The sequence below is a fragment of the Pinus tabuliformis genome, chromosome 8 (genome assembly GCF_031772625.1).
Source record: "Pinus tabuliformis cultivar Carrire ecotype Pingquan chromosome 8, CPIR1, whole genome shotgun sequence".
NCBI classification, from domain to species: Eukaryota; Viridiplantae; Streptophyta; class Pinopsida; order Pinales; family Pinaceae; genus Pinus; species Pinus tabuliformis.
The window spans coordinates 728,715,571-728,787,659 of NC_142294.1; positions in this window are offsets into that span (position 1 = coordinate 728,715,571).

Here is a 72,089-nt window from a genome sequence, read left to right on the forward strand (position 1 = left end):
CTTAGGTTAGGTGATTGGTCTGACACACGATTCACCCTCATCTATTCTGCGGATGAAGCAAAGGAAGTGTTTTGTCTAACTACGGATGAAACTATCCTACCTAACCTCAGTAGTTCCTTAGCTTTTTTGTTTGGTCATTTCTAGTTCACATAAAAGGAAAAGCTAAAAACTAAGCATATGTTATCGCATGGTTCAAGCTTGTTGAAAAATAAACCTACCCCTGAGCATACTTTTTGTAAGATACGAGCTCATTAAAAAATGAACCTGCCTCCCCTGAGCATAGTTTCCGCAAGGTTCAAGCTCGTTAAAAAATGAACCCGCATCCTACTGAGCATAGTTTCTGCAAGGTTCAAGCTCATTAAAAAATGAACCCGCCTTCAGTAAATAACCTCTGTGATTGCCATGCTATCAACCTTTTCAGACTTGGTTGTGTTCCTACCATCACCTCCATCCTTTTGGTTGATCATACACTTCCACCTGGTTGTTTACCCTTTTGAGGAACATCTTCGATGAGTGGTTTCATTAGTCAACCTCTTCACATCACCATGTTTTGAGAAGTTCCAAGCTTACTCAGAACTAGTTGCTACCCTAGACACCACTCGTTCCTAAAAAATGAGTCCTCTTTAAACTCTTTTCAGACTCGTTAAATATGAAAAGATTGTCGAGCTATTGGCCTTTCCAGCTCGCTAAAGTAATTGAAAGTGCCATCCCTCCTATAGATTTTAATCTTTTTGAACTTGAGGGATTATCTTACAAAAAGGCTCAAGCGCTTATCTTTTTTGGCTCGCTAAAGTGATCGAAAAGTCATCCATTTTGTATTATTTTAACCTTTTTTGAATTTAAGGGATTATGCTACAAAAAAGAACTGTTGAAGTTTCCTTTTTGTCCCTTTTCAAACTCTCTAAATATGAAAAGGACCGAGTTGTCTTTATCATTAAACAAGTTAAAACAATAGTGACAAACTTGTCTACCCAGACAAGAATGAGTTTCACTGTCGCTAGACTCACTAAAACATAGAGATAGGTTTGCCCAAAGGGAAAATTATAGAACAAGCATATGTTATCCTCCTCAAGCTTGACAAAAATGAAGAGGTACTAGTCAGCAATGAGTGGGGAAAAGGGAAGAAAACTTGAAGAATTTTATGGTAGCAGGTCACTCTTGAACATGACACTTTCACTCCATCACCATGATTGAGTCGGGTTGGGTTATTCCGTTCACCGATCATTTCACCATTGGTACTTCATTCCGTCCATTTTTGGGGTTAACGCTACCAATCCATCTCAGTGTCGCTGATATGTTCAAGGGAAGTCATTAAGTCAAGAATTCACCATCTAGTTAATGTCTCATCCACTGCAATACCTTCAACCTCCATTTTTCATGATCGACATTCCCGAACCTTGTGTCGTTAGATCGTTCTCACCTCCAGAAAATCATTTGCTTCATTTCGTGTCATAGATGTGGGATACATTAAGGCCCTCCTATGACAAGTCATTTCTTGTCGACATCAGCTCATTATCCAAGAAGTTGACTTAGAAACAACCCTTTCAGTACTTTGAAACTTGCATGCCTCAATGGCAAGTTTCTCACTTCCGACGACAGGTTGACATCAATGGCCTTCGACCGAAAGATTTTGCATGGTTTTCGAAATCGGATCATATATTCATACCACGTGAATTGTGCTGTAGTACCTTAAGGGTAATCATCATTATCGGTGATTCCTCTCGCGTCTGTTAACAACTCACATTATTGGCTGGTAATCAGGCGATGTCTTTCCATGTTCGACTTCAGAACATCTTTTCACATGGATCGACTTGTACATCAGGCGAAAATTGAACGAGTTTGAAGACCCTGAATCTAGTTTCATCCATCTAGACTGTGATATATTCAGGGATATAAAGACATCTAATGTACACAGAAGCTGCACAGATGGTCATCTAAACCAGGGATGATGACCCTACATATGAAGAATCACCACTATGCAACTACAGACGATTATTTGTAATATGTACATGAAATGAATTTATAAAGCTAAGCATGGGAATGCCCGCCTCAGCTAGATCAAGAAAAATTATATTTTGATGATGTATTGTAGTGTATCTCATACAGGTCATCTTCCAGTTTCAAAAACCTTGGATCGTCATGTTAAAGCATTTCACCCGACATCAAAGATTTATGACTTCATGCTTTAGGGGGCAACTTTTATAGACATATTTGGGCACTTCAACCCCAATATTATATGTCGATAAACTAGGGCTCTTTAACCCCTAAAAGTGTTGTTTCATACCCTAAAAGATCATGGTCAACTGATTACATCATTCCGCAAAAGTTCCACCTAAAAAACCATCTAGAACTGACCAAAACAGGACCATACTGACTGCTCCATTGTCAGGGTGCAATGCATATTGACTTCTACACTAGCCAAGTGTGATGCATACTGAAGAGGCCTTCTGTGGGTTGTGATGAGCAAGAATGGACAAATGTCAGAGACAGTTTGCTAAGTGGATGCTCATGGAATCTTCTAGAAACTTCTCCTATGACACTTGCCTCTCTGAATTCACCCAGGGATGAGTAAGAGATCCAAGAAATCTCCAAGTGGAACCAAAAACAACAAGTGGAATGACACTAGTCAAAAACCCAGAGATGACTCACACCCTTGCATACACCTATAAATGGATCCCTCATCTGAGAGATCTAGAGGCTGGAATTTTGTAATTTGTAAGGAAGTGCTGATAGTTTGTACCTGAGAAAGAGCATTATATTGTTGGGTGATCTTGCTTTTGATGAGGTGAATAGGGCTTTGATGCTAGGAGGATGATGCTAGATCAGATAGCTGGGTTGTAATTCTCCCTTCTATTTAATAAATTTCTTTGAGTTTTCCTCCATATAATCATGTATTTGTGAATGTTGTTATTTGTGAATGCCATTGTATGTTAATTGTATTTCTGATTCTGCAATGATTATGATATAATTGATTGAGATGCTTTGATAGTTCTTTGTTACTGTGTTTCTACAGGTACTCTCTAAGCGGGATAAGTATAGATAGGAGTTGCAAGCTCTGTCAAGGGGGAGAGAGATCAAGCAAGGAGTTAAGTGGAAGATCCAGGTTGGTTCCTTTGCCTCTCTCTTATCTATCATACATAGAGGAAATCAAAAATTGCTTTAAACTGTTTGTTTCTAGGGTAGCTGCCAATCCCAGAGGGCTAGTCGATCAAAAAGACACTATTTTTCCCAGAAACAGTAGGAATACCTAGTCACCTACATCAAAAATTCTTTTGCTATGATGTTGATCTGCATATTGTTTCATTCTATTCTGTGCCAAAGTTAGGTTATCCTTTAAGAGTTGGAGAACTTGTTGTTGATGCTCGATGTGATTTTCCACTACTTGAACCTTATAATTTTCTTTTAAATATGATGTGATGGATGGTGGATCATATCCATAAAGTGCCATAAATGGGGTCATTTTTGTTGTAGTATGGAAGGAAGTGTTATAACACCATTCAATTAAAGACAACCATTTGACCCAATCTATTTGTTTATCAGATACAAAGCAATGAAGATACCCTTCCAAACATTTGTTTACCATGTCAGTTTGCCCATCCGATTGAGGATGATAAGATGAGCTATGAGCTAATTGAGTACAAAGGCAAGAAAATAATTCTATCCAAAAATTTCCATTGAAAATGGGATCTCTACTGCTTACAATAATCTTTGGGTTTCCATGTAGCTTTTGAATTGTTTCCCTAAATGCAGTAGAAACTGTACTAGCTTTAAATAGATGTGATAATGTAAAAAAGTGTGCATATTTGGTAAGTCTGTCAACTACCACCATGGTGACACTCTTTCCTTCGGACTTGGGTAAACCTATGATAAAATCCATTAAAACCTCCTCCCAATGTTGGTTTGGAATGGATAAAGGTTGTAATAGCCCTGGGGCCTTAATTGTTTCAACTTTATTTTGTTGGTAAACCAAGCATTCCACCACAAACTTGTGAATATCTGATTTAAGGGCATCTCAAAAAATTCCTTCTTAACCATGTGGTAAGTTTTTAAAAATCCAGAGTGCCCTCCTAAGGGAGAGGTGTGCGATTCCATAAGAATCTTTTCTTTGAGTTGGGAATTCTTACATAGGTATAAGCAATCTTTGTACCATAACGAATCATTTTTCTAGATAAATGTATCAGATGTACTAGGATCTTGTTGTATCTTTTGAATGAGTGCCCACACTTCTTCGTCATTCTTCCATTCATCCCTTGATTCATTTATCCAATCTGGTTGGATAATAGAAATGGAGCAAAACAATTCTTCCACATCCTCATCCTTTCTTGAGAGTGCATCTGACACAACCTTTTTCTTTCCTTTTCTATAGATGATTTCAAATTCATAACCCAACATCTTTGTGACCCATTTTTTCTTTTCTTCTGAAGATAATATTTGTTCTAAAAAGTATTTAAGACTATCATGATCCTTTTTTACCTTGAAGTGTTTTCCCATTAGGTAGGGTTTCCATTTCTTAAGTGCATGTAGTATTGCCAACATTTCGTTATAAATAACTTTGTGTAAATGCTTTCCTTTGATTGATGACTTTTGAAAGAAATGCGTATTTCTTCTTGGATTAAGAAAGAACCAATTCCATTTCCTGAGGCATCACATTCCACAATAAATGTTTTTTTGAAGTCCGACATAGCTAAGATTGGTGCTTGGCACATTGCCTCTTTAAGATGTTCAAAGGCCTTCATTGCTTCTAGAGTCCATGAAAATGCATCTTTCTTCAATAATGTTGTTAGAGGTGTTTCTATTCTCCCATAATTCTTAACAAACTTGTGATAATACCCTATCAACCTGAGAAATCCTCACAGATGCTTTATGGATGTGGGGATTTTCCATTCTTTAATGGATTTAATTTTTCTAGGGTCTACCTTCACAACTTCATGAGATACAATATGACCCAGATATTCCACCTCTTGTACTCGAAAGAAACATTTGGAGCTTTTTTCATATAATTGTTTGTCCTCCAATAGTTTGAGCACCCTGTCAACATGTTGAACATGATCCTTCCAAGACTTGTTGTAGATTAGTATATCATCAAAAAATACTAACACAAATTTTCTAAGAAAGGGTTTGAAAATGGAATTCATCAAACCTTGAAATGTAGAAGGTGCATTGGTAAGGCCAAAAGGCATGACCAAAAATTCATAATGACCCTCATGAGTTCTAAATGTTGTTTTCAGAATGTCTTCAGTCTTCATTATGATTTAACGATATCCTAAATGAATATCCAACTTGGTGAAGTAAATTTATCCATGCAATTCATCCAATAATTCATCCAATAATTCATCAATGAAAGGAATGGGAAATTTATCTTTAATAGTGAGCTTGTTGAGCTCCCTATAATCCAGACACATGCGGCATGAACCATCCTTCTTGTGCACCAATACTATTGGAGTAGAGAAAGAACTTTTACTAGGTTGAATTATACTAGCCTCTAGCATTTCTACAACCATACATTTAATTTCACTCTTTTGAGCATAGGGATATCTGTAAGGCCTGATGTTTGGAGGAACACTTCCTGGAATCAAATGAATAGCATGATCATGATCACAAATAGGTGGGAGGCCTTTGGGAGTCTCAAATACCTTGGAATGATTGTCCAAGGCTTTTTGGAGATCTGGAGAAATAGATGATTTTGATGTGGAAACCTCTAGCGAACATACACTAGCAGAAAATGAGAAATTAGTGACTAGGTGACTAAAAAAATTAGTGACCACAACTATTACAAGTGAAATATTACCAAAAATGAGCAAACTTAACTGATCGACCTAAAAACAACTAACATAAATCACTAATTTAGTCATGGGTTAAAATATGTGACTAGATAATAAGTAATGCAACTAAAAATGACAAACATGAATGACTAATTTAGTCTAAGAACAAAAATACAACTACCTAACAAGTACTACAATAATATGAATCAATTTTTTATGTTAGTTGTCTTAATTGTGTCAAGCAATCTAAACTTACAAGTGATAGGGGATTGAAAGGTTGTTAAAGATTAGTTGAAAGGTTATCCTTCCTTAAACACTTCTTCATCCGCACATGGTGCATAGGTGAACCAAATTTGAATTACTTATCTCTAAAAATTTGTAATTTTAAAAATATTTTTTTTAATAAAAAAAACTTTATTTTATGTATTTTTTAAAAATCTATTCATTGAATCTAATTAGATCTAGTTCCAATTTGAAATTAATTTGAAGGGAAATTTTAATTTTTAAGACTATAACATCAAATAAAAACTACCTTAATTTCATATTAACTGACCTAGATCCATCTTAACCCTAGATCTATCTAATGCCGAGAGGGGTCCAATCTCTCGAGGTGCAAACTTTTTTCTCTAGTGCAAAACTTGAGGAAATGTTTGCACCTCGAGAGATTGGATCCTTGTCGGCACTTGATAGTTATAGGGTTAATATGGATCTAGGTTGGTTATATAATATCTATATTTGTATATGTTCCTCTTTGTTATTCTCTCTCTCTATCTCACCCCCAAACATACCCACACTTTGTCTCTCTCTCCTACCCCCTCCAATTCCATCTCTCTCTCATCATCTCTATCTTCCTTCCTCTCTATCCCTGATCTTCCACCTCCCTCTATCTCTCCCCCCAAATCACTCTCTCTCTCTCTCTCTCTCTCTCTCTCTCTCTCTCTCTTCCATCCAACTCTATCACTATCTCCCCCCATCCCTATCCTTCTCCATCTCTATGTCTCCATCTCTCCCTTCCCCTTCTCTCCCTATCTCTATCCTCTCCTCTCTCCCTCACTCTCTATCCATCTCTCCCTTCTCACTCCTCTCTCTCTCCACTTATATCTATTTATGTATATGTTCTTTCCTCCCTCTCTCTCTCTCTCTCCTCTCTCTTCCTTCCTCTCACTCCCTCTCTCCCACCTCACTATCTCTCCCCCCCATCACTCTCTCTTTCTCTCTCTCTGTCCTCCAAATTTTTCACTATCTCTGTCCCTTTCACGCCCCCTCCCCAACTCTCTCTTAAATTTGATTACATTGTATTGTGTTTAATAAATTATCTAAATTAAAAAAAAACTTAATCGGTTGTAAAATATTAAACCTGTATTTTGGATCAATCATGTCAAAAAAATAAAATAATGAAAAACTTTAAAAGATCATGCACTATATTTAATCTATTATAATTAGTCAATTGCTTGCTCTCATCCTTTGGATCCTTAGCTAAGATGGATCTATACCGGTTCTCTCTCTCTCTCTCTCTCTCTCTCTCTCTCTCTCTCTCTCTATATATATATATATATATATATATATATATACATATATCCGACATAGATCCATCTTAGCTTAATTTTATTAAAACATTAATTTAATTTCTATGGGAATATTTTTAATACTCGTGAGGATAGAGGGTTTAGATATATCTCAAATTGTAACATTTTCCCTTTTAGATTCAATTAAAAAAATGTTGTAAAATTAAATTAAAATAAAATATTTTTACTATGAAATACGTCATGGTGTTTTGGCATGTGGTATTGATAAGCCATGGTTTTTTGGCATGTGGTATTGATAAACCATGTTATTGGCCCATGGTATTGTAACAAAGCCTATTTAAAAGATAATATCCATGGTAAAGTGAGGGTGAATATCCATGGTTAACAATCTTGTCATATTGTTATAAAATATTTTGATTGTGAAATAATTTATCTTTTTGGGACATGTGGTATCGACCCATGGTATTATAGCAAAGGCTATTTTTTAGAAGTTAATAATATCTACCGTAATGTGGGGGTGAATATCCACAGTTAAAAATCTTGTCATATTGTTATAAAAAATTTTGGTTGTGAAATAAGTTATGGTATTGGCCAATGGTATTGTAACAAATCCTATTCACAAGTTAATAACAAAATCAAAATATAACAAATTGAATTTTATTATTTTTATTAATTTAACTTTTTATTATTAATTGAGGTCATATTTAAATGTTTACACTCATCCCAATATCATTTTTAACTTCTTCTTCTTTTTAATTTAGCGTCTTACGCAAAAATAACAAATTCTTATTAAAAATAAATCATTTAACCCAATTGCAATTTATATATTTTATTTTATATTATAAATATTTCTTTTATTTTTTCCATTATAAATATTTCTTTTCTTTTTCATTTCTAGTTTAGCGTCTGATTGAAATAAAATATTCACAGATTACAACATCACATTTGCCTTGTCTATATCTATGTGGAAATTCCAAAAGAAGGAAGACCATCAACACGATCTATGGATTTCATGGGATTCGAACCCCAGATGGAGTTTGCATGTGAAACACCTTAGCAGAGCATCAAAGATTAGATGGAAGAAGGACAAGGTCATTGGGTGTGGACATTTTGGTAATTTGTACATGGGTATGAATTTGGACTCTAGATAGTTCTTCCTTTTTAATAAAGATGTTTTTTGTTCTTATGGGTAAAAAATTTCGAGGGTTTATATGATCAAAGTATAAATTTTATTTAGAGTTAAGGGTTTAATGATTATGATAATTCAGATCTTGATTGCGGCCAATAATTCATCAAAAGACAACGCACAAGTAAGCATTTTGCATGTCCTTATTGTACAAAGGGTTTAATGATTATGATAATGCAGATCTTGATTGTGTCCAACAATTCATCAAAAGACAATGGACAAGTAAGCATTTTGCATGTCTTTATTGTACAGATCAGTTCACTCCTCCCTCACTTTTCTAGGGTCAGAATGCATAAAAAATTATTATTTCTTTTCAGTTTTTTTTAATGGTTGATTGTTTGTGTAATGGACTCTACCATGCCCAAATTCAAAGAGCTCAAGTGATGAAAGCAAAATTTCTAGTAGGATTCAAATGTTAGACCTTCCTCAAACTTTGTTACATGAAATTAAAATTTCTTGTAATCATGAACGTAAAATGTTTTCTGTTTCATCCTTAGATTCTGATATCAATGCCTATAGTTTTAAACCATGTTACTATATTTTAAGTAGAATATACTTAGATCCATTAAACCTTACAACTCTCCAAATATTAGGTTAATTTCAAATAAAAAGAAGGAACTTGAATGGCTTTTACAATTTAGATTGAATGCTTACAGACAATGATTAAAAATGGAAGAACCCAAATGGTCTGATAAATTTTACCCACCCATCAATTCCCAAGAACTCTAATATTATTTTGAACCTAAACAGAGAGAGTAGAAGAAAAAGAGGAGCCTGGATGAGGTGGACACTAACCTACTTGGCACTTTTCAAAAGTTAAGCATGCCCTTGACTAGAAGAAGAGATTTACCAACGTTGTTGTAGATGTTGTCTTTTATAGTGTTTTCATTGCTACCATGCATAGGTAGACTCTAGAGGCAACTGAGGTTATCTTTTGTTCGTTATAAGAGGTAATTCGGGAGTATATTTATCTATTTAGGAAGTAGCTTAGTAGGGTTTTTCCTCCTATTAATAACTATTATGTTGCATTTTCCTTTTTAGTGATAGTTTCTTTTATTAAATGCCCAACCACACTTTGTCACGCATGGAAATATCCACTTATTTTAGGATGAATGAGATGGAGACTAGGTAGTTTGAGAGGACTCTTATTGTTGTAGATTAGAGGAGTTTTGTGAGGTGAGAGGAGTTATGTGACATATATTGATGGATGCACTACACCATTTTATGACACCAATCATCTCCATGCCACAGTGGTGGATCTTTATTGCACCAAGGGAGAAAAAAAAAGTATTCCACAGTAAATAATTGCTATGTTCGGGATGAGGAATCTAGACGTGGGATTTATAATTTAATTACGAAAAGAGGTTTGTGAGATGGAGACAAATCAAGGTTTTCATGGACCTTAGTAGAGACTTGTTCAACAATCACCTACAAATACTCAAGCATTGTTTTGAAATGCGATGATGCAAGTGGATAGGTCTATTCTGTTGCCTTGGAAAATAACTATCAATAAGGGGGAAAAAGATGATCCATATAGGGAAGAATTGTAGGAGTGGTATTGTTTCCAAAATTATATCTATAGGCAAGTCAAGGAACTACTACAGAGGATTAGTGCAGGTGCAACCGAATTCTCATAATGTAAGGAATTTTTCAAAGTGTGATTTGATGCTCATTGGTGACCAGGAAGCTTCAAATACTTATTGTTACATTCAGGTACAATTGAGCTGCATTCTAAAGTCTCTAATTTCATTTATTGATAATCCTTCTTGTGTCCTTGTCTCTCTTAATTTCATTGTGCTAGGATTGGAATGGGTTAAAAAATCAAGCATATCATTGAGTAAAATATACACCCACATGTCACTACATGTCATTATGCATACTCTCTATTTTTTATACAATTAGAAGTGAACAATAGAATGTGTGCACAACTAGAAATTATAGCAGGCATGACAAATTTGTGACACGGAGTAAAAAACACAATAAAAGATTCTATGCCAACGTTGTTTATTTAGTGCAATATACTACTAATATTTCATAATTTTCAGAGATGGTGGATGTCATGAAGATGCCCTCAAGAAAAGTTATTGACTTGAAGATAAGATGGTTAGTGAAACTATTTACTTTAAATAGGCTAAATTTAGGTAATTAAAACAAGTTTGAAAAACACTATAAACACCACTACTATTTATTTTAAATAGGCTAAATTGAGGTAATTAAAACAAGCTTGAAAATCACTAGAAACACCACCTCCACATCATTTTATTTCCAATTGTACATGATAATATTGAATAAAATTATGAGCACTTCCATTTAAATTGACTGTACATAAAATGACAAACAAGGTTGATGCTTTTAAAAGTTATATCCATCATTAAATATAAGATATAACAAGGATGGCTCATACTTTTAAAGGCTATATCCATCACCAACTATAAGATAAGAGTTAATGAGATGAAAAAAAGCTTGTCTTGATATAACATGTAAACGTAATATTACTTATAACGCATGCATATTGTATCTTATTGTCCATATGTTAATTGTATAACTTCAATCTAGGTAATGTTTTACATTTAAATTGTCAAATATGTAGAAGTTACATTACACTAGCTTAAATCCGCACACAAATAAAATATCAGAAATATGGCAGGGGAATGAGTTAGCATTTTCACACTGTTTTAAAATTTCCCCTTAGTTGGTGAAGAACCAATTCAATGTTATTTTTAGTGGAGTATTAATTTATTAACCGAAGATAAAAAAAAAATATTAGTCCCTTAAATGACTGAAAAAGGATATTTAGAATGTTATATAGAAGTTACATTTCACGTAGCTATATCTACCCTGATGTAACTATAATATTCCAACTCCATTTTTTTATATAGAAGTTACATTTCATGTAGCTATAGAAGTTACATTTACATGTTTTAGATAGAAGTTATATTTTACATAGCTATATCTACCTTGACATAACTATAATATTCCAACTCCATTTTTTTCAGACTTTTCAACATTTTAAAGATTGGCCTTTTTAGTCTGATTATGAAATTAAATATTTGATGTTGCTTAAGACATCTCCTATTTCCAACATTTTGAATTCTTAAGTGGGATCTTGGGTAGGATTTTGTTACTACCATATATCATGTTTTAAGTACATGGTGTTTTATAATTCACCCAAGAGACTTTAGGAGCAACCTTGAATTGCATGCTTGTTTCCATCATACATCTAATATTTGCAACCTTTTCCACGTGAAGAACCCAATAGCCCATGTTGAACATGAAGAATGTACATCAAAAATTGGGGAATATTAGTTATTCTATTTCCATAGGGGGATAGATCCAAAGAAGGAAATGACAACTATCATAAATGGCTTTTGTTAGGTAGATCCAGAGAAGGCAACGACAACTATCATAAATGGATTTTGTCGGGTTGTATTTAAGGAAATGCCACTAGAATTTTCTACTAAAGTAAATCAATTGATGAATTTGAAGCTTGAAGGTAGTGTTGAATAGGTGTCGCAAGGTATCTCTATAACACTATCTATCTACATGATTCTAATTCCATGAGATGGTGTCTCAATAACACTATTGTCCAGTGATGGGTGCTAGATGTAGATAACATTCTGATGTCCTACAGGTAAATCATATCATTATATTTCTATGAAATCTCGGAATGTGTTCAGTTTGTCTCAGAAAAGAAAATATGTATGTACTCTTAAATATATATATGTTGTAATAATATCAAGAATAAATTTGTCATTGCAAATAATTGGGATCTACCATGTAAGTTTACTTTACTACATGGAATTCTTGATTTGTTAGATCCCAACTAGTTAGGGTTGAATTTATTTTTGTTGTAATGAGATTAAGAATAAAGTTGTCATTTTAATCACTGAAATCTACCATGTAAGATTTATTCACTACATGAATTTTTTTATTTTTTGTAGCCCAACTTATTATGATTATGAAGAGTCCTCTTTCATGACAATATTTATGAATGCTCTATTCTTGCTCAAAGAAATACATATTATAGAAAGGTGGAAAATAAATGAGATGCAGCGGAATGGTTTCTGTTTTAAAATGTGTAGAGGGAGTATATAATCATTTTCAATTGCGTTCAAATATTTTGGAGCACCCACTAAAGTGCTTCATTTTCCTCCTACTTAATTCCATTTCTATAATCCGCGTGCTTCTAGAAGTCTTTCTCCAATTTGATCTCTTAACTATATTGGAGGGAAATTGTTTACTTGATTGGAACCCAAGGATTACAATTTGATTAGGATCAAGGGATGAGAAATATTCATATTCCTAAATATATTTCACAAGTTAAAAGTATATCAAACAATTTCCTTTATGTTTAATTGATACGAAAATCACTCGAGCATTTGTTAGGATTTTGAGACCTTTTTCAATGATTTTTTTTTTCTTCTGAAAGTTATGTTCTCAATTAAAGAAATTAAAGAAAAGGTGAAAATGAGGCAATGGAAGGATTTTTTGTTTCAGTGCCAAAGAATGCCTTGCTAATGTGAAGGGCTTGGTATTTTTTTGACTCAAGATTAGTCGCATTTGACTTCCTGGCATTTCTTTTAATTTCATTTTTGTTGTGTTTATATTGTTATCCTTGAAGTTGGTGATCTACTGTGTGTGTAACAGGACGTATTAACTACTAAGCACTCTCAAAGGTGATATTGATGGATGGCTGACTTTAAATGTCCCTACTTGACATTTTAGTATTACATGATCATGCAAAGAACGTATTAATCAGTATTAAAGGGAAGATGATTAACATGCATTGTTTCTTGGCTTGTCATATAATTACTACATTTTGGCCCCCAATAATATATTTGAGGCTACTTTTTGGTTGTTACTAGTGGAGCTTCCCTTTGGCTCAAAAAAACATCGAGGATAAATGTCCATTGCATTGGCATTGGACATCATCAAAGAGGAATTCACCAAAAGCAGTAGAGGACATGGGAGCAATTGTTATAATGAGCAGATAACCGCTAGGGAAACACCAAGGCACCATAATTTCTTGTGTATTTAGATTTACTCAAAATTAAATAGTCACAAAAGTACCTTTTTTCTGAATATTTTCATGTATACATAAATACCGAAAATGCAATTCAGACCAATTATTCAAACTAATAATTATCTGATAGTCATAATTTATAATTAAATTATATAGTATGATTAATATTATAGGACACAACTATAGGGTCTGATTGTGAGGGGCATTGTGAGAATATGTACACTTCTCATTATATGAGACAATCATCTCTCAGAGTGTGATATCCATCTAATGAAATGTACTCCTAGAGGCCATTGTGGGATTGAAATTTTTCCTTCACTGGACAAGTGGTGATATATTTTCTCAGGCCTTAGTGTTTTGCTTCCCTAAGGTTTTGACACTACTCACAGCTAGCAGCTTCATTCAACCAAGTGAGGTACTCATGTTGGAAAGTTGAATCATTTTGTCTCCACAATCCAATATGATGTTGGATCAATCTTATGATCCTAAAAACATAGGTCATAATAGCAAGGAACTATTACTATGGGAAAAAGAATATCCAAATTTAAGGAACATGACTCTTTTAGAACAAGTAATAAGGATATTTTTTACACCAATTTCTTTTTTTTTCCATTTGTTTTCACAAGTTATCTATTGCATGATATGTGTAACATGTAACTTAGTTGGTATGATTGTGCCTAAGGTTTTGTTGAAAGTTGAATACTAATTTCCTAAGGTGTTATTTTCTATGGTGACTTTTTATTTGCTTTGTTTATACAGGTCATCTAGACACATACTAGCCACTATCAAATGTTGAGGTATATCTCGTATAAATATTTTATAGTCTACTTTATTTTATATTCAAGTATTCATCATCTTTCATGTCTTATACTCTGCATTGTATCTTCTTTCATTTTCAGGAGAGGAACTCAATATTGATGGTAAGAAGTAACAATTGAAGAAAGAGGAGAATAATAACACTGGAGTGACAAATGAAAAATGAGAGAGAGAAGAGAATTTGTCTAGCGATACACTTAGATCCAATATCTCGCATAAGACACATGCATAGAGACTGATGGTCAAACCTTCAAAGTTAGTGAATTCACTTGCAATGCTTTGGCAACACAGTGATAATGTTTTGAAATGATGAAACAATATTTCATGTGTAAATTGTAGTCCAACCGATATTAAGTTGGAAACTCATATTGTAATACTTGATATTTTATATAATAAAATTTATATGGTTGAAATTATTTTTATTTGCACTTGATATTATTTAGTCTTGTAATTAACATATGTAACTTTGTGTTATCATATTAGATAAACATGCACATTGTATGACATTCTTTTTAAATGTAGTCAGAAAATCATATTAATTAATTTATGTTGATTAATAATAAACACATAAAATAAATCTAAAACTACTAAATTAGTAGTTTGTATTAATTAATGATGAGCACAAATAAAATGAATATATGACTAAATTAGTCATCTATAATTATTATGAATGAAATGAATAGAAACTACTAAATAAGTCATTTATATAATGAATATGAAAATACCCAAAAGGGATAAATGACTACTGCAAATGATAATTTTTTTATTAAAATGATGACTAAATTTTTCATATATAAGACTATTAGTAGCTAATTTATAGTATCTTACAACACGACTAAAATTTAGTCATATTTCTTTGGTCATTAACTGGTTTTAAATGACGACTAATATATATATATATATATATATAGATATATCAGTAGCTAATTTACAGTATCTTATAACACGAGTAACATTTTGGTCATTAATTGGTTTTCTCGAGGATCCATATAGTTATATATTTTGTTGTATATTTGGTCATTATTTTTGACAATTAATGACTAAAACAATGAAAAATTACTCACCAATTTTATGACTAAATATACTACTAGATGGTAAAATTAAGGAAACCAATTAATGACTAAGCTAAAAGTGACTAAAACTTGGTTGCATTATAAGATATTGTAAATTAGCTACTATTGGTCACCGACTGAAAAATGGTCGTTTATATGCAAATTTTAGTTTTTTTTAATAACTAATTAGTCATTTTGTACTAGTGATAATTGTACAATTACGCCTCGTCGTTCTTTCTTTAGAAGCTTTGTCATTCCGCTAGAGCTGATTATCTTTTCCGGTTTCCCTGCCATACCCCTTAATTCAACTTCCTTTCCTTCTGAAAAAAATTCATGAAAAGTTCTTGAAAATTAAAAGATATTGTACCAAAGGATTGTAGCCATTGGACTCCTAGTACAACATCAGTGCCACCCATTGGAATGGAAAGAATTGGGATATTCAAAACATATTCTCCCATGGATAGATTGATATTATGGTGCTTTCTAGAGAGATTTATGGTTCCTCCACTTGCAACCATCACTTGATACTCTAGTGCTATATATAGGAAGCAACTCAATTCCTTGGCTATCTTACAATGAATAAAATTATGGGTATTGCCCAAATCAATCAACACTATTACCTTTTTCTTCTTGATATGTCCTTCTATCTTGATAGTTTGAGGAGTGGTAGTTTCGGCCAATGCATTACAAGATATGGTCGGATTCATTTCTTCTTTCTCTAGGGTTTGTTCGTGGTGTATATCTTATTCTTTTGATGTTCCTTGTTCCTTTTCTTCCTCCTCTTCACAATTTACGTAAATAATTTCCTCTTAGCACACTTATTACCTTTAGTGTATTTTCTATCACAACTGTAACAAAGCGCTTTTGCTATTTTGTCTTCCAATTGTTGTGGTGTCAACCTTGTAGGTTGTGGAAGGCAAGGGGCAACAACACTTCCATCTTTATAGTTGTGAGTGGTAGGTTTCCTTGTTGCCATAATTTTTCTTTCCATTTTTTTTTGCCAACCTAAATTCCTTCTCCAATGAATCAGGTTCCCAAACACGAACCTCATGTTGGATGTTATCTTTTAAAGTCCCTATGAAAAAATAAATTCTATGCTCCTCTGGAATATATTTTACCCTTATATTCAATTTTTGGAAGTCCTCAATTTGCTCCATCATTGAACCCTTTTGTTTGATATTTATCAATTGGCTAAAAAGGTGTTTCTTTTTGTATCCTCATAATGTGTTATCATTCCTTCCATAAAAATTTCCCAAGCAACAATTTGTTTAAGAGAGAAAAGCCATCGATACTGTACAAACAGATTTGGTTCCAACTCTAAAGTTGTAATGCGTACCTTTTGTGTGTTTTTCACATTATGGAGATCAAAATATTGCTCCATCTATAGTATCCATGTTACGGGATCCTTGCCATCAAACTTCCTCATATCAATATTTGTAATATAGTGGGTCTTTAACCGAATGTTAGAGTCTATGATATCAATATTAACATTTCTTTTGTTCTCATCATGAGTTTCTTTTACTACCCTTTCACCATTAGTAAGCATTTCTTGTAGCAAATTTGTCGAATCTATCTTCAAATATTCCATGTTGCCTTTAAGTTTTTCTTCTATACCATCCATATTAGCTTCCACGTCTTTCCTTAAACCATCCATCTTAGTTTCCATGCCTTTATTTAAACTATTAATCTTAGCTTTTGTTACTTTTTGTGAGAGTGAATTTTGTTGCACTTGGTCTCGTAATTTTGATATATCATGTTGCATTTCTTCCTCTTCCTCATGAGTCATGTTAGAGATTTCAAGTTGCTTACTAGGTGTTTCCATTTTATTTTTTTGGGGCATCAATTAATGATAATAATGTTTCACTATGCCCTTTGAATTCCTTCAAACTAATTTTTCAAACCAAACTTATGAAAATTTTTATAAAAACTACACACGTTTTATCACTTTGTAGGAGCTCGATATTGAATATGTTTTATATCTGTAATTTTGGATCTCCAAAGTATAAAATTGTATCCTATGGTATCCCTATGAGTCCTCTTTCCAACCCCATAAGTCTTATCAAGATTGGATTCTCCAAGGAATAGTTATGTCAAATCTCCCACGATGACCTGATTATAGACTGACTCAGTAGAGCAAACTTGTACGAAGTGCCACGTGTCACTGTTTTGACCTTAGGACTTGAAACCGATACACAAAAAACTATAGGTTATCCTATTTTTGTAACATTTTATGAGATTTCAATTTGATGCTCATAGATAAAGGTATGATGATTTCCCCATGTCACCTATTTGAGATATAATTCGGGAGCCTACAAAAACCATAACTTCATTGGATCCTATCTCCGAATATGTAGCGAGAAAATATCTGAAATTCATACTTGAGGTTCCTTAAGATTTCGGCTCAAATGGATTTTAATTTCAACTTCTGAAACATTGTAGACAAAAATTTATAGCGAAAATGCCACGATGACCTATTTGGAGCAACGAAACCCTAGAATCCAAAGGCTCTGATACCGAATGTTATGTAACAAGCTCACAAAATAGAAAAAAATATAGATCTACGAATTCAAAATAAGCCTCTTCGAGGGGTTAACCTCCTTTACATTACATAAATGAACAATTCTTGAATGATACAAATTATAAGACCTCCTTTCTATATAGGAGTCTAAGGGGTCACAATATAATCAAAGCTGACATAACAATAATAGTATAAGGGCACAACAATAAAAAATAGTGGGTTTCTATGGGGCACAATAATAAAAATATGGGGACAATGGGGGAACAAAAATAAAATTAAGGGCTACAATGACAATTTTAATGGGGCAATCACTAGTATTATAGGGACCTAACAAAAGGACTGGGTAGAAAGGCTTGCTAAACCACTTGAACCTACAACACTACTTGGAAAACCACCACTTGTTTCACCTGATATGAGATAGTCTACGATAATAAGGCTCTATTATTAACTAAATTTGAGTACAACACACTACGTATAGAATCCTATCTTGACATTGATTTGACCAAAGCACATGCTTATAAGATACAATAATTGAATCCATTAGATGAGTATAGAATGCAAGCATTGTTGCACATTGAGGTATTCCAATTGCAGAGAAAAGTATGGCATAAAAAATACATTAAAACTAGAGCCTTCCAAGAGGGTGATTAGTCCCTCTTGGATGATGCTAGGTTTAAGGAATTCAAAGGAAAACTCATGACTAGATGGTTAGGGACTTACCTAGTGGAGAAGTGTTATGATAATGACTTTGTCAAAATCAAGACTATAGATGAGGAACAAATACCACTTCTAGTGAATGGATATTAGTTAGATATTTACAAGACGTCCCTCTCTAGGGATGATTTATAAGAAAATGAATATGATTGAGAGAATTAGATCTCCCAATCCATCTAGTCCCTGACCAACAAGAAAAATAAAATAAAAATAAAAATAAAGAGAAAGAGAAAAAAAACCTCAAGTGAAAACCTCCTTTGAGGAACTTGAGGCAAGCTTACTAGCCGAAAACCTCTATGAGGAAATTGATAAGTTTCAAGAGAAAGGAAATAAAGAAATAAAGAACTCTAGGTGAAAACCTCTTCTAAGGCACCTGAAGCAGGCTCACTGGCTAGGAACTTCCATGAGTCAACCATTGGAAATTTTAACAAACCCCCCAAAATATATATGTATAATAAATGGGTGAATCCTGATGGCACATAGGAAAAGGTATAGGTTGTTTTATCAATAATATAATATGTAGGTATAGTCTTGATAAATATTTCACAATATTAGAAAACATTGTAAATTTTTAGATAATACTTAATAAGGTATGCAATCATACATAATAATAAGAAAACAAACTCATTTTAAACTATAATATATTCATTTTACATGTTTGAGAAAAGAAACACCATGGGTTATGTTTGTGAAGTTTCTTATTATAAACTCTTGCAAATATCTTTGTATGATTTTATCATTTTTTATCAGAAAGGTCTTATTAACCCCCAAGGGGCAACTAGTTGGAGAGGTACTCCCAAAAGTGTACAATGTTGAATCGTAGGGGTTCTTTTTCTCAAACTAGGTATTGAGATATTCAAACAACTCTTTCATATTCTATGTAATTCACACTCTAGAGGATTCACATGAAAATATTGTTTATCAATAGCTATATTAAAATCATGAATATTTACATCAAATTATTTTGGTTTTTTTACTCTAATAGCCAGATACTTCTCCATTTCCTTTGCTTTAGATAAACACATTGACTACCCATAGAATAAATGAAGCCATATATTAATGCTAATGACATATATTTATCAAATAAACATGAAAAAATAAACAAATTTTTTTTTTACTCAAAAAAGGTCTTTAACTTTATCCCAAACCCTTAAATCAATAAAAACCACATGGAACCAATCATGCAACAACAAAAAATTCAATAAAACATCAAAAGAGAATGGGAAACATTTTTTTGGGTGTGGAGCTGATTATCTTCTTTATTCAGAGGTATCTCCGCATTGGACCCCAGTTCGTAATGGGGCTGCAACAACGCTCTTTTTTTCCAGCTACCGGGGGTGGCAACGATTCTTTAGAGCCCCCCCCCCCCCCCAGCGGGGGATCGGGGGTAGCGTGCCCGAAGCTAAAAATAGATGTAAAATTGCCTTGTAATTTCATAGTCAATATGGGTCATTCATTAGGTGGAAATTTGATGGTAGAAGTTATGTTTAATTTAGGGTTATTTTGCCCTAGAAGGAAACCCCTCACTATATATGAGGGAATTGTATTGCGGCTATGTTGATGTGTATTCTGAGTGAGGAAGAGCGAGGGGATTGTGTAAGAGCAAACATGGAATTACTGCGGATCTGTTGTAGGTTGTATCTCTTCATTTTGCTGGATAATATAAAAGGAAGGACTGGTTGTTTCTCCGTAGATGTAGCCCAAATTCGGTGAACCACGTATATCTGTGTCTCTCTTATTTTATGCATTTTCTGTGTTTATATTTCAACAATATTTTATGTGTTCATTGCTCTGTAATATATAATTTTCTAACAATTGGTATCAGAGCCGAAGGTCTATTTGGTTGTGGAAGATGCAAATGGAAGACTATTTGTATGAGAAAGATCTGTACCTACCATTAAGCGAAAAGGCAAAGAAGATGATGAGTATGACAGACACAGAATGGGATATTCTTGACAGAAAGGAACTTGGAACAATACAGTTGTGCCTAGCAGCATCGGTAGCCTTTAATATTTCAAAGGAAACGACAACAGAGGGGTTAATGTTAGCATTGGCCAAACTTTATGAAAAACCCTCAGCCTGAAATAAGGTATTTATTATGAAGCGTTTATTTAATATGAAGATGTCAGAAGGTGGATCTGTTGTTGATCATTTAAATGAATTTAATACAATTAACAATCAATTAAGTTATATAGGGGTAACTTTTGATGATGAAGTTAGGGCTCTATTATTCTATGCTCATTGCTAGAAAGTTGGAATGGTTTAGTTATGTCCATTAGTAACTCTGTCTCTAGATCTAGTACTTTAAATTTTGATGATGTTTTCGATGCAATCCTTAGCGACAAAATGTGACGGAAAAGCTCCGGCGAGACATCAAGTAATTATTTGATTTTAGAGACTAAGGGAAGAAAAATTGAAAGACGAAAGAGCCCAGGATATAGTAGTAAGTCAAGGAAAGGCAGACCCAAGTCCAGATTTGGGATAGTGTGCTGGAAATGCCAGGAAGAAAGGACACCTCAAGAAATACTGCAAGTCTCGGAAGGGAAAAGAAGGAGATGTGCAGCAAGAAAACAATCATGAAGTGAATATGACAGGTGATGTGTTGCAAGATGCTTTGATTCTTTCATTAGAAAATATTATTGATGCCTAGGTGGTAGATTCAGGGGCCTCATTCCATGACACACTTGATAGGAATCATTTTCATGATAATGTTCAAGGAGATTTTGGACAAGTTCGATTGGGCGATGATAAACCCTATAAAATAATTGGAATGGGTACAGTTTTCATAAAACAATAGAATGGAAAACAATGGATTTGGAAGGATGTAAGGCACGTTCCAAATCTGAAGAAAAATCTAATTTCTACAGGGCAGTTGGGAGGTGAAGGTTGTGTAGCTGCTTTTACAAATAAAACTTGGAAGGTCACTAAAGGAGCCCTGGTAATAGCAAAATGACAAAAGGTTCGTACATTGTATTTAGGCAATGGTATTTCTAATTCTATTAGTGATTTAACCTCTAAAAGAGCATATACAACATTATGGTATCATAGGCTTGGGCACATGAGTGAGAAGGGGATGCAGATTCTTCACTCAAGAAATTTGTTGCCAGGCTTGAAGCATGTTGATTTTGAATTATGTGAGAATTTTGTTTATAGAAAAAAGAAGAGAGTCACATTCCTCAGAGTTGGGAAATAAAATAAGAGCGAAAAATTAGATCTTGTGCATACATATGTATGGGGACCTGCTCAGGTATCATCTCTTAGTGGCTCTTGTTAGTATGTTACTTTTATTAATGATGAAACTAGAAAAACCTGGATTTATTGTATTCAGAATAAATATGATGTATTTGATACTTTCAAGAAATGGAAATCTTTGGTTGAAAATGAGAAGAGAAAAAGGTTGAAGTGTCCCAGATCAGACAATGAAGGTGAATATTGCAGCAATGAGTTTGATAGGTACTGTTCAGAGAATGGAATTCGTAGAGAGAAGATAGTTTGAGGAACACCACAAGAAAATGGTGTGTCAAAAAGGATGAATAAGACAATCATGGAGTGCTCAAGGTGCATGAGATTGCATGCAAGATTTCCTTTACAATTTTGGGCAGATGCTATAGGTACTATTGTTTATCTAATAAACATAGGACCTTCAAGTTCCTTGGATGGTGGTATTCTAGAGGAGGCATGGATAGGTAATATGTAAACTACTCATTTTTAAAGAATTTTGGTTGTGAAGCCTTTGTCCACATTAATAAAGAAAAAAGAACAAAGCTTGAGGCAAAATCAAATAAATGTATCTTTATTAGATATGGTGTTAAAGATTTTGGTTATTGCTTTTATGATTATGAAAAACACAAAATCATTAGGAGAAGAGATGTCATATTCAATGAAAAGGTTTTGTACAAGGATCAGATACAGGAAACGAATCAAGAAAAAGAAAAAAGAGAATACACGGTGCTTGATGAGATCATAGAAAAATTGAAGGCGCTTGAAAATCATAATGATCAACAACCAGAACAACAACAATAACCACAACACCAACAAGCACCTCAAACACCTGAAAGTGGTGTTAGAAGATATACTATGATAAGTAGACCCCCTGAATGATACTCTCTTTCATTATATTATGTATTATTGACTGATTCTAGTGAACCAGAATGTTATGATGAAGTAGTACAGGTAGAAACCAGGAAGAAGTGGAAGCAAGCCATGAAAGAAGAGATGGACTCCTTAGTACATAACCAGACTTGGGACTTAGTTAGGTTTCCTACAAGTAAAGCAACATTGCATAATAAATGGGTTTATAGGTTGAAGGAAGAAGATGGAGGTAGAAAAAGGTATAAATCTAGACTTTTGGTGAAGGGGTTTGCATAGAAAAAGGGTATAGAATTTGATGATATATTTTTCCCTGTTGTTAAAATGACTTCAATCAGAACTATTTTAAGTCTAGTAGAAGCTAAAGGTTTGCATATTGAGCGGTTAGATGTAAAGACAACCTTTATCCATGGGGATTTGGAGGAAAAGATATATATGCAACAACCACAAGGATATGAGGTAAAATGGGAGGAGAAACTAGTGTGCAAGTTGAAGAAGAGCTTGTATGGCTTAAAACAGGCTCCAAGGTAGTGATATCTAAAATTTGACAAGTTTATGTCTGAACAAGGTTATACTAGAAGTCACTCTGATCATTGTGCTTATCTCAAAAGGAAAATGATGGAAGTTATATTATATTGTTATTGTATGTAGATGACATGCTTGTTGCAGGTTCTAACATGCAGGAAATAAATGTTCTCAAAATAAAATTGGCAAACTCATTTGCAATGAAGGATTTGGGTGCTACAAAACAAATCCTTGGTATGAGTGTAACTAGAGACAGGAAGAATCGCAAATTAACAGTGTCTCAAAGTGAGTACACAGAAAAGGTGTTGAAAAGATTTAATATGCAGAATTCAAAACTAGTTAGTATACCTTTGGCTAGCCATTTCAAACTAAGTAAGGAGTTGTGTCCCAAGACTTAGGAAGAAATGAATTATATGCCGAAAGTTCCATATGCATCAGCAGTTGGAAACTTAATGTATGCAATGGTTTGCACAAGGCCTGATATTGCACATGCAGTGGGAGTTGTAAGAAGGTACATGAAAAATCCAAGAAAAAAACATTGGATGGCAGTGAAGTGGATTCTCATGTATTTGAGAGGTACCACACATCAATCATTATGATTTGGTGGTTCAAACAATGCTCTACAGAGATATGTTAATGCAGATATGGCAGGTGGTACAAATAACATGAGGAGCACCATAGGGTATGCGTTTACTGTAGGTGGAATAGTTTTCAGTTGGGTTTCAAAACTGGAAAGTGTTGTTGCACTCTCAACAATGGAGGCAGAGTATGTTGCTGCTACAGAGGCTAGTAAAAAAATTATTTGGTTACAAAGGTTTCTGGGTGAATTGGGTAAAAAGCAGGAGTTGGGTAGGTTATGCAGTGACAACCAGAGTGCCATACATCTTGCAAAGAACTCTGCATTTTATTCCAAGAGTAAACACATAAAACTCAAGTACCATTTCATATGGTTAGTGTTGGAAGATGGACAGTTGAAGCTGGAAAAGATACACACTAGCCAAAATTTTGTAGATATGTTAACAAAAGTTGTAACCAAGGAAAAACTGAGATTATGCTCGGTTTCAATTGGTCTTCAATTATGATGATGAATATGAGAAACAACCAGGTCCAAAGTGGATTCATTGTCCAACAAAAGAAGCAGTGGTGGAGTTGCTATAGTAAGTCTCCAATTGGGATATTGTTGGGTGTGGAGCCTAATTATCTTCTTTGTTCAGAGGTATCACCACGTTGGACCCCAGTTTGTAATGGGGCAGCAACACTGCTCATTTTTGCACGCCGCTATGGGGGGCGACGATGATTCTTTAGAGCACCCCCTGGTGGGGGATAGAGGGCAGTGCCCCCGAAGCTAAAAATAGATGTAAAATTTCCTTGTAAAATATTGTAATTTCACATTCAATTTGGGTCGTTCATTAGGCGGAAATCTGACGATAGAACTTATGTTTAATTTAGGGTTTTTTTCCCTAGAAGGCGACCCCTTGCTATATATGAGGGAAATTTATTATGGCTATGTAGATGTGTACTTTGAGTGAGGAAGAGAGAGGAGATTGTGTGAGAGTGAAGACATAATTACAACTAATCTAACGTAGGTTGTATCTCTTCATTTTGTGGGATAATATAAAAGAAGGACTGGCTGTTTCTCTATGGATGTAGCTCAAATTGGGTGAACAACGTATATCTCTGTCTCTCTTGTTTTATGCATTTTCTGTGTTTATATTTCTGCAATATTTTATGTGTTCCACTACTTTGTAATACATAATTTTCTAACACATTCAAGAGAGAAATTAAGAAAAATCAATTACAAATAACATGAACTTCCATTAAGTCACATGTTGTTGCTCAAACTCTTGGTGAACAATTTTGACCATGGTTATCAATGTTTAACTATAAATGAATATGGTTGACCATGTTAACCATGGATGACCATCATGATCATTGTTGACAATAGTTGAATTGGTTTCACCATAGTGAATATAGTTGCATCGTTGGGAAAAGTTATTAATGTTATATTTAAAATTAAATATTGAAAAAATAAATACTAAGTAATATCCTCGTACAATATTGGAGATAAACATCCCATCATGGGTGGATCCGTTTTTGTTTCAACCAATAAGAAGGCTAGCCCCAACCTAGGCTCAACCTAGGTTTAATGTGTATGTGTGAGTGACACACACACACACACATTAAACCTATATTAATTTATTATGTAAAGTTATTAAATTTAAAGTTAAGTTTAATGACTATATTAATGTCCATGTCAATTTTGACTATGGTTAACCAAGTGATTGACATGTGTTAATGTATATATTTATATAATAATATATAACTTAGTATCTTAATCTATAGATTAAAAATGTATTATTAGTGCGTTAATGTATTGATGCATACTTATTAATGCATTATTATAAAGCTATTACCGTCTAAATAAAAGTATAAAATTATTAAACCTCATTAATATACTAAGAAATGTTATTATTAATACCTTTAATAAAATTTAAACATTATTAATTAATAATCACTAAACCTTAAAATAAATATTATTAACATTATTAATAACCACATTAATGTTATTAATCTTAATGCCAACTTTATTAATAAATCTTCAATTTTACTAATAAAGTCTTTTTTTCCAGAGAAAAAAATTATTCTTTCTATTAATGAAAATAAAAATTACATTATGTAGACGCAAAATGTGTGTATGCATTCCTGAGCCAAGAAATGTCTAATACATATATCAATTAAAAGGGAACACATGCCCACTAAAAAAACCCCATGAAAATGAACCCCGAGAAGCCCATAATAGGTAGTCATTACATACAAAGATATGTCCATAAACCACAACAAAACAGAAGGCCAATGTGCAAACCCAACTGAAACTACGACGACGAAAAAGCATCAAGAAAAAATGACAACTTCTAAGGAGTATCGTTGAACCCCATCGCCAAAATAAGAAGGAATATTCCTAAAAGAAACAAAAAAATAAAAAAATGATGCAAATACTGAAGGATGGCCATGAAAGTTGGAAAGGAGCCTGTTGGAAGAAAAGAGTGTAGTCAGGAAGAGGAAAAAAAACTCCAGTCCAACAAAACACCCTCGATGGAAAGAAAAAATAGGCCATAGAGCCTCAAAAAGAGGATTTGGCACCCAACTTTGACGAAAATAATGAAATTTAGGAGTAATGAGGAAGAGAAGAAGGTTGAGATAAGATCCCATCCGAACCATCAAACACATCGATTGAAACCTGCAAATAAAACAACGTCGCCCAGTAGAGAAGACCCAAAAGATTGACTCTAATTTTTTTTGAAAAGCATGGAACATGGGGTAGGGAGACTAGGGCTCTAACCTCCCTGCTCCCCACTCCAAAAGAAAAATTGTAGAAATGGGAAAAGCAAAGTGGTGACCTAAACATAGAGGAGGAGGAAGAAAGCTTAAGGAAAACTAACAATGGAAGCAATGGACTGCAAGCTAGGGCTAGAGTTATTTGTTCCTTCGTCGCCTCCAAAAACTCAAACTCCAAATTTCCGACTCTTTTTCTATCATTAATAAAATCTTATTATTATTATATATTATTAATAAATATTAGTAAACATTATTATTAATAAACCTAATGCTTATGGTTCTTATGGGTAATCGTGGTTGAGCATGATGTCCATGTTGATTATGGTTGACAGTTTCAACCATGGTTGACATGTCTTAATGTATATATTAGTATATTATTGATGCATCAATATGTATAGATAAAATGTATTATTATTGTGCTAATGTGTAAATTCGTGTATTGATATACAATTATTAATGTAGTATTATAATGTTAGTAAGGTTTAAATAATATTATTAATAAAGTTATTAATCCTTATTAATAAATAATTACTAAACCTTAATATAAATATTATTAATGTTATTAATAACCACATTAATGTTATTAACCTTAATATTCTTATTATTACTAAATCTTAAACCTTATTATTAATAAATTTCATTAAACCCTATTAACAAGCCTTAACATTAATATTATTAATAAAACCAAATAACCTAATGATGTGATACTTGATTTTGATATAAATGTGTGAAGTTAATGTTTATATATGGTTTTTGTACATTTTGATGCTAATAGAAAGATATTATAAAGGATCAAAATTAAAGAGATAGTGTCACACTACCAACAATTTCCTAATTAAACTAATTAAGTAAATTTCATTTCATAGGGAGGTGTAGTTTGATTAGGTATGCCATGAATTTATACCCATCTAAAGGCAAAGGGTTTTCTACAGATGTTCTCAACAATCAATATATTTGAAAAGGGAAGCACAAAGATGAGATAGAGAAACATGTGATGTATCAAGCACGAATTTAGTGTAACCCTTGACCATTAAGCATGGCTTAGGTAATTATACCCTTCCTTGAAATGACAAAATATGGAATTTAACCATTATTTACGTCCTAATGAAAATATTTTATCTGTAGGAGCTATTTTATATCTAAATCTAAATCAATGTGCTGAAAATTCAAACATTTTTGAGCTAAAATATTGTTCAAGAGAGTTAAGCACATTGTAAAACTATTTAATTGTGATATTAGCATAGAAACATGAAAAATAAATAAAAAGATGAAGAATACCTTAAATAAAACTTAATTATCTTTGCTCATATTACCTAATGGGATTTTATAAGTTCATAATGTGTCAACGAATTCCTTCATAATATGCATGCATGCAGGTTGGAAACTAAAATAAATATTAAAAAATATAAATAACTAATGTAATATTATATTAATATAAAAATAAAAATACATGCATGCACTTCAAGAACTACAAGACTGGCGAGGATATAATATTACGCTGCATCACTAGAAAGGATTACCCTTTACTTTGCATATCTTCATAGATCATATAAGCTCGCCCCCATTTTGTTTGAAAGTGTTCCTACCTTCCTCCCCATTTAGGATTGAGACTATAGAAGATAAAATTATTATGTTAATTTGTCAAAGGTGACCTTGTTAAGTAATCAAGCATGGTGATGACTTTTCATTGACACATACTCTCCATCTCCTCTTGTATTGGGCTTAAAAGAAATTAACTTGACTTACACAAGGATGTCATTACTTTGACCATTTTAAATCTTCTTGACGTGAACTTTGCATGATGCTTTTTGATTTGAACTTCAATGTGCCTTCATTTTCTATTTAATTTTGACACACCCCCAAAATTATCTTTAACTTCCTTTTTACTTGTCTAAAATGAGAGAATGTTTATCCAATACAAATTTCCCTCATGCATTGCTCTTAACGGAAATTTTATGATCCATATACTTTCATTATAAAATTGATCTTTATATATACAACCATGGATGTGGAATTAGTCAAATTACTATACATATATAAATACATGCATATTCATACTTACCCTTATAGAATGGGCATTACATCTTGACTCAAGGTGTCCTTTTCTTGTGAATGTTGCTCCATTTTAGTAGTCAATTGTTCACATAATTCACAAAAAATCATTGAACCACCTTTCTTGTAGTGACCTGTTGAGGCCCCGAAAATCGGGTCGACAACAAGGGGGATACCCACCCGGTCTGGACCTTGGTTGGCAGCTCCTTATCCATTTGGTATAGCGGGTCCGACTGGGGATAATGGGACCAGTTTCCCAATCTAAGGGGTGTGTGTGTGTGTAGAGCTGGATGATGCTGATCTAGGAGTACTTATAGCTAATTTAAGTCAAACTTCTAAACTAACTCTATGCTATTGTAATCTAATGAGAAACAACACATCTGATCTATGCTAACCCGGGGTGTATTTCTTCTATTATGCGATCTAAAGAGATTTCGAACAACAACTGGTGATAAAGATCATTCAGCTATCATAAGAATAGAAATCAATTAAGATAAACCACTTTGCATAAAAAGTTAAGCAAAACAGTTGTGAACAGCATATCGCATAATAAGTTATTCATATATCAAACATAAATAAATGACTCCACCGTACAGAAGTGCCAAATGGTAACCCACACATTCATGCATTAACATATAAACAACTGAAAACTGTATATCACTTTAAGAATATAAGCAGAAATGGTCAAGAGATAAAAGTACCATTTATGACTGGTTCCTACCCATAAACTTCAAGTAAAAACGATTTATCTCTACTTGTTCTAACATATACTAAGAGTACAAAAGTGCAACATCAGTAGCAAACATTAAAATGTAAACATTAATAAATCTCGATCCATCCATTCATCAAAACCTCCTCTGAGGGTGCAGAAGTGCATGTTCCAAGGACAAGTTTTTGACAAATTTCTAGACCCTTCTCCAAATGCAATGAGAAGGGTTAAAATACTACTTCCTAATTCTAATAATAGTATTTTTACAAAATTTAGGATGCGGTTTTCAAATGACCGTCCTTTTTCTGATCTAGTTAAAAGAAAAAACAACATTCTAAATAAGGCTACTTCTGAACTTGGTCCTTAAAGTTGCAAGTGTTCAGCATGGGCTTGAGGAGAGTCGGCTGACTGATTTCTGCGCTAAGCTGGGCTGCGAAAACAGCATCTACGAGAGCTGGCACTACTTTTTCGGCCGCGTTTGTGATGCATTTCACCGTCATCCATTGACTATGTGGTTTGACCAAGTATGTCCAGTAACATTCCCAGTTCAACTTGTTTAATGCTTGGATCGCTTTTCCCTTTGCCTGCGCTTTATTCTTCCATTCTGCTTCTAGTTGTAACTTATTTGATAGGTACCCCGGGGTGGTCTCTGCGATTAAATTGGCCCTGTGTAAATTCTCATTTACACAGTCGATAAGAATGCTTGCCTGTGTAGCCGCTGTCTCCGCTGCTCGCTCCGCCTGCTTGATTTGATCGTCCCTGTTGGTAAGGTAAATCCCCTCTGCGGACAGAGGCGATCCCACTAGCCTATCACAGAACTAGCCACAAACAAACAACGCTGCTACGCAAGTTCCTAGTTATGCATCAAAGGTGAATCAAGAAGACTAACCTGGAGTCCAACGGTATGATTGAAGCAGAGTTGATATCCTCGATCCCTTGCTCCAACAGATCATAACGAATACCTGCACATGCAAAGGAAGAGACGGATACCAACATAAAAACTACCAAGGCACAACTATATTTCAGTCAGAAAGGAAATAAATCAACATATCACCATGAAAGATAATGAGATTGGAACTACAATAGCAGTCGCTCATTAATTAATAAACAGGAAAAGTTACAACCATTGTTCTGACGTCGACCCTTCTCCTGGCTGGGTGAGTAACTATATGTGTCTTGACATGCATCTCCTCTCCGGCAGCATAACCTCTCTAGCACTCATTAGCATTCTCTCCATGACCAAAAATCATCACTACTATAACTCAATTACCAAATCACTAGCATAACACTAACACCAACACTCTCGCACCCTAGCTTGTCCAATGCATAATGACAAGCTTATATAGATGAAGAAGGGAGGAGGATGCGATGAACCGGGACACCTTTCGTGGAATTAGCAAAAGCCATAAAGATGGATAAAGCTCGACAAAAAACTGATTTTCTATCCTCAGAAAAGCTCCATGTAATGAAGGAAACAACAGTCGGACGTGCATTAAGGCAAAAAGCACGACTAAATTTGGTTGGCGCGACTGTTGCTCTAAGATAGAGCGCCAATGGTCGCGCCCTCTTTTGAGGATCTCCATCATTGGCGCGGGTAGGATACTGTGGACTTGCGCCAATGGAAAAAGAGCACTTTTTAGGGATGATCTGCAGAAGGTGTCTTCAGGGAACATGGAGTACATACTCAGGGGAACATAATGCAAGTGTTTTTAGCCCTTGTCACTTCTTATAACTCCCGGAATGAGTCCTCTAAGGTACGACAAGAGGAGTAACAGGGATGGTGACAAATTACTGTGTAACAGATGCCCCCTAAAGCATGAAGTCCGAGAGGTGGAGAGGGGTGAAATGCTTTACAAGAACACACACAGAAGAGCACACAAGAGCACATATAGTTACTGCCGCCGAGGAGCTGTATTAAGAGACATGACTGATTCAATTACAAGATGTATGTGGTATGGTCACAGCCATCCATAAGAGAGTACATAAATAATCTGGATCCATAGTATGGATGCAACCATCTGGTTAGGATCAATGAACTGACTCAGGTATGGTCACAGCCATCCAGTGAATGAGTAAAGTACCAAGAATCACGCCTGGATTACAACAAACACAATCCAGGGTCTTGCACTCCATCTCGACCCGAACAAGAGTACAAGTCCAAGCATGTGAATATATGAGCTGAAGTCGAACATGCATGAACATCGCCTGATTACCAGTCAATAATGGAAACTGTTAACAGACGCGAGAGGTACCACCAATAATGACAATGGCCCTCAAGGTACTATAGGTACAATCTACGGCGTGTGAATTAATGAGCTGAAGTCGAACACCCGTAGAATCATTCGATCGGAGGCCAATGATGAAAACCTCACGTCGAACACGAAGAACCTGCCATTGAGGCATGCAGGCTCCAAGGCACTGGAAGGGAGTCTCTAGGTCAACTTCCTGGATAATGAGCTGAAGTCGACAGGGAGTGACCTTGATCAAAGGTGGGCCATAATGTTTCCCACATCATCGACACGAGACAGAGAGATAATGTCGTGAATCAAGATTGTGCGAACTATCAGAGGGAGGTTGTTTATTTGCAGAGGTCAACTTCTCTTGAACATATCGGCGGCACATTAACAGAATTGGCAGTATTTGACATCAATGTATCAAAGGTCATTATGACGAGGCAATGAGTGAATGAGAGGTCAAATAGGGTACCCAAATCCATGGAAGCAAGTGAAAGATATGAGATGAAATATCCCCACCCTGGACACGAAAGCAAATAGTGCCATGTTCAAGAGCGACATACTGCCATTACGGTAACAATTATGGTTCAAAAATTTTATTTTCCCCCACCATTTCTGGCGAGTACCCCAGTTATTTTTAACAAGCTTGATGGGGATAGCATATGCTTGTGTTGTGACAAAATCCGATGTCATTAAGTTTTAACGAGTCTGACAAAGGAAAAACTCGGCGTCTTTTCTTGTTTAGAGAGTTTGAAAAGACAGCAAAAAAGGAAACTCCAGGGATGTCCTTTTTTGTACAGTTGTGTCTCTCGAGCCCGAAAAAGTATAAAATAATACCCGAAAGAACCGCCCGATCATTACGATCGAGGAGTACTTTTCATGATTAGTGACTTCGACCTGAAAAAGTAAAAAAGCGGTCAAAACCACGTCGTTTCGTAACCACTAACGAGTTTGAAACGACAAAAACCCGGTAATCTTTTTATGTTTTAACGGTCGACAAAAAGAACTTAACACGACTGCCCCTTATCACCATTTAACGAGTCAAGAGGAGCGACTCGGCAATCTTTTCCTCTTTAAATGGTCAGAAAAGAGCTGAAAGCAGACCTCCATTTTATTTTCTTTAACGAGTCAAAAAGGGAAAAATACTCGGCAATATTTTCATATTTTACGAGTCAGAAAAGAGCGTAAAGGTGACTCGTCTTGAAGGAACGAGTGGTATAAAGGATAGCAACTGGTTCCGGTAATGGTGGAACTTTACTTGAAACACATAAAGGTTAAGAGGCTGGCTAACAAGACCACTCATCGCTGCGGTTCCTCAGGAAAGGAGAAACAACCAAGTGAAAGCATATGATCCGCCAAAAAGATGGTGGCGATGGAATGAAACAACCAAGGCTCATCTAGCAGAATTTTAGCGGATAAAAGGCAATCACGGGATGTAACTGGGTTCATTTTTACACAAGCTTGAACCATGAAGAACTTTGCTTGGATTCAGTTTCATTTTTACACAAGCTTGAAACGAAAAACTATGCTTGGGTTCGGTTTCATGTTTACACAAGCTTGAAACGAAAAACTATGCTTGGGTTCAGTTTCATGTTTACACAAGCTTGAAACGAAAAACTATGCTTGTTAAAAAAAATTTGTTGCATGCCCCCAGCATTATTATACCAATCGAGGTACATGCCCCCCAAGCTTCATGGCATTCACGGAGTGGATGGAATGAAGGTTTACTTGGAAAGACTCGATTGGAGGATGCCCCCCGGGCTTCAGTCACGCACCCGGGTGAGCTGCCGTCATCAGAATGACGGGGTGGGTGCTGGGGCATTTCCTGTGGAAATAAGACCATTTAGGAATGGCAAATGGCTGTATGTGAAGTGTGAACCGGGGAATGAAAGTTGGTCTACGACTTTGATCGTTCTTCCTTCATGCGGAAAACACATCACTCTGAAGAGTGAGGACACAATAGCACGTATGCGATAAATATAGTCTCGTCCAAGGAGTAAATTGTAATCTAACGGACCTTGGACTACCATGAGACCCATTTGGATAGTCTTCCCTTCTAACGTGATAGGTACATTGGGAAGAATTCCTAAAGGTCGAGTGATTTCTCGATGGAAACCTACAAGGCTTCTCATCTCAGGCAGAAGCAGTGGGGAACCAAGTGCTTCCCAAGCTATTGAAGAAAGGATACTAACAGGAGATCCTTCATCAATAATTGTACCAGCCATAACCATGCGATAGACTTGAACTATAATTCGAAATGGTATGGAGGCTGGTAACCGAGGATTGACTAGGTAATCCCAATTAAAGGAAATAACTAGGTTGCTCGGAGGTGGGACTGGATAGACAGCCGGGTATGCCTCTAATGGACTTTCTTCCTGTTGTGAAGAAATGAGAGGGATGCTCACTTGATCATTAACGTCTATGTCAATGAATAGAATTTGGACGGTGGGTTCGTCATTCTTGGCAGTGATAACATCATCTGAGGAGGTAACTTCTGAAGGCGAAACCGGGTCACTTGTAATCCGGACCGTTTGACTGTTGTCTGGTTTGGATTCAGATGTAGGATCATCTAGGGGTGGAAGTTCTGAAAGCAAAACCGGGTCACTTGTAATCCGGACCGTTTGACTGTTGTCTGGTTTGGATTCAGATGTAAGAGCAGCTAAAGATGGAACTTCTGTAGGCGAAACCGGGTCACTTGTAAGCTAGACCTTTTGAAAGACCGGGTTACTTGTAAGCTGGAACTGTGGACTTTCGGTTGGTTTGGACTCAGGTGGTTCATCTTTGATGATCAAGTAGTGCGTAGATGATGAATATAAATCACTTGTTCCGACCAGGGACTGGTCTGGAGCAGGCGGAGCACAGGTAGGTTCAGGAAGAGAAAGTTGGACCAAAGAGGAATCATGTTTGATCACTTGGTTAGTGGAGAGACGCTCTGCGGATGTAACAAGACGCTGATATCCAGCGGGTAGTTGGGGTAAGGAATCCGACAGACTTGCCAAAAGACGGGAAGCTTCATCCATCAGTGGACAAAGGGGAAGGAGATGATTACCTTCACAAAGTCGACAAGGGAAACGAACCTTCCCTTTCCTGTTACCAACTAGTAAGGTAGCGTCAATTTGCGACAGCAAGGGGCGAGTCGGGTCACGGTACCATATATCTAGGACCCTGGGAATGCCAGGACAATCAGAAAGAAAATGGTCCCCTTTGCATAATTGACAAGGAGACCAGAGCTTCCGCGGAGGAGCAGAAGGTGGTTCCACTTCTGATAGCTTCGTGGTAGATACGACCTTTCCCTTAGGAGACTTCTTCTTTTTGGTCTTCTTCTTCTTCTTCTTAGCCACCTGGTTAGTGAAATCCAAGGTTTCACTAGGCGAAGTAGAAAATGAGGACGCAACAATAGGCGAAGAAGGGAAGGGGTCCACCTTAGAATCAACATGGTGTTGTTCGGGTGGAGGAGGTGGTGGTGGGACAGGATTCATCACACTTGAGACCACCGAGTTTGAAAACAACCATACAGGTAAACCAATGGTCAACCCAGGCAAAGACAATGTTGGGATATACTAAACACCAACATTTCCAACAGAAGGAAATGGGTGAGGGTACCCATCAGGAGGAACACCTTGGCCGGTGGGCACCGGAAAGGCTGCCATTGAACGAGAATTAACCCTACTCAAGCTAACGCACACAAAATCTAATTGGGTAATGTTATCGTGGCCAATAAAATTTTTTAAGACACTGAACTTAACCTTTTCATTTTTTAAGAGTCGAGAAAAGGGTAAAAGATGACTCTAGTCTCCTTCGAATATTTAATGAGCACGAAGTGACAAGACGCTCACAGGCACCTTTTCGTTTAGGGAGTCCGAAAAGGATCAAAAGTGACTGCTCTGGAATTCTAGGTAGAGGGTGTGCCAAACTTTTCGCAAAACCATAGAATACTTTTTAGGGTACAGGTGGTCGATCTTCGTGAATGCTGTGTTCACTGCATTGCGAATCGTAGGGCGGCTGACACGGCTTCCTATGGATAAAGGCTTTATTCCTATAGGGGTCTCCCAATATATACTCGACGGTACGTGGGAGCACAGTCCGTATTGGTAGCTACCATTTCACTGTGGAGGAATCACCCAACCACTCGACGATAAACTACCAGGTTTAACGACGCCGGAACACGTCTCTAACCTAGACCTCTAGAGTGTTTGCGTTATGTTCCAATGCGTTGTTATGTTCATTGAGTTCATTTTAAAGTTTATCTTTGATTATGTTTCAGTTTTTTGGTCCTACCTTATGTGATATCTCGAAAACTTCTTACATGCAAACTATATGCCGGAATTAAATCATTTGATTCGATGAATTCTATCTACAGGAGTGTTGAGATCTTTTTCACAAACGAAATGATCACTTCAACAAAGAACAAAGATGCTAATGCAGCTAATAACAAGAAATGAAATTTTGTCTTTTCTTTTTAATAACAACAAATAACAATAAATGCTAACTACTATAATGCAAGATATTTTTTTGTTTTTCTTTCCTTTAAGATGGCATGATGCATGTAAACAAATTCTAAGAGATATGCACAATCCAAGTTCAGTCAATGAAATAGAACCAATTCTAAAACACAAAATGAACCATGCAAGCAAGGAAAAACATAAAAACTAGTGAACTTCAAAGAGGCTAGAAGTGAAGTATTCAGAGTATAGGAGATCAAGCTTTAACAAAGCACTGGATAAGTGTAGAACAATCAACAAGCTGACTGGATGATCAAGAGACCGAAACTTCCCACAGAAGGCTAGACATGCAAAGTTACTGGAAATAAGCAAACAGCTGAGGGATACAGGCTAAGACCAGTCAAGCAGAGGTTCAACACAGTTCTAGAGGCTGAAAGAGATATATAAAGAGACTGAATGAGCTTTCCACCCACACACAGGAAAAATTTACAGAGCTGGCGCGACTGTCAGCCTGCAACTTGCGCTACCACAGAATTGGCGCGAGTTGCTTTTGAGCAACGTGCGGCAACTGGCGCGACTGTCAGAGAAATAACCGCGCCAATTAAGCTTGCCAACTAAAAAGATAAAAGATACGACCTCAGGTCAGGTTGACAGTGCTCAGATGGGTCAAACAGTAAAGAATCAACTCAAAACTGACTCAGGAAGCTCATGCACTCAAGCAAGCAGAAGAAAATTAACATGCAAGACAGAAATCAAAGAGTTACTCCCCAGCGGAGTCGCCAATTTGTTGGTAAGGTAAATCCCCTCTGCGGACAGAGGCGATCCCACTAGCCTATCACAGAACTAGCCACAAACAAACCACGCTGCTACGCAAGTTCCTAGTTATGCATCAAAGGTGAATCAAGAAGACTAACCTGGAGTCCAACGCTATGATTGAAGCAGAGTTGATATCCTCGATCCCTTGCTCCAACAGATCATAACGAATACCTGCACATGCAAAGGAAGAGACGGATACCAACATAAAAACTACCAAGGCACAACTATATTTCAGTCAGAAAGGAAATAAATCAACATATCACCATGACAGATAATGAGATTGGAACTATAATAGCAGTCGCTCATCAATTAATAAACAGGAAAAGTTACAACCATTGTTCTGACGTCGACCCTTCTCCTGGCTGGGTGAGTAACTATATGTGTCTTGACATGCATCTCCTCTCCGGCAGCATAACCTCTCTAGCACTCATTAGCATTCTCTCCATGACCAAAAATCATCACTACTATAACTCAATTACCAAATCACTAGCATAACACTAACACCAACACTCTCGCACCCTAGCTTGTCCAATGCATAATGACAAGCTTATATAGATGAAGAAGGGAGGAGGATGCGATGAACTGGGACACCTTTCGTGGAATTAGCAAAAGCCATAAAGATGGATAAAGCTCAACAAAAAAATGATTTTCTATCCTCCGAAAATCTCCATGTAATGAAGGAAACAACAGTCGGACGTGCATTAAGGCAAAAAGCACGACTAAATTTGGTTGGCGCGACTGTTGCTCTAAGATAGAGTGCCAATGGTCGCGCCCTATTTTGAGGATCTCCATCATTGGCGCGGGTAGGATACTGTGGACTTGCGCCAATGGAAAAAGAGCACTTTTTAGGGATGATCTGCAGAAGGTGTCTTAAGGGAACATGGAGTACATACTCAGGGGAACATAATGCAAGTGTTTTTAGCCCTTGTCACTTCTTATAACTCCCGGAATGAGTCCTCTAAGGTACGACAAGAGGAGTAATAGGGATGGTGAAAAATTACTGTGTAACAGTCCCACTTATTAAAAAGCAATTTCTTATGATTGTCGTTTATCCTGGGTGCACCTGCTCTTTTCCCTTCATCTTCATCCTGCCAAGTTAAGTATTCCATCACCCGTCTGTCACTCTGATCATAGTCACTCCGCAAGTCTACCACTTGATTGGTGATTTTATCGCTCAGCTCGCAATAGTGACTCCACTGTGATATTTTACGTCCCAACTCTTCCTGTTGCTGCAGTAGTTGCTCATTTAAGCCAATAGATTCTGAAATAAATTCTGCCAGCTTAGGCTCATCTTTATGCATTTCCTGTAAAGTCTGCAATTGTTTTCCTTTCTCGTCTAGAATTCTTTGATAGCCTATCTGCATTTGCTGAAAGTCTTCCTACAGCTTCTCGAGCTGTTTGGAAGCTTCAATATTAGCATTGGCTTGTTGCAACTGTCGTTGTAGCAGCTGTGTCTGATCTTCTTGTTCTTTCAATAGTTGCTGAACTTCCGATGCCTTTTCAATAGTTGCAGAAGCATATGCTTCTGCGATCTGAGACAACTTAGTGAGATTTTCCGTCGGGTTATTGTTGGGGTCTTTCCATAAGACGTCCAAATGTTCAGCATCTTGCGACAGTGTATTTTCTAGTTTTCTTTTCTTCCTCTGTCTCCTTACAACTACTTTGTGTTGAGGACTATAGAATACATCCAGTGGGGGAATTTCTTCTACATTAAGTAGAAGCTCAGAAGGTGGAGCGATAGGAATGTGCTCCGTTTCTGTGACACTGCTGACTATGGTCGAAACCACTTCTTGCACTACCTGTGTATTGTTCACAGGTGTTTTTGGGGCTTGGCCTTCAAGATTGATCAATTCATTGAAGGTTTCCCATTCTTTGTCCAGTTCTGTTAGACGAGTGGTGCTTCGATGACAGGAGGGGGGACATCTCTTGGCGGGGATGCGATAACTTGCTATTGAGACATTGCACTTGACTGAGTTGTATCTTTAGTTGTTTCTTCGTTTTTTCCTTGGTCGCATCCAGACTCTTTAGGATGCTCAGGTACTCCTTGCGTAGCGTTGGATTTAGATCTGGAAGTGCTAGAGTTTTCACTGAGGCTAATGCTTGGAGTTGGTTCTCTAGCAGGTAGTCACAGCTTCTCTAGAGGAATACTGGCCAACCTTATTTCCCTGTATAACATGAATCTTTGGAGGTCATCTGGAGACAACCTCGACCGAGCTTCCAGCAAAATTTCTTGGAGTGAGCTTCTACTCTGAAACAAATCATCAAACAAATCTTTCTTTCCAGCGAATACTTTTATTTTGACGTTCGTTGTGAAATCTTGGGCAACATCATTTGGGTCAAATGGCCTTGCTGGGAATTTAAATAATTGTAGACACGTCACATTCTCCACTTAGGTGAAATCGTGTCCTACATCGAACAATGAGAAGGCCCCACAAGCTACAGGAAATTGAGGCCATATGGCCTTCTTTTTTTCCTTTAGGTCTTTGGTCAGGCCGCCTTTTGAATAGGTTTGATAAGCAATTTCCCGAGCCAAAAGTTTATTAGGGATATATAGAGGTAGGACATGTGGAGGTACAGTGCTTCCAAAAACTCTAATATAGGTAAACCATTCTTCCCCGAACCATCTTGCGATGGGGATGATGTCTATTTGTGCCTCGGTGAGCACCTCGAGGGGTCTTCATCATACATTATTCTATACAAGGGCAAAATAAGCCCGTGGCAAATCTGGTAGAAGTGAGGGAAGAACTGAGAATCCCATAACACCTTATGATAAACATGGATAGGCAATGGGTCCTGGGTAGTCCATTTCCAACCCATAATGGGAAATTTAGACACATAACAAATAGAATCTATAACATATGCAGACAGATAAAAAGGAGGATAGATCCTTTGAGACAAGGATCTTTTAGACCGGTAATTGATAACAGCCGTGTATAGATTATCGGAAAGGATCTTGGCCCAATCCATAATATTGGTGTTTGTGGCAGCATCAATTAATGGTAGCCATTCAGATGAAAACTTATTGATATCCGGCATCCCAAATAACCTACAAAGCATGGCCGCAGCAAAACAATATGGAGAGGTGAGGGAATCAGTGCTGTACATACCGTTTTTGTCCTTTTTGAGCAGCTCCTCTTTTCTTGACCAATCTTTGGTGGTCTCTGATAGGTCTGGGTTCTCTGCCGCAAATTTATTAACGAATTGTGCATTGTAAGTCGCCTGCGGTTCAGGAAGATGATACATAAGCTTCAAATCTTGCGCAGCGAATGATCCAATGAGCCCGTGTCCTTGAACCTTGAATTGTCTGTTGTTCATGTCTGCATTGTAAAGTATCCACTTGATCATATCCGTATATGGTAGAATTTTGGGTCTTGCTACTATCCTGTGAAGAAATGAACATGCTAGCTCCTCTAAGGATGCCTCGGAAGAGTGTTGTGAGCCCGCGACAGCAGCAACCTTCATTATTCTAGGATTTTCCTCCTCAAGCAGCCTGTACATGCTTTCCCATGTCGATATCCCTGCGTCTTTGTTACAGGCTATGTCTGTATACAAAGGCGCCATCTCCTTCGTCTTTTCCTTCGCTTCAGAGCTTTGAGCTTTATTTTTCTTTCCCATTTCTTCCTGCGTTTGGGTTTGAATCGTCTTAGCTCTTCATTCCTGCAGATTACGAGTGAAATGGAAATGACTGATCCAGAAAGGTGATGGGAGAGTTTTAAATGCAACAGATGTATCAAATATGCTACCTTACGTGAAGTAATTCTCTACAAAGGCACGCATCTTTAATTCATTTAATAACTGACAACTAATTCATTTACTATCATTAAAAGCGCATGATTTCGAGTCAGATTATGGTAAGTGGATTTTTCTTTGAATGGCGTGCCCAAAGGATTCGTAATGAAGTGATCTATGATTTGCTTACGTAACATCGCATATCATGCCATCGCAAATCGCACCATCGTAGATCGCGAGAACGCAATATCGCAGCGATCGCAACATCGCAGATCGCAGAAGTTTGATGTTTGCCAAATCTTGTCGGCTCATTTCTGCGATATGCGATCTTGCGATCGGTGTTATCGCAGATCGGTGAATCTTTAAGTTTTTCCTTATGAGCATTACTTTGTTGCGACGTGATGTTATACTTAACACGAGGGTCTTGCGCATACTGATATTAAAGAGAAATGGAGGCATTTCCTATCCTTTTTGCAACGCGACTTTAAAGATTTTCTCCTTATCATAGACTTAGGTTTAAAATATTCAAAAGACTTACCTAAGCTTATGATGGTAACCTTATTTTGAGGAAAGGAAACTCTTGTTCTTCCTAAAAATTAACTAAGGGTCCCCATTCATTTAGTATTTTGGTCAACACTTAAATGAACAAAGGGGGGGTTGTTGTCGGCCACAACATGACCATGGAAACATCCTTCATATGGTGCTCATGACTATTTAAGGTTTTATTGCCTTAATAATGTACTCTTTCACCAACTCATATACACCTCGAGGGTCAAACTTATTACTTTTAGAGACGAATTAACTCAGTGATTATATCCAACAATAATCTAATACCTATAAAATTGACATTTTTACATAAGTAATTATCATATTATAACATATCTTCACTTATATATACTACCATATATTCGTCTACTATGAAGTTCCAAGAGAAATAAAGTCCCCTCAATAAATTCCCTTGAGAGCTTCCAGAATTTTACTAGAATTGTGAATATTTATAAAGTGGATGGTAGGGACTTAACCTCTATGTAATATTATAATAATTTTGATAGTTTTAACAAATCAAAGGTTAAGATTTATCTCCAAATTGGTTATGGTTATTTTTCCATTTTAATTAAATTGATTAATTTTAAAAAGTGTCATATGAACAAGTGTCATATGAAGGTGGGTGGCTAGCCAATGTTGTGTCTTTTGTTCTTAAATCAATTGAAACATTGTATCAACCCATAATTTACAAAGACCTCAAAAGTCCCATAGAAATCCAACTACAAAAGCATGAATTTATCACCATAAGGACTTGATCTTTCGGAGCACTTCATTTTCTCCCAATTTTGTCTCCTAGAGGAAAAATATTAGGAGTGTTTCATTGTTTTTCAGGCTTCTAACTTCTAAGAGTCTTTTTTTTTTTTTTCGTTCCCTAATCCAGTACAATTCTAAGAGACTATCTTCTTCATTTGGTAGAGGTTTTAGGGATTTCCTCTTGCATGGGGGGGGACCACTTTCCTTCCTTATTATCCTTGAATTAACTTGGAGAGAGACTTCAAGAGTATCCTAGGTTCCTAATTCCTTATAGTTTTATGTTTTCTCATTATGAATCTCCCTATTCAATTTTCTTCAAGGGCATGGATGACACAAAAGATAGGATCCAATAGTCTTTCAAGGGTGCAGGGTGGCATTAGAACTATAGAAACCTTGATTAAGAAATTTTATCTCGAGTTTTGGGTGAATTGAAGTTGGTTATTATCAAGGTTGAAATTTCAAAATGAGATTGTACATTAAATTCCATGGTTTAAACTATCAATAAGGCCCTCATTTTGAAATTTCATTTTCACAATTTCAAAAAAGAATGTTAATGATCTTTTATAAATTTTAATTTTAATCCTATTTTATTGGTAAATCACCTCGTGATAGAAGTTTTCCCAGAAAATTCATTCTTGATGTTGACTATTATTATCCATAAATTAAAACTAATGAGGATCCTTAACTTTAATCAAACAATTTAATTTTATATGAAATTGTAGTTGAGCATGCACAGGTTGGATCTAGCTAGAAAACAATGAAAAAAACATGCAAGTAAAGAAGAAAGAAAATTGATAGAAACAAGAATTAATGAATTTTATTCATGCATAGAAAATAAAATTATGAGAGAATACAATTCAATAAAATATATTCTACATGGTTGAACTGATATAGTAGTGAATCTAGAGAGATGTGAACATGCACTAAAGAAAACAGACATATAGTCATAGTGAATCGGCCATTCAATCATTAGTTAATTATCTCCTGCAAGTGGATATAGTCATAGTTAACTAGCCATGCATTCATTAGTTAGCTATCTCATGAAAGTCGAGATAGTCTTGGTTAACTGAAGTGAAATTAAGCGTATGTTATCTCCAATACCCCACCTGAAGCACTACTAGAGAGAACAAAATGAATGGGTCTTGACAAGAAGCCATGTAAGGTACCCATTTAACAATGCATATAAGTAATAGAAAAAAAATGCAAGAAGAACAAAAGGGTAAAACCACATGGGAACAAAACCCCCTCAAAATATAATATTGAAAAAGAAATACAACTGCTAGGTATTTATGTCCTTCACCACAAGGAAATTTTGTAGAAAGAAAAACTTCTGCTCAATGAAAATATTCGTGAATATGTTGGCAGTGTATTCAGAAGTGGTACAATGTTTCAAGTGAATGATACCATCATGTATCAATTCTTTAAAGTAGTGTGTGGATATTGATGTGTTTCTTTTTTGTCCCTACACTGTATCTCTGCAAAACTTTAGGGTGCTTTGATTATCACACCAAATGTTAGTTGGACAATGAAATATGATACCAAGATGAAGGAGGAAGTTTTGCAACCAAATGGACTGAATCGAAATATTGGTTGCACCTATGTATTCATCCTCTTCCAATGATAAAGAAATCATAGATTTCCTTTTGCTAGACCAACAAATGGGGTCATAACCGAAATTGAGAATAGATCCTAAAGTGGATTTGCAATCAATGTTATCAAAAGCCCAATCTGAATCAATATGGAAAATGAGATCCAAAGTACCACCTATTGCATAATGAATCCCATAGTTGATGGTTCCCTAGACATATCTGAGTATGCACTTGGCAGCATTCCAATGCAACTCAGGTGGCTCCTATATGTATATGGAAACTACACCTATTGCATATGAGAGATCTAGACAAGTGAGTGAGATAGAGGAGACTCCCCAAATATTGTATGTACTTGGTGCAATCAAACAACGATGTATCATTTCCATCCCCAAGGCGTACCCCCAATAAGAAAGGTGTAGTTGCTAGCTTGTAGTTGATCATGTCATTAGGGAAATTTCGAGGTAAAAAATGAACCTCAACACAAAAAATGTGCTAAGAAAATTAAGTTTAAATGAACCGATATGATTCAAGATGATGATGTCATCCCTAGGGATACATATTTTGGAGGGAAAAAAAGAAAACTATTTTTTTTATTGTATTTCTTGCTTATTAATGGTTTTACTCAAATATCAAGTGTAGACACATGTTGGATCCAAAATTAAATTTTGCATCCAATGAGTACTTACTATGCATATTTCTGAGCAAACCCACATTAAATAAACTTGAAAATACATGAAAAAAAACACGAACAACACATTTTTCATGTATTTTCATTTTTTTCCAATGTAAGTTTACTCAAAATTATGCATAGTGGGTACCTGTTGGATGTGGAATTTATTTTTGCATTCAATGGGTGCATACACTTGAGATTTGAGTAAACCCATGAGGAGATAAGCTAAAAATACAATTAAAAAAAGTAGTTTCCTTTCTTTTTCTTTGAAAATTTATAAGTCTTATTTTATTATTCTCCTTAGGAGGCCTATTTTAGATGTCAAAATTCCCATAATGGAAAGCAAACTAAGAAAACTCTCACATACTTGGACTAGGAAATTTTGATCCATTAATCATTCCTGTTGATTTCTAGTCCAAGGAAGAAGTGTAACATACCCATATTTGTCATATCAAACATGTCAAGAAAAGTGGTTTTGACTATAGAAATGGTTGAGGCTGAAATACCTGTGATTAGTAGATCATCTACATAGAGCACTATGAGAAACAAAGAGTCATATTTTCTTAGCATATAAACATTTGGATTGGATTTACATTGAATGAAACATTGAGAGAGTAAATAGGAATCCATTTTAGCATACCATTCTCTAGGTTCCTACTTGAGGCCATAGAGAGACTTTTTGAGTTAGAAAAATAAAGATGATTTCTTTACATATCCTTGTGTTTTCTCCATGTAAATTTCCTCTTTGAGATCACCATGAAGAAATGCATTCTTCACATCCATGTGGTGAACCTCCCACCTTCTTTCTACTGCAATGGTGAGAGTTAACCAGATAGAGTCTATTTTTTCCATGAACGTGTTGAAATCCTTTGGCCACCAACTGTGCTTTATATCTACTCATAAGTACATCCTCTACTTTCTTTATTTATAGACCCACTTTCATTTTACAAGCTTATAATCTAAAGGAAGTGGAACCAAGTCCCGTGTTTGGTTCTTAATGAGGAAGTTGTAATCCTCATCCATAGCTTCTTACAATAAAGGATTCTCTATAGCTTTTTCATACTTCTGAGGGTCAAATGCTAGAATCATGTAGCGATGCATGTGTGTAATTGATTTTGTAGCCGTGAGTGCATGTGGGTGCTTCTTGAAATTGACATCTCGTGTCAGGATCATCCAAGACATCACTCATCAGGAACCACTTCTTTGTCGAAAGTGGTTAGGAATCGAAATATTCACATGCACGCTCAATATCTTTTGAATCTGCTTCAAAAATTAGATCTGAAATCTAATTTAAATGAAAGGATACATCATCTCATAGATCTACTATATGAGGAAACACAAAAGATTTTTCATGTTGTTTCTTAGATGCATGCAGGGGACTTTCATCAAAGCAGACACTCCTCTCAATGAATACCTTTTATGTTGAAAGATCTAGCAATATATATCCCTTTACACCATCTGATATCCAAGAAGGATGCACTCTTTTCTTTGTGGCTCCAAAGCCTTCCTCTTTTCTACAGGAATGTGGACCCATGCGCTAGATCTGAAAATGCGGAAATGTGTAACTTCTAGTTGCATTCCACTCCATTCTTCAAAAGGTGTTTTTCGTATAACATATTTGTGAGGAGATCTATTTTGTACGCACAAAGCACACTTGATTGCTTCAGCCCAGAATTTGGAAGAAAGGGACCTTGCATGAAACATGCAATAGTCCATGTCTTTCAAGGATCTATTCTTTCTCTCAACTACCATGTTCTACTACGGAGCACTAGGAATTACGTGTTGCAAATGTATTCCTGCTCCATCAAAAAAATGTTGGATATCCTTGTTGACATACTCCCCCCATTATTTGCACGTAGTATCTCGATCATCATTCCAAATTATTTTTTTACATGCGCTTTGAAAATATTCATATGCTGAAAAGCTTAATATTTGAGTTTGAAAACGTACACCTATGCGTATCTCGTGCAATCATATATGAATGCGAGAACATATCGCACTTTTCCTATGGAAGTATTTGGAAATGGCCACATAAGATCACCAAGAACATGCCCCAAGGGAGAGGAGGGCCTTCATGCATTCCCCTTCCCAAACGTTTCTTATGGATGCTTTCCAAGAGCACATCCTTCACAAACTCCATTAGAAAATTCTATGGTAGACAAGCCTTTCACCATCCCCTATTTGATAAGTTGCTGCATGTATCTAAAATTTAAGTGTCCAAACCTTTTAGGCCAAATGCTACTTTCATCATTTGCATGCTTCAATGGGAAAGTGGAATTTGATTGAGGAACAAATTTAGAAAAAGTGTATAGATGAGACTGATGATTTACCTTACTAACTGCAATTTTGGAGTTATCATGCATGTCATTTACGCTCACCAAATCTATGGTGAATTCAACTCTCCTTATGATGCTAATATGTGTTATTGTATACACAGAGAGAATTTTGCAAGAGATTTTTCGGCGAAAATCACATGAGAAGCCATTTGTCGACGCGTTTCGAACCAACTAGTGTGGTTGATCGTCAGGAGGAAATATTTACTGTGTAGAGCCTCAGCTCTACACAGAGAGAATATTTACTGAAAGCTTCGAATATGGAGGAAATGCTCAAAGATTCCGTCTCCAAGATCCATTGTCCCTTATCTAGTTGCCTCTATTGTAGAATCATCTTCCATGAGAGTAAGAGGACCAACACATGGTTTGAAAGAAAAGAAAGCATATTTTGTGGACATCATGTGATGTGAAGTTCCAAAATCTATGATCCATGCATTAGGAGAAGAATGAATAACAAATTATGCATGTGCATTCCCTCTTGTTTCAGGTGCTCTTTCTCCCTGCTTCTTCTTAACACTCTCTAGAATACAATCACCAAGATTGTTCTCTTGAAGAGTTGGCACCATGAGATCAATTGTCTTCTTCATGCATGATGATTCTAGATGGTAACTACGGTTGCAATAGTTGCATTTTCATTGCTGCTTCTTACCCTTCTTTTCCTTTGAGCAAGTAGATTCATTTGGAGGTTTGGGATTTCCTCCCTTTCTTGGATCTAATTATTTTTCCTTTCCTTTGCCTTTGGATTGTTGATTGGATTTCCAATTGGCCTTGCCTGTTTCACGCACAAAAGGTGCATGGGATTTGGAATTTTTTAATGTGCCCATGTTTATGAGCTTATCTTGCTAATGTATCAAGGACTCAATAAAAGCATCAAATGTGGGCATCTTTTAGGTTATGTCTATTGCAAGCCTGATTGTGTGAAAAGTGGAGACAGATATAGCATACTCTAGACCCAATTTTGACAATATTGCAAGAATTAATTGGATTTCTTGCTTGGATTTGTTGATATACATTCATTCAACTAGAGTAACAAGACTTTGAACCTTGTGAAGAAATATTGAATGTTTTTGAAACTACTTGGATCTAATTAGTGTAGTTCATGTTCAAGAATGTGACCCCACATCTCATCTTGCTTCCCAAAGAGTGTCTCTAAAGTGGTCCAAACTTGATTTGGAGTCGTGCACACTTCAACATGAAACAATAATTCTAGATATATTGATAAGCATAAAAGACCGAAGGCCTTGTCCATGTGGTTGAAATATTTGGATTTTTCAATTGAAGAAATTGGTCCAGTCTCCATTTCCATGGCTATCTGATACAAGCCTCTACTAAAGAGTTGCATTAGAATCTTTAGCTTCCAATTGAAATAATTATATGACGTGAGAGTTGTGGAAGGTGGAAACTCCACTCTTTCCAATAGCTCCAATCTGAAAATAGATTGTTTATACTCTTTCCTAGTTCCCATGGGCTCTAATACCATGTGAAATTGTAGTTGAACCTGCACGTTGGATCTAGCTAGAAAATAATTAACAAAACTTGCAAGGAAAGAAGAAAGAAAATTGATAGGGAAAATAATTAATGAATTCTATTCATGTACATAAAGGAAAATTATGAGAGAATCCAATTCAATATAATATATTCCACATGATTGAACCAATATAATAATGAGTCTAGTAGTAAATTTAGAGTGATGTCAACATACACTAATGAACAAACACATAATCCTAGTTAATTGGTCAAATAATCATCACTTAACTATCTCATGCAAGTGAAGATAGTCTTAGTTAACTATCTCATACAAGTGGAAAAGTTTAAATTTGAAAAAGACAAGATCAATGGTTCATTAAAAAATAATGATAATTTCAACTTGCAATAGTTATGGAGGCAGTAAAATTGACAAATGATTTTGTGCTTGTCATCATCAAAAGAAAGTTTCCCCACCCACAACAATGCCAGCGCGTGATTCGTTAATCAACTTTGTCTTTGTCTTGGAATTTGGTTATTGATAACTTGTTTTATTTATTAAAAAGAAATGCACACCCATGCGTGTATATATAAACTTATAACATACATGGCCATTATCGTTATGATGGGCTTGGAAGAAAGGTTCCATCGAGTAAATACAATAAAAAAAATATACCATCTCGGTGCTAAAGTCATAGAGTTACAGAAACCGTAGGATATTTTATATTCGAAATTCCTACCCAAAATTCCACAATGCTGGCGTGGGAAAAAATAGAAAAGATTCAATCAATTGGAACAGTATCCATTGGAGAAAAAAAAATACCACTTGCTGAAGGTTCAGCATGCTACCTCTGAAAATATTAAGATTATGGGATTAATAAACACGACTCTTAGAGCTAACACTGAAAAAAGGGGATTAATAAACACGACTCTGAGAAAAAAAAGGATTAAGACTCTTGAAAAGAAAAAAAACAATAACGTGATTTATACGTGATTTATTTATGTTTATTATTTTCATTAACTTTTTCAATCTTTTGATACTTTTGGGCATCTCCAAATTGATATCTTTTAGCTCAGCGTATTAGGACAGAGGTAGGGTTGCACAAATATTAGGAGGTAGAGGTAGGGTTGCACATATATTGTAAATTAATGTTATGCCAAATAAAAAGATTAATGTAATGTAAATTAAATATTTTATTTTTTTTTTAAATAAAATATTAGTAAAAATAATAAAATAAAAATAATTTTATAAAAAATAAAAATTATTCTTAGTATTCATGTGGAATATAGCTTATTTAAATGGAGAAATTAAAATAGTTTAGATCCATCTTAATTCTGGATTTACCAACCCCAACCTCTCTTTTTATAGTAAAAAGAGATTTGATCCTTTTTAGAGTTTGGTAAATATTGAGTTAAGATTGATCTAGGCTAGTAAATATGGAGGTTGGTAAATATGCAGATTTGGTAGCTTGGGTAAGCCTAATAGTTAAGAGCATGTGTTTCCTCCTAAAAAGTCATAGGTTCAAAACCACAGAGAAGTAGAGAATATATGCTTTCTTAAACTTAACAGTCAAATGACTATCAGGAAATGGGTCTCTTGTCCCAAAAACTAAAAGCCTTATACACCAATTCCATATATAATTTAATCAACCTTAAAATTAAATATAATAATTACATTAAATTGAAACTTAACTAAATTATAAAATCCCTGCATATTTTGAAATTCGACCAATATACAAAACAAGCTCAGTTATTTAACCTACTTCTTAAGCTTCAAATTCCTAAAATATTCTTTAAGTATACAAAATAACACAATTTAGCCTTAAAAATAAATCATAGAAAATACTTTGACTGATACTAGATACCTATAGATAACTATTTCATTTTGAATTCAAATTCATCGTTTTCCACTCTCATCAATGGATTTCCTTTACTCTTTCCAAGTCAATGATTTAATTGCAACAAATAACTACTTCATTAAAATTCATCTTTTTCAGCTCGTGGATGTTTTTCCTATGAGTAAGTATCAGTGATCCGTTACGTTCAAACCGCGTTCAAAATGCCACCCAGGTGCAATGCAACGCATTGGACTAAGTATTATGCAAAGTCTTAAAGGGTCTCTTCTTTGAGTCTTAGTTATTGTGAAAATAAATGTCACAAATATCTCAATATTTTGGTAATTTTTTTTAATAAGGTTTTTGTATAATTCAGAAAAATAAAGATATATCATTTTTCCAGATTATTTTGTTAAGAGTTTGCTTTTTTTTTTTTTTACACATTTACATGGGCAAAGATTTATATTAGAAAGTTTACATTCAAACCTAAATACAATAGAAACTATAAATAGTTGTGTGTAGGTTTGTGACAAAATCATTAACCCATAACTTATTATATTGTTAACTTAAAATTTATATGTTGGCCAAAGGCAGTATCTTGTTGATAAAAACACGACCACTTAAGTTTGCAATAAAATCATTAACCCACCACACATTACATTGTCACCAAAATATACTTATCAAATAAGAACCATGTAAATGCCATAGATGGCACCATAATAAACACACAATAAACAAGATAAGGAAAAATATGCCAAGATGATCAAGCAAAACAAACAAAATTTAGAACTTTCAAAATAAATATGTGCCCTGCTAGAAGACAGAAACATAATCCACCAAATGGTTAAGCCACCTTGCTTGGTCATTAATCATTGTCCAATGAGGAGATTGTTGTAGGGACCCTCACACTTGAGCCTAGAGGGTTGATCAAATCACCACTACCCAATTCACAAGCAATATGACCTTCCACATGTGCTAGGCAAAAACATTGGTTTTTAAGCATCCTTTTGATGTTTTCCAAGGAGGCGAAGACATTATACCGTTGCACTTGATTATCTTTCAAGACCAGACTCAATAGGGTTTCATTTGCCAGTGCAGAGCCATAGAATTCAAATATTATTTCTTCCTGCCCCTGGTGTGCCTAGGGTCAGTAACCCATGCTGACATATACTCCATGATCCTAGAGTCTAAATGAGATTTCCTTTCTATCCCCGCATGAGTTTCAATATTTCAAATTTCTTTCCTAGTCTTTGGCAGAACCACATTGAAATAGGTGGTAGTCAAGTCATGAGCAAAGAGTCTTTCTCCTCTTTGAGCCTAAAGAGCATTGCCACCTCCCCTCATCTACATCACATTCTTTATCTTGGCAGCATAGTTAAAACCGAGGGTGTGCACTTGTAGTAGCTGCTATGAATTCCTTTCCCTGCAAAGAAACTAGAAAATAAATTAGACGCACCAAGAACAAGACTAGGATGCCACCCTAATATATCATCCCTGAAGCCCAAAACATAAACCTTTGATTTGGCATAGGCTTTGTCATGAATGATTTAATTTATCTTCTGTAAATGTATTAATATCAAATACATTATGAGAACTATGATAATTGAATGGTTAACATTCATGTATCTGAAACATTTTCAAATTCATATCCAACATTCAACTTTATCAACTTGGATTCATAGAAATTCTCACTCCTATGTCTAAGAATATAAATCAAAAAATATTTCATTTGAACTTGTAAATTACCAGCATTTTATGAACCATAATTTTCTGTATGTTAGTCACTCGATAAAATATAAATGAATAAATAAAATAATTAAAATTATAATAATTAATAAACGAAAATAATTAAAGTTAAAAAAAAAAAAAAAATAATAATAATAATAATAATAAAAATTAAAACTAAAATTAAAATTCATAGGTCAGCTTATTTATATATAAAAATTTTAGGTTTTGTATTTACACTCTGGTCGGAAGATTCTTCTCTCAAAAATAACTGTCATTCATATTTTATCAAATTTGGTCCTGAGGATGGACCCCCTTTGGGGTTCGAAACGTCGACATAAGAAGCATAATACTGTGGAGAATCCGGATAATGCTACTTCAAAAAACTACCACAGAAGCCTAAAGTATGACATCGAGAAAAATTTGTTGTATAGAATTAATATTAATAGGGAATAACATTAATATTAGATTACATAATATATATTACAAATTCCCTATAATATACTACAATATATATTAATAGGGCATAAGGAAAGCATATTTTGTTATATATATATATATATATATATATCAATTGTATTACTAAAATATAATATTAGGTCCAATTACACAGTCACTCTATTAACATAAATAATCACATAATTTTTGTGTGGCTAGGAAGAATGCCAAAAAAAGCAGATGGGGAACCAATTTGCGAGGGGTTGATGATGAGAAATGTTATTTCCCTTGCACTCTTTGTGGGTGTACATGCCTGCGAAAAATTCCATATGTTACAACCGATAAACATTGTAGGAAGAATGAGTACATTGAAGGGGAAAGTGAATATCATCTAGTGGTAACCTATTTATGAATCATTATATATATTTTATTTATATTATATTTTATTTACATTAATCATATTTATAAAAAAGGTTATTGTTATAATATTTGTTTTGTAAACTAATTTCACATGATTGTTTGTAATTACCCCTACCGCATTAGTTGTGAGAAGAATTCCCCTACCATGCTACGTGTGTAGTTGTGTATCATTGATTTTAGTGTTAGACGATTGAAATACCCTCCACCATAAGATTGAAAACTAGTATTACAGTTACACTTAATTATTAGTTACAACACCAAACCAGGAAAATGGATCTCCCATGAAAAAGTTGTTTTCTCGACACACACAAGTCACAAGTCATGCTGAACATAATTCATACATGAGAGCTGCTATGAGAGTCACGGTGAAGATAATTCATACACGAGAGCTGCTATTACAGAAACGCCAGACTTCGGCGGAGTCGGAATGAGGCATTTAGGATCCTCACCTTCGCCATCCAAGCCAGCTAAAGAGGAAGCAGAAATCGAACTCCATAACCTAAAATTCAGAGGATGGATCTCTTTACTTCTAGAAAGACGACATGCTCTCTGCGAGGTCATCAGAGAATTTTCTCTAGCATTCCTCTACACTTTCTGTTAGCAGGATTCATCTCACTACCGCTTGCCTGGAACCGTTTGGTAAGCATCTTCATTGTATTCAGCCATGTAATCACACTTCAGGGATTTAGCAAATTGGGACCAACGGTTAGTTATTTGTGAGGTTGTATTATATTTACAATACAACACCTTGAATCAATATGGCCATCGATTACAGATTCCTGGAATATTTGGGAATTCCACGGACATGGTCAATTTTTTGACCGTGCCCATGTCCGTCAGATTCCCAAATATTCTGGGAATCTACAATCTACTTAAATTCACCGAATCAATATAGTGTCTAGATAGGCTAGCTTAGATCCATAGTGTATCAGATTTATTTACTGAGATTCTAGAGGTATAAAAATTATTTAGATTTAATTTTTTAATATATTTTTTGAATTTCACTTTATTTTGATCTGTTTTGCTTGATCTTGCTCAGACGTCCAGTGAATAATTAAATTGGAATAGAGATGAAATAATGATATTGTCTTAGATCTGTTGAAAATATGTTTTTGGTTTCGTACATATTTCTTGAATTTTTCTTTATTTTGATCTGTTTTGCTTGATCCTGGTCATAGGTAGTGTAAAGAATTAAATTGGTGTTTGGACAAAATATAATGTATCCATTTTGTCTCAGAATTTGGAATATTTCGTAGTCGCAGCTATTGCAACGTTCTTTGTCCAACTAGGTATTTTCCCTACTTGGCAACAAGCTTTGTCAATATAGTGTCTAGATATGCAAGCATAGATCCATTTTGTATCATATTTATTGAGTATTGTACTGGCAGCGTAGAGGTCTCAAATTTTTTTCGATTTTATCTTTATATATTCTTTGGATTTTGTTTAATTTTGATGTGTTGTGCCTGATCCAATTACATGCCAAGCCAGGTTAAGAATTAAATTGGTGTTTAGATGAAATAACGTAGATCCATGTAGTTTATAATCTATTGAGAAATATATTGATCTGTTCTGCTTGATGCTTGATCTTGCTGACACTCAGAGTAAAGAATTAAATTGATCTGTTTAGTATGCAAAGCTTGATCTGATTCTTCAACTTGTCTTGACGACGAACTAACCAGTGGTTGGTTCGAAACGCGTCGACAAATGAAATATCATGTGATTTATGCCGAAAAATTTCTCGTAAACTTGATATGGATCACAAAAACTGGTTGGTTCGAAACACGTCAACAAATGAAAACGCGTCGACAAATGAAATATCATGTGATTTATGCCGAAAAATTTCTCGTAAACTTGATATGGATCACAAAAACTGGTTGGTTCGAAACACGTCAACAAATGAAATATCATGTGATTTACACTGAAAAATCTCTAGTAAACTTGATATGAATCACAGAATTAAATTGATGTTTGGATGAAATATTGTGTCAAATCTAATATTAAATATATTGAATGAAATTATTTATTTGTTTGTTTTTTTTTTAAATATATTTTGTTTGATCTTAATTACACATGCAAGGTAAATAATAAAGTTAGTTTCCATATGGAATAGCATAGATCCATGTTATTGAAGATCTATTGAGGTGCGAGTCATTTGCTTCAAGGTGAAGAATTATGAAGAATTATGTTGATGTCTAGATGAAAAAACATAGATCCATATTATCTCAGATCTCTTATTATCTCAGATCTATTATTATCTCTTAGGGTGAATTATTATGAAAAATCATATTGATGTCTAGATGAAAAAACATAGATCCATATTATTTCATATCTATTGAGTTGCTTCCATATCTAGATACTTCTCCATTTCCTTCGCTTCAGATAAACACATTGAATACCCATAGAATAAATGAAGCCATATATTAATCCTAATGACATATCTTTATTAAATAAACATGAAAAAATAAACAAAAAGTTTTTTTTGCTGAAAAAATGTCTTTAACTTTATCACAAACCCTTAAATCGATAAAAAACACATGAAACCAATCATGCAACATCAAAAAATTCAATAAAACATCAAAAGAGAATGGGAAACATTCTGTTGGGTGTGGAGCTAATTATCTTCTTTATTCAGAGGTATCTCTGCATTGGACCCCAGTTCGTAATGGGGCTGCAACGAAGCTCTTTTTTTCCAGCTACCGGGGGGTGACAATGATTCTTTAGAGCCCTCCCCCCCACGCCTAGTGACGGATTGGGGGCAACGCGCCTGAAGCTAAAAATAGATGTAAAATTGCCTTGTAAAATGTTGTAATTTCATAGTCAATATAGGTCCTTCATTAGGTGGAAATCTGATGGTAGAAATTATGTTTAATTTAGGGATTTTTTCCCTAGAAGGAAACCCCTCACTATATATGAGGGAATTGTATTGCGGCTATGTTGATGTGTATTCTAAGCGAGGAAGAGAGATGGGATTGTGTAAGAGCGAACAAGGAATTACTGCGGTTTTGTTGTAGGTTGTATCTCTTCATTTTGCTGGATAATATAAAAGGAAGGACTGATTGAGTCTTCGTGGATGTAGCCCAAATTGGGTGAACCACGTATATCTGTGTCTCTCTTGTTTTATGCATTTTCTATGTTTATATTTCAGCAATATTTTATGTGTTCATTGCTCTGTAATATATAATTTTTTAACAATTGGTATCACAGCCAAAGGTCAATTTGGCTATGGAAGATGCAGATGGAAGACTATTTGTATCAGAAAGATCTGTACCTACCATTGAGCGAAAAGATAAAGAAGACAATGAGTATGACAGACATAGAATGGGATATTCTCAACAGAAAGGCACTTGGAACAATACAGTTGTGCCTAGCGGCATCGGTAGCCTTTAATATTTCGAAGGAAACGACAACAGAGGGGTTAATGTTAGCATTGGCCAAACTTTATGAAAAACCCTTAGCCTGAAATAAGGTATTTCTTATGAAGCGTTTATTTAATATGAATATGTTAGAAGGTGGATGTGTTGTTGATCATTTAAATGAATTTAATACAGTTACCAGTCAGTTAAGTTATGTAGGGGTAACTTTTGATGATGAAGTTAGGGCTCTATTATTTCTATGCTCATTGCTAGAAAGTTGGAATGGTTTAGTTATGGCCATTAGTAACTCTATCTCTAGATCTAGTACTTTAAATTTTGATGATGTTGTTGATGCAATCCTTAGCAACAAAATGCAACGGAAAAGCTCTGGTGAGACATCAAGTAACTATTTCACTGCAGAGACTAGGGGAAGAAAAATGGAAAGATGAAAGAGCCCAGGATATAGTAGTAAGTCAAGGAAAGGCAGATCCAATGTGCTGGAAATGGCGAGAAGAAAGGACACCTGAAGAAATACTGCAAGTCTCGGAAGGGAAAAGAAGAAGATGTGCAGCAAGAAAACAATCATGAAGTGAATATGACAGGTGATGTGTTGCAAGATGCTTTGATTCTTTCATTAGAAAATATTATTGATGCCTAGGTGGTAGATTCAGGGGCCTCATTCCATGACACACTTGATAGGAATCATTTTCATGATTATGTTCAAGGAGATTTTGAACAAGTTCGATTGGGTGATGATAAACCCTATAAAATAATTGGAATGGGTACAGTTTTCATAAAACAACAGAATGGAAAACAATGGATTTAGAAGGAGGTAAGGCACGTTCCAAATCTAATTTCAATAGGGCAGTTGGGAGTTGAAGGTTGTGTAACTACTTTTACAAATAAAACTTGGAAGGTCACTAAAGGAGCCCTGGTAATAGCGAAATGAGAAAATGTTGGTACATTGTATTTATGCAATGGTATTTCTAATTATATTAATTCTTTAACCTCTACAGGAGGATATAAAACATTGTGGTATCATAGGCTTGGGCACATGAGTGAGAACGGGATGCATATTCTTCACTCAAGAAATTTGTTGCCAGGTTTGAAGCGGGTTGATTTTGAATTATGTGAGAATTTTGTTTATGGAAAACAAAAGAGAGTCGCATTCCTCAGAGTTGGGAAATAAAATAAGAGCGAAAAATTAGATCTTGTGCGTACATATGTATGGGGACCTGCTCAGGTATCATCTCTCAGTGGCTCTTGTTAGTATTTTACTTTTATTGATGATGAAACCAGAAAAACCTAGATTTATTGTATTCCGAATAAATATGATGTATTTGATACTTTCAAGAAATGGAAATCTTTGGTCGAAAATGAGACACGAAAAAGGATGAAGTGTTTCAGATCAGACAATGGAGGTGAATATTGCAGCAATGAGTTCGATAGGTACTTTTAAGAGAATGGAATTCTTAGAGAGAAGATAGTTCGAGGAAAACCACAAGAAAATGGTGTGTTAGAATGGATGAATAGGACAATCATGGAGTGCGCAAGGTGCATGAGATTGCATGCAAGATCTCCTTTACAATTTTGGGCAGATGCTATAGGTACTATTGTTTATCTAATAAACATAGGGCCTTCAAGTTCCTTGGATGGTGGTATTCCAGAGGAGGCATGGACAGGTAATATGTAAGCTACTCATTTTTAAATACTTTTGGTTGTGAAGCCTTTGTCCACATTAATAAAGAAAATAGAACAAAGCTTGAGGCAAAATCAAAGAAATGTACCTTTATTAGATATGGTGTTAATGATTTGGTTATTCCTTTTATGATTATGAAAAACACAAAATCATTAGGAGAATAGATGTCATACTCAATGAAAAGGTTTTGTACAAGGATCAAATACAGGAAACGAATCAAGAAAAAGAAAACAGAGAATAAACGGTGCTTGATGAGATCATAGAAAAATTGAAGGTGCCTGAAAATCATAATGATCAATAGCGAGAACAACAACAATAACCACAACAGCAACAAGCACCTCAAACACCTGAAAGTGGTGTTAGAAGGTCTACTAGGATAAGTAGACCCCTTGAACATACTCTCCTTCATTATATTATGTATTGTTGACTAATTCTAGTGAACCAGAATGTTATGATGAAGGAGTATAGGTAGAAACCAGGAAGAAGTGGAAGCAAGCCATGAAAGAAGAGATGGACTCCTTAGTACATAACCAGACTTAGGACTTAGTCAGGTTTCCTGCAAGTAAAACAACATTGCAGAATAAATGGGTTTACAGGTTGAAGGAAGAAGATGGAGGTAGAAAAATGTACAAATCTAGACTTTTGGTGAAGGGGTTTGCACAGAAAAAGGGTATAGACTTTGATGATATATTTTTCCTTGTTGTTAAAATGACTTCAATCGGAACTATTTTAAGTCTAGTAGAAGCTAAAGGTTTGCATCTTGAGCAGTTAGATGTAAAGACAACCTTTCTCCATAGGGATTTGGAGGAAGAGATATATATGCAACAACCACAAGGATATGAGGTAAAATGGGAGGAGAAACTAGTGTGCAAGTTGAAGAAGAGCTTGTATGGCTTTAAACAGGCTCCAAAGTAGTGGTATCTAAAATTTGACAGGTTTATGTCTGAACAAGGTTATACTAGAAGTCACTCTGATCATTGTGCTTATCTCAAAAGGAAAAATGATGGAAGCTATATTATATGTATGTAGATTAGATGCTTGTTGCAGGTTCTAACATGCAAGAAATAAATGTGATCAAAAGAAAATTGGCAAACTCATTTGCAATGAAGGATTTGGGTGCTGCAAAACAAATCCTTGGTATGAGTGTAACTAGAGACAAGAAGAATCGTAAATTAACAGTGTCTCAGAGTGAGTACATAGAATGTTGAAAAGATTTAATATGCAGAATTCAAAACCAGTTAGTATACCTTTGGCTAGCCATTTCAAACTAAGTAAGGAGGTGTGTCCCGGAAGAAATGGATTATATATCGAAAGTTCCATATGCATCAGCAGTTGGAAGCTTAATGTATGCAATGGTTTGCACAAGGCCTGATATTGCACATGTAGCGGGAGTTGTAAGAAGGTACATGAAAAATCCAGGAAAAGAACATTGGATGGTGGTGAAATGGATTCTCAGGTATTTGAGAGGTACCACAAATCAATCATTATGATTTGGTGGTTCAAACAATGCTCTACAGAGATATGTTGATGCAGATATGTCAGGTGGTACAAATAACATGAGGAGCACCATAAGGTATGTGTTTACTGTTTGTGGAATAGTTTTCAGTTGGGTTTCAAAACTAGAAAGTGTTGTTGCACTCTCAACAATGGAGGCAGAGTATGTTGCTGCTACAGAGGCTAGTAAAGAAAAGATTTGGTTACAAAGGTTTCTGGATGAATTGGGTAAAAAGCAGGAGTTGGGCAGGTTATACAGTGACAACTAGAGTGCCATACATCTTGCAAAGAACTCTGCATTTTATTCCAAGACTAAACATATACAACTCAAGTACCATTTCATATGGGCAGTGTTGGAAGATGGATAGTTGAAGCTGGAAAAGATACACACTACCCAGAATTCTGTAGATATGTTAACAAAAGTTGTAACCAGGGAGAAAATGAGATTGTACTCGATTTCAATTGGTCTTCAAGTATGATGATGAATATGAGAAACAAACAGGTCCAAAGTGGATTCATTGTCCAACAAATGAAGCAGTGGTGGAGTTGCTATAGTCAGTCTCCAATTTGGATATTGTTGGGTGTGGAGCCTAATTATCTTCTTTATTCAGAGGTATCACCATGTTACCCCAGTTCATAATGGGGTGGCAACGCCGCTCGTTTTTGCATGCTACTATGGGGGGCGATGACAATTCTTTAGTGCCCCCCCTGGCGGGGGATCGAGGGTAGCACCCCCAAAGCTAAAACTAGATGTAAAATTTCCTTGTAAAATGTTGTAATTTCACATTCAATTTGGGTCGTCCATTAGGCAGAAATCTGATGATAGAAGTTATGTTTAATTTAGGGTTTTTTGCCCTAGAAGGCAACCCCTCGCTATATATGAGGGAATTGTATTGTGGCTATGTAGATGTGTATTCTGAGTGAGGAAGAGAGAGGAGATTGTGTGAGAGTGAAGACGGAATTACAACGAATCTGACGTAGGTTGTATCTCTTCATTTTGTTGGATAATATAAAAGAAGGACTAGCTGTTTCTCTTTGGATGTAGCTCAAATTGGGTGAACAACGTATATCTCTGTCTCTCTTGTTTTATGCATTTTCTGTGTTTATATTTCTGCAATATTTTATGTGTTCCACTGCTCTGTAATACATAATTTTCTAACATGTTCAAGAGAGAAATTAAGAAAAATCAATTACAAAGAATAGAAACTTCCATTAAGTCACATGTTGTTGCTCAAACTCTTGGTGAACAATGTTGACCATGGTTATCAAGTTTAACTATAAATGAATATGGTTGACCATGTTAACCATGGATGACCATCGTGATCATTGTTGACAATAGTTGAATTGGTTTCACCATAGTGAATATAGTTGCATCGTTGGGAAAAGTTATTAATGTTATATTTAAAATTAAATATTGAAAAAATAAATACTAAATAATGTCCTCGTACAATATTGGAGATAAACATCCCAATGTGGGTGGATCAGTTTTTGTTTCATCCAATAAGAAGGCTAGCCCCAACCTAGGCTCAACCTAGGCTTAATGTGTATGTGTGTGTGACACACACACACACACACATTAAACCTATATTAATTTATTATGTAAAGTTATTAAATTTAAAGTTAAGTTTAATGACTATATTAATGTCCATGTCAATTTTGACTATGGTTAACCAAGTGATTGACATGTGTTAATGTATATATTTATATAATAATATATAACTTAGTATCTTAATATGTAGATTAAAAATGTATTATTAGTGCGTTAATGTATTGATGCATACTTATTAATGCATTATTATAAAGCTATTAACGTCTAAATAAAAGTATAAAATTATTAAACCTCATTAATATACTAATAAATGTTATTATTAATACCTTTAATAAAATTTAAACATTATTAATAAATAATCACTAGGCCTTAAAATAAATATTATTAACATTATTAATAACCACATTAATGTTATTAATCTTAATGTCAACTTTATTAATAAATCTTCAATTTTACTAATAAAGTCTTTTTTTCTAGGGAAAAAAATTGTTCTTTCTATTAATGAAAATAAAAGTTAAATTATGTAGACGCACAATGTGTGTATGCATTCCTGAGCCAAGAAATGTCTGATACATATATCAATTAAAAGGGAACACATGCCCACTGAAAAAACCCCATGAAAATGAACCCCGAGAAGCCCATAATAGGTAGTCATTACATACAAAGATATGTCCATAAACCGCAACAAAACAGAAGGCCGATGTGTAAACCCAACTGAAACTACAACGACGAAAAAGCATCAAGAAAAAAAAACAACTTCTAAGGAGTATCGTTGAACCCCATCGCCAACATAAGAAGGAATATGCCTAAAAGAAACAAAAAAATAAAAAAATGGTGCAAATACTAAAGGATGGCCATGAAATTTGGACAGGAGCCTATCGGAAGAAAACAGTGTAGTCAGGAAGAGGAACAAAAACTTGAGTCCAACAAAACACACTTGATGGAAAGAAAAAATAGGCCACAGAGCCTCAAAAAGAGGATCTGACACCCAACTTTGATGAAAATAATGAAAGGTAGGAGTAATGAGGAAGAGAAGAAGGATGTGATAAGATCCCATCCGAACCATCAAACAAATCGCTTGAAACTTGCAAATAAAACAATGTCGCCCAGTAAAGAAGACCCAAAAGATTGACTCTAAATTTTTTTGAAAAGCATGGAACATGGGGTAGGGAGACTAGGGCTCCAACCTCCCTGCTCCCCACTCCAAAAAAAAAATTGTAGAAATGGGAAAAGCAAAGTGGTGACCTAAACGTAGAGGAGGAGGAAAGAAAGCTTAAGGAAAACTAACAATGGAAGCGCTCGACTGCAAGCTAGGGCTAGAGTTATTTGTTCCTTCGTCGCCTCCAAAAACTCAAACTCCAAATTTCTGACTCTTTTTCTATCATTAATAAAATCTTATTATTATTATATATTATTAATAAATATTAGTAAACATTATTATTAATAAACCTAATGCTTATGGTTCCTATGGGTAATCTTGGTTGAGCATGATGTCCATGTTGAATATGGTTGACCATTTCAACCACGGTTGACATGTGTTAATGTATATATTAGTATATTATTGATGCATTATTATGTATAGATAAAATGTATTATTAATGTGCTAATGTGTAAATTCGTGTATTGATATATAATTATTAATGTAGTATTATAATGTTAGTAAGGTTTAAATAATATTATTAATAAAGTTATTAATCCTTATTAATAAATAATTACTAAACCTTAATATAAATATTATTAACATTATTAATAACCACATTAATGTTATTAACCTTAATATTCTTATTATTACTAAATCTTAAAACTTATTATTAATAAATTTCATTAAACCCTATTAACAAGCCTTAACATTAATATTATTAATAAAAACCAAATAACCTAATGATGTGATACTTGATTTTGATATAAATGTGTGAAGTTAATGTTTATATATGGTTTTTGTACATTTTGATGCTAATATAAAGATATTATAACAGATCAACAATAAAGAGATAGTGTAACGCTACCAAGAATTTCCTAATTAAACTAATTAAGTAAATTTCATTTCGTAGGGAGGTGTAGTTTGATTAGGTATGCCATGAATTTATACCCATCTAAAGGCAAGGGGTTTTCTACATATGTTCTCAACAATCAATATATTTGACAAGGGAAGCACAAAGATAAGATAAAGAAACATGTGATATATCAAGCAGGAATTTAGTGTAACCCTTGACCATTAAGCATGGCTTAGGTAATGACACCCTTCCTTGAAATGACAAAATATGGAATTTAACCATTATTTACGTCCTAATGAAAATATTTTATCTGTAGGAGCTATTTTATATCTAGATCTAAATCAATGTGCTGAAAATTCAAACATTTTTGAGCTAAAATATTGTTCAAGAGAGGTAAGCACATTGTAAAACTATTTAATTGTGATATTAACATAGAAACATGAGAAATAAATAAAAAGATGAAGAATACCTTAAATAAAACTTAATTATCTTTGTTCATATTACCTAATGGGATTTTATAAGTTCATAATGTGTCAACGAGTTCCTTCATAATATGCATGCATGTAGGTTGGAAACTAAAATAAATATTAAAAATATAAATAAATAACTAATGTAATATTATATTAATATAAAAATAAAAATACATGCATGCACTTCAAGAACTACAAGACTGGCCATGATATAATATTACGCTGCATCACTAGAAAGGATTACCCTTTACTTAGTATATCTTCATAGATCATATAAGCTCGCCCCCATTTTGTTTGAAAGTGTTCCTACTTTCCTCCCCATTTAGGATTGAGACTATAGAAGATAAAAGTATTATGTTAATGTGTCAAAGGTGACTTTGTTAAGTAATCAAGCACATGGTGATGACTTTTCATTGACACATACTCTCCATCTCCTCTTGTATTGGGCTTAAAAAATATTAACTTGACTTACACAAGGATGTCATTACTTTGACCATTTTAAATCTTCATGACGTGAACTTTGCATGATGCTTTTTGAGTTGAACTTCAATGTGCCTTCATTTTCTATTTAATTTGGACACACCTCCAAGATTATCTTTAAATTCCTTTTGACTTGTCTAAAATGAGAGAATGTTTGTCCAATACAAATTTCCCTCATGTATTGCTCTTAATGGAAATTTTATGATCCATATACTTTCATTATAAAATTGATCTTTATATATACAACCATGGATGTGGAATTAGTCAAATGCCTATACATATATACATACATACATATTCATACTTACCCTTACAGAATGGGAATTACATCTTAACTCGAGGTGTCCTTTTCTTGTGAATGTTGCTCCATTTTAGTAGTCAATTGTTCACATAATTCACAAAAAATCACTGAGCCACCTTTCTTGTAGTGACCATGGAAACATCCTTCATATGGTGCTCATGACTATTTAAGTTTTGATTTCCTTAATAATTTACTCTGTCACCAACTCATATACACCTCAAGGGTCAAACTTATTACTTTTAGAGACGAATTAACTCAGTGATTATATCCAACAATAATCTAATACCTAGAAAATTGACATTTTTACATAAGTAGCTATCAATTTATAACATTTCTTCACTTATATATACTACCATATATTTGTCTACTATGAAGTTCCAAGAGAAATAAAATCCCCTCAATAAATTCCCTTGAGGGCTTCCAGAATTTTACTAGAATTGTGAATATTTATTAAGTGGATGGTAGGGATTTAACCTCTATGTAATATTCTAATATTTTTGATAGTTTTCACAAATCAAAGGTTGAGATTTATCTCCAAATTGGTTATGGTTATTTTTCCTTTTTAATTAAATTAATTAATTTTAAAAAATGTCATATTAACAAGTGTCATATGAAGGTGGGTGGCTAGCCAATGTTGTGTCTTTTGTTCTTAAATCAATTGAAATATTGTATCAACCCATAATTTACAAATACCTCAAAATTCCCATATAAATCCAACTAGAAAAGCATGAATTTCTCACCATAAGAACTTGATCTTTCGGAGGGCTTCATTTTCTCCCAATTTTGTCTCCTAGAGGAAAAATATTAGGAGTGTTTCATTTTTTTTCAAGCTTCTAACTTCTAAGAGTTTTTTTTTCACTCCCTAATCCAATATAATTCTATGAGACTATCTTCTTCATTTGGTAGAGGTTTTATGGATTTCCTCTTGCATGGGGGTGAAACCACTTTCCTTCCTTATTATCCTTGAATTACCTTGGAGAGAGACTTCAAGAGTATCCTAGGTTCCTAATTCCTTATAGTTCTATGTTTTCTCATTATGAATCTCCCTATTCAATTTTCTTCAAGGGCATGGACGATACAAAAGATAAGAGCCAATAGTCTTTCAAGGGTGCAGGGTGGCACTAGAACTCTAGAAACCTTGATTAAGAAATTTTATTTCGAGTTTTGGGTGATTTTAAGTTGGTTCTTATCAATGTTGAAATTTCAAAATGAGATTGTACGTTAAATTCCATGGTTTAAACTATCCCTTTATTCATTTTCACAATTTCAAAAAAGAATGTTAATGATCTTTTATAGATTTTAATTTTAATCCTATTTTATTGGTAAATCACTTCGCGATAGAAGTTTTCCCAGAAAATTAATTCTTGATGTTGACTATTATTATCCATAAATTAAAACTAATGAGTATCCTTAACTCTAATCAAACAATTTAATTTTATATGAAATTGTAGTTGAGCATGCACAGGTTGGATTTAGCTAGAAAACAATGAAAAAAATTGCAAGTAAAGAAGAAATAAAATTGATAGAAACAAGAATTAATGAATTTTGTTCATTTATAGAAAATAAAATTATGAGAGAATACAATTCAATAAAATATATTCTACATGGTTGAACTAATATAGTAGTGAGTCTAGTAGTGAATCTAGAGAGATGTGAACATGCACTAAGGAAAACAGAAACCTAGTCATAGTGAATTGGCCATTCAATCATTAGTTAATTATCTCATTCAAGTGGCTATAGTCATAGTTAACTGGCCATGCATTCATTAGTTAACTATCTCATGAAAGTCGAGATAGTCCTAGTTAACTGAAGTGAAATTAAGTGTATGTTATCTCCAATACCACACCTGAAGCACTACTACAACGAACAAAATGAATGGGTCTCAACAAGAAGCCATGTAAGATACCCATTTTACAATGCATATAAGTAATAGAGAAAAAATGAAAGAAGAAAAAAAAGGTAAAACCACATGGGAACAAAACCCCCCTCAAAATATAATATTGAAAAAGAAATACAACTGCTAGGTATTTATGTCCTTCACCACAAGGAAATTTTGTAGAAAGCAAAACTTCTGCTCAATGAAAATATTCGTGGATATGTTGGCAGTCTATTCAAAAGTGGTACAATGTTTCAAGTCGATGATACAATCATGTATCAATTCTTTAAAGTAGTGTGTGTGGATATCAATGTGTTTCTTTTTTGTCCCTACATTGGATCTCTGCAAAACTTTAGGGTGCTTTGATTATCATACCAAATGTTAGTTGGAAGATGAAATATGATACCAAGATGAAGGAGGAAGTTTTGCAACCAAATGGATTGAATCAAAACGTTGGTTGCACCTATGTATTCATCCTCTTCCAAAGATAAAGAAATAGTAGAATTCGTTTTGCTAGACCAACAAATGGGGTCATAAGCCAAATTGAGAATAGATCCTGAAGTGGACTTGCAATCAATGTTATCACAAGACCAATCTGAATCAATATGGAAAATGAGATCCAAAGTACCACCTGTTGCATAATGAATCCCATAGTTGATGGTTCCCTAGACATATCTGAGTATGCACTTGGCAACATTCCAATGCAACTCGTGTGGCTCCTATATGTATATGGAAACTACACCTATTTCATATGATAGATCTAGACAACGTCGATCTAAAAAGAAATTGAATGCGATGGATCCGGAAGAAAATCTACACAAAGATCTAGACAAGTGAGTGAGATAGAGGAGACTCCCCAAACATTGTATGTACTTGGTGCAATCAAACAATGATGTATCATTTCCATCCCCAAGGTGTACCCCCAATAAGAAAGGTGTAGTTGCTAGCTTGTAGTTAGTCATGTCATTAGGGAAATTTCAAGGTTAAAAATGAACCTCAACACAAAAAATGTGCTAATAAAATTAACTTTAAATGAACCAATATGATTCAAGATGATGATGTCATCCCTAGGGATACATATTTTGGAGGGAAAAAAAGAAAACTATTTTTTTAATTGTGTTTCTTGCTTATTAATGGTTTTACCCAAATATCAAGTGTAGACACATGTTGGATCAAAAATTAAATTTTGCATCCAATGAGTACCTACTATTCATATTTCTAAGCAAAGCCACATTGAATAAACTTGAAAATACATGACAAAAAACACGTACAACACATTTTTCATGTATTTTCATTTTTTTCCGATGTGAGTTTGCTCAAAAGTATGCATAGTGGGTACCTGTTGGATGTGGAATTTATTTTTGCATTCATTGAGTGCATACACTTGAGATTTGAGTAAACCCATGAGGAGATAAGCTAAAAATACAATTAAAAAAAGTAGTTTCCTTTCTTTTTCTTTGAAAACTTATAAGTCTTATTTTATTATTCTCCTTAGGAGGCCTATTTTAGATGTCAAAATTCCCATAATGGAAAGCAAACTAAGAGAACTCTCACATACTTGGACTAGGAAATTTTGATCCATTGATCATTCCTGTTGATTTCTAGTCCAAGGAAGAAGTGTAACATACCCATTTTTTTCATATCAAACATGTCAAGGAAAGTGGTTTTGACTATAGCAATGGTTGAGGCTGAAATACCTGTGATTAGTTGATCATCTATATAGAGCACTATGAGAAACAGAGAGTCATATTTTCTTAGCATATAAACATTTGGATTGGGTTTACATTGAATGAAATGTTGAGAGAGTAAATAGGAATTCATTTTAGCATACCATTCTCTAGGTTCCTACTTGAGGCCATAGAGAGACCTTTTGAGTTAGAAAAATAAAGATGATTTCTTTACATATCCTTGTGTATTCTCCATGTACATTTCTTCTTTGAGATCACCATGAAGAGATGCATTCTTCACATCCATGTGGTGAACCTCCCACCTTCTTTCTATTGCAATGGTGAGAGTTAACTGGATAGAGTCTATTTTTTCCATGAACGTGTTGAAATCCTTTGGCCACCAACTGTGCTTTATATCTACTCATAAGTACATCCTCTACTTTCTTTGTTTTATAGACCCACTTTCATTTTACAAGCTTATAATCTAAAGGAAGTGGAACCAAGTCCCATGTTTGGTTCTTAATGAGGAAGTTGTAATCCTCATCCATAGCTTCTTACAATAAAGGATTCTCTATAGCTTCTTCATAATTTTGAGGGTCAGATGCTAGAACCATGTAGCGATGCATGTGTGTAATTGGTTTTGTAGCTGTGAGTGCATGCAGGTGCTTCTTGAAATTGACATCTCGTGTTAGGATCAGCCAAGACACTACTCATCAGGAACCACTTCTTTGTCAAAAGTGGTCAGGAATTGAAATATTCACATGCATGCTCATTATATTTTGAATCTGCTTCGAAAATTAGATCTGAAATCTAATTTAAATGAAAGGATACATCATCTCATAGATCTACTATACGAGGAAACACAAAAGATTCTTCATGTTGTTTCTGAGATGCATGTAGGGGACTTTCATCAAAGTAGACACTCCTCTCAATGAATACATTTTATGTTGAAATATCTAGCAATATATATCCCTTTACACCATCCGATATCCAAGAAGGATGCACTCTTTTCTTTGTGGCTCCAAAGCCTTCCTCTTTTCTACAAGAATGTGGACCCATGCGCTAGATCTGAAAATGCAGAAATGTGTAACTTCTAGTTGTATTCCACTCCATTCCTCAAAAGGTGTTTTCGTATAACATATTTGTGAGGAAATCTATTTTGTACACACAAAGCACACTTGATTGCTTAAGCCCACAATTTGGAAGAGGGACCTTGCATGAAACATGCAATAGTCCATGTCTTTCAAGGATTATTCTTCCTCTCAACTACCATGTTCTACTACGGAGCACTAGGAATTGTGTGTTGCAAATGTATTCCTGCTCCATCACAAAAATTTTGGACATCCTGGTTGACATACTCCCCCCATTATGTGCATGTAGTATCTCGATCATCTTTCCAAATTATTTTTCTACATGCGCTTTAAAAATATTCATATGCTGAAAAACTTAATATTTGAGTTTGAAAAAGTACAGCTATGTGTATCTCGTGCAATCATATATGAATGTGAGAACATATCACACTTTTCCTATGGAAGTATTTGGAAATGGCCACATAAGATCACCAAGAACATGCCTCAAGGGAGAGGAGGACCTTCATGTATTCCCCTTCCCAAACGTTTCTTGTGGATGCTTTCCAAGAGCACATCCTTCACAAACTCCATTAGAAAATTCTATGGCAGACAAACCTTTCACCATCCCCTATTTGATAAGTTGTTGCATGTATCTAAAATTTAAGTGTCCAAACCTTTCATGCCAAATGCTACTTTCATCATTTACATGCTTCAATAGGAAAGTGGAATTTGATTGAGGAACAAATTTAGAAAAAGTGTATAGATGAGACTGATGATTTACCTTACCAACTGCAATTTTGGAGTTATCATGCATGTCATTTACGCTCACCAAATCTATGGTGAATTCAAATCTCCTTATGATGCCAATATGTGTTATTGTATACATAGAGAGAATATTTACTGAAAGCTTCAAATATGGAGGAAATTCTCAAAGATTCCATCTCCAAGATCCACCATCCCTTGTCTAGTTGACTCTACTGTAGAATCATCTCCCATGACAATAAGAGGACCAACACATGGTTTGAAAGAAAAGAAAGCATATTTTGTGGACATCATGTGATGTGAAGTTCCAAAATCTATGATCCATGCATTAGGAGAAGAATGAATAACAAATTATGCATGTGCATTCCCTCTTGTTTCAGGTGCTCTTTCTCCCTACTTCTTCTTTACCCTCTCTAGAATACAGTCACCAAAATTGTTCTCTTGAAGAGTTGGCACCATGAGATCAAGTGTCTTCTTCAGCATGATGATTCTAGATGGTAACTACGGTTGCAATAGTTGCATTTTGTTTGCCGCTTCTTACCCTTCTTTTCCTTTGAGCAAGTAGATTCATTTAGAGGTTTGGGATTTCCTCCCTTTCTTGGATCTAATTATTTTTCCTTTCCTTTTCCTTTGGATTGTTGATTGGATTTCAAATTGGTCTTGCCCATTTCACGCACAAAAAGTGCATGGGATTTGGAATTTTTTAATGTGCCCATGTTTATGAGCTTATCTTGCTCATGTATCAAGGACTCAATAAAAGCATCAAGTGTGGGCATCTTTTAGGTTACGCCTATTGCAAGTCTGATTGTGTGAAAAGTGGAGACAGATATAGCATACTCTAGACCCAATTTTGACAATATTGCGAGAATTAATTGGATTTCTTGCTTGGATTTGTCGATATACGTTCATTCAACTAGAGTAACAAGACTTTGAACCTTCTGGAGAAATATTGAATGTTTTTGAAACTACTTGGATCTAATTAGTGTAGTTCATGTTCAAGGATGTGACCCCACATCTCATCTTGCTTCCCAAAGAGTGTCTCTAAAGTGGTCCAAACTTGATTTGGAGTCATGCACACTTCAACATGAAACAATAATTCTAGATATATTGATAAGCATAAAAGACCGAAGGCCTTGTCCATGTGGTTGAAATATTTGGATTTTTCAATTGCAGAAATTGGTTCAGTCTCCATTACCATGGCTATCTGATACAAGCCTCTAGTTAAGAGTTGCAGTAGAATCTTTAGCTTCCAATTGAAATAATTATACGACGTGAGAGTTGTGGAAGGTGGAAACTCCACTCTTTCCAATAGCTCCAATCTGAAAATAGATTCTTTATACTCCTTCCTAGTTCCCATGGGCTCTAATACCATGTGAAATTGTAGTTGAACCTGCAAGTTGGATCTAGCTAGAAAATAATTAACAAAACTTGCAAGGAAAGAAGAAAGAAAATTGATAGGGAAAATAATTAATGAATTCCATTCATGTACATAAAGGAAAATTATGAGAGAATCCAATTCAATATAATATATTCCACATGATTGAACCAATATAGTAGTGAGTCTAGTAGTAAATTTAGAGTGATGTCAACATACACTAATGAACGAACACATAATCCTAGTTAATTGGTCAAATAATCATCACTTAACTATGTCATGCAAGTAAAAATAGTCTTAGTTAACTATCTCATACAAGTGGAAAAGTTTAAATTTGAAAAAGACAAGATCAATGGTTCATTAAAAAATAATGATAATTTCAACTTGCAATAGTTAGGTAGGAAGTAAAAGGGTGACAAATGATTTTGTGTTTGTCTTCATCAAAAAAAATCTCCCCACCCACAACAATCCCAGCGCATGATTCGTTAATCAATTTTGTCTTTGTCTTGGAATTTGGTTATTGATAACTTGTTTTATTTTATTAAAAAGAAATGCACACCCATGCGTGTATATATAAACATATAACATGCATGGCCATTATCATTATGATGGGCTTGTTAGAAAGGTTCCATCGAGTAAATACAATAAAAAAGATTTACCAACTCGGCGCTAAAGTCATAGAGTTACAGAAACCGTAGGATATTTTATATTCGAAATTCCTACCCAAAATTCCTCCACAATGCTGGCGTGGGAAAAAATAGAAAATATTCAATCAATTGGAACAGTATACATTGGAGAAAAAAAATACCACTTGCTGAAGGTTCCGCATGCTCAGGCAACTTTGATACCTCTGAAAATATTAAGATTATGGGATTAATGAACACGACTCTTAGAGCTAACACTGAAAAAAAGGATTAATAAACACGACTCTGAAAAAAAAAGGATTAAGACTCTTGAAAAAAAACAATAACGTGATTTATTTATGTTTATTATTTTCATTAACTTTTTCAATCTTTTTCAATATTAGATTGATACTTTTGGGCATCTTCAAATTGATATCTTTTAGCTCAGCCTATTAGGACAGAGGTAGGGTTGCACAAATATTGTAAATTAATGTTATGTAAAATAAAAAAGATTAATGTAATGTAAATTAAATATTTTATTTTTATTTAAATAAAATATAAGTAAAAATAATAAAATAAAAATAATTTTATAAAAGAATAAAAATTATTTTTGGTATTCATGTGGAATATAGTCTATTTAAATGGAGAAATTAAACTAGTCTAGTCTAGATGCATCTTAACTCTGGATTTACCAACCAGAAAGATCAAATCTTTGGAGATACAAACCTCTCTTTTTATAGTGAAAAGAGATTTGATCCTTTTAGAGTTTGGTAAATATTGAGTTAAGATTGATCTAGGCTAGTAAATATGGAGGTTGGTAAATATGCAGATTTGGTAGCTTGGGTAAGCCTAATAGTTAAGAGCATGTGTTTCCTCCTAAAAAGTCATAGGTTCAAAACGATAGAGAAGTTGAGAATATATGTCTTCTTAAACTTAACAGTCAAATGGCTGCGGGGAAATAGGTCTCTTGTCCCAAAAACTAGAAATCTTATACACCAATTTGATGTATAATTTAATCGTAACCTTAAAATTAAATATAATAATGACATTAAATTTAAACTTAAGTAAATTATA